Source organism: Heterocephalus glaber, unplaced genomic scaffold (genome assembly GCF_053883595.1).
Source record: "Heterocephalus glaber isolate CG9 unplaced genomic scaffold, H.glaber_assembly_v1.0 deba00000331, whole genome shotgun sequence".
NCBI lineage: Eukaryota > Metazoa > Chordata > Mammalia > Rodentia > Bathyergidae > Heterocephalus > Heterocephalus glaber.
The window spans coordinates 30,623,024-30,683,971 of NW_028258142.1; the positions used below are offsets into that span (position 1 = coordinate 30,623,024).

General features: G+C 39.8%; 1 protein-coding gene and 1 long non-coding RNA gene across 2 annotated transcripts; both read left to right on the forward strand.

The window, feature by feature from the left end:
• Positions 1 to 5,209: 5,209 nt before the first annotated feature.
• Mex3c (mex-3 RNA binding family member C) lies at positions 5,210 to 22,457 on the forward strand. The gene is made up of 2 exons (XM_087192576.1): positions 5,210 to 6,136; positions 20,042 to 22,457. The coding sequence occupies exons 1-2, from the start codon at positions 5,416 to 5,418 to the stop codon at positions 21,265 to 21,267; spliced, it is 1,947 nt and encodes a 648-aa protein (XP_087048702.1). The 5' UTR covers positions 5,210 to 5,415; the 3' UTR covers positions 21,268 to 22,457.
• Positions 22,458 to 23,882: 1,425 nt separating this feature from the next.
• On the forward strand, positions 23,883 to 42,593 carry LOC147830078 (uncharacterized). The gene is made up of 3 exons (XR_015443523.1): positions 23,883 to 38,622; positions 38,883 to 39,008; positions 39,196 to 42,593. It is a non-coding gene; the product is annotated as an uncharacterized LOC147830078 (long non-coding RNA).
• Positions 42,594 to 60,948: the final 18,355 nt, after the last annotated feature.

The window sequence follows — 60,948 nt, forward strand, 5'->3', positions numbered from 1 at the left end:
CTTCTACCTTAGGTGTGAAACTTTGCTGGAACAGCTCATAGAACTGAAGAAATTGCTTTTCTCACTATCACTAATTTATTATAAAGGACACAGAGGCATAGCCAGATTAAAAGGTACCTCTGCTAAGGTCCAGAAGGGTCTCATGCACAAGACTTTCTGACCTGATACAGTTGGGGTGTGCTACACTGTATTCCAACCCAGAAACTTTCTGAATCCCATAGTTTAGTACTCTGTGTGACTGTTTCTGGGAATCAAGCCCAGGGCCTTGTGCATTGTAGGCTAGTGCTCTCTCATGGACCTACATCCTCAGCCCATGTGGGCACTTTTTTTGGAGGTTCCATCATGTAGGCACAATCATTCCCCACAGGTTGGGGTGGATGGTTGGGGTGAGTGTTTCAAACTTCTAATCAAGGTTTGGTCTTTCTGGTAACCAGTCCCCATCCTGAAGCTACATAGAGGTCTTCCAATAGTCACATTATTAGAAAAGATTCTCCTGTCATGCATGAAATCTCAAGGGATTTAGGAGCATTATGTCAGGGATTAGAAGGGAAAGACAATATATAATGAAAGATGCTCCTTTCACCTCAATCACTCAGGAAATTATAAGAGTTTTAAGAACTCTGCCAGGAATCAGAGAAAAAAAAGAAATATCTTATTATGTCAGAATTGTAAAAATGTAGAAAGATAAGCTCAGTGTGGTGGTGCATGCCTGTAATCCCAGTGATTTGGGAGGCTGAGGCAGAAGAATTACAAGTTTGAGGCCAACTTGAATGCCTTAGCCAGATCCTGTCTGAAAATAAAATAAATCACTGGAGGATGTAGCTAGAGTGCTTGCCTAGCATGGGCAAGGTCCTGTGTTCACTTCCCAGTACTACCAAAAAAGAAAAGAATGATGAAATGATAGATTTGAGCATTGAGAAGTATGACTCACAGGACTTATTATTTACCTGGCTATGGGGATTAGAAGAGAAGTTCAGAATGTCTATCGGGCTTTTGGTCAAAAGAACTGAGTAGATAATATTGCTACCTAGTACTAAGTTAAAAAGCAAATTTCTGTTTGGGATGATAAACTTAAGTTGAGGTTGAATTTGACTTGCAAGTGAAGATATCCATGACAGTAGAATTTATGGGTCTAGAAATCAATGGAGAGATCAGAAATGGCAATATAGATTTGGGAACTGTCAATAGGAAACTTTGGAAAGGCGTAAGATTTTTTAGATGGAAAGTATGGAATAAGCAAAAAACAATTCTAAATAGATCTTTGGTGGATACTCAACTGTGAATGATAGGAACACACAGCCTACAAAGTAGTTGGAGGCACCATTATGGAAGTAGAAAAGAATGCAGAAGAACATGGTCTCAAGAAAGGCAAAGAAGGGAGTGCTCTCAGGAGAATCCAACAGTACCAAGTCCTATGTGGAAAGGATAAGCTTGACAAGGATGAAAGTGCTCACTGAACTGAGGAACTAGGTGAGAATAATTTTAGTGAAGGAGCAAAAACCATGGCTACATTGCAGTGTACAGCAAAGAAACACTGAGTGCAGATAGCTATTGGAAAAGCTGATTTCAGTAAAAAAAGAGAGCACAGTGACAAGAGGGGACATGGTATTAGGAGGAGTTTCTGTTAATATAAGAGAGATTTGTACATGTTTGAGTAACAATTTTGAGCATCTACTAAAGTGTAGAAGGCCTGGGGAATTCCAGATAGGGGACTCCATTCTTAGGCACTGAGGGAACATTTTAAACAGAATGTCCTCCTATGAGAAGGTTGGTCTTCCAGCTGGTACTGCTGATTTCAGGGGACTTCGTACCTAAAGAAACTTACCCTAGCTACATGCAATGGTACAGACCTATAACCCCAGGATTTGGAAGGCTGAGCCAGCAGGACTGGAAGTTCAAACCCAGCCTGCACAATTAAGCAAGATCCTGTCTCAAAATAAATTTAAAAGCATCTGGGAATGTAGCTCAATCTAAAGGCCCAGGGTCAATTCCTAGTGCAAAGACAAATAATAATAATTATAATAATAATAATATGAAGTGTGTATTTAGTTTGGGTTTCTAGGTGACAGTCTCAGCAGAACCTTTCATGTGTCATGGCAGTCTTTATGGCATCAATTCAAACTTGTTTTTCTACAAGGACAAACATTAAGCTTTTAGTATACAATTGTTCCACCCTTAATACTACAACTGGATAGATTCAAAAGGGCCTGATAATTGATAAAGGGTAGCCAATTCTATAGTTTCTAGGATCCTTAAAACAACTCTTTTGCCCCAATCTATCAAACTACACCATAAATAGAAGCAAAGGAATAAAAAAAAAATCCTATTTGGGTACAAAATTAATGTGTTATATGGCTGTGGGAGGGTGGAAAGGATGATGAATTTAAATGAAAGCACTCCAATTATATATTTATAGCAAAAGTAAAGCTCAAAGTTGCTTTTCAAGCAAGATTTAATACAATAAATTTAGACCCAAGTGGGAAGGTTGGTGAGCTTCAATATCTCTGACCTTGTTCATAAATCACAATATTGATCACATACAAATGAATGCATAAATGTATATATTTGTGTTTGGGAACAAGTGGAAGCTCATTTATTATGTGAAAATGAAATAGAAAGCAATTTTTATAATATCAATACCTAAATTAAACTATTTAGCATTTTTAAACAATCTTCGTTAAATGAATCTGATCTCTGTATAGTTATCTATATGAATCTACACCTTCCCCCCTCAATGGACTGTCACTTCTATAGCTGTTGCTTTGGGCCCCTGGGAAAAGAATTTAAGACTAAAGAGTCAGCATCAAATGACAACTTGTGGAAGAAGGGATGCCAAGAATTTCAGTTTTTAATTTTCTACATATTTCTTTCTAATGGCTAATAAGACCTAGGAGAGGCTACTGCATGTTGTATTTGACTTTCTCCCTTGATTAGTTTTAGAAATACTATCTTTCAATAATGATTATCCTTTAAACTGAACTATCAGACAGTAAGCATGTTTGTATGTTCTATTAGTAAATATCTAGTTAAATCATTCACCGGTACATTTAAAAAGATTCTGTTTATTAACACACAGTGAAGTACTGCTTTGGCGTATATTTCAAAAAGGGTGTACATGTAGTAAATCAGTGAAGATCATGCTTCTCTGAAAAGATTACACTTCACTGCTGGGTTAATAGTGAGACTTCTGTGTAAACTCAAAACCTAGAACAGTGTTCTCACACTGACCAAGCTTCAAAGCAAACTGTATGCCTTTTGAAAAACATGTCCAGGCTTCCCACTCCAGATGTATTAAACCCAAATATTCAGAGTGTGCCCTTCCCCAATCTGAATTTACTTACTCCCCAATCTGAATTTATTTTTAAGTTTCTCTCCAGAGCTTACCTACAGATAAATTGTTAGGAAAAGCAACACACAGGATTATATGAGGGCTAGGAAAACCTTGGAGTAACAGGAAAGATTATTGTTAGCTAAGGGCTTTTGAGTAGAGGTGTGGGTAAAGAAAGATTGTGTAAATGGCCTCATGGGCATAATACAGTATACAGAAATCCAAGTCATAGTTCAGCCTTGTCTTGTACCTCTTTGTAACATCTAGAAAAAAAAATTTAAAATAGGTGCTCAAAGTTGACTCATAAGAAAGTTTCACACAACAAGATAGAGTGAATAAATCTAATATAGAAAGGGCCTCAAGCTATAATTTAAAAATCAAGAGATCTGACAGCTGCTACTAGCTACCCTGTACTTGAAATGTGGCTAGAGTGCAGCAAACTGAATCAATCTAAGTGTAAAATACACTCTGGTTTCAAAGACTTTGTGTGAAAAAAAACCTGTAAAAATCATAATAATTTAATATCGCTTACAGGTTAGTATTTTGGATATATTTATGTGTGTGTGTGTGTACATAAACTATTTCTACTTTAAGGGGGTCCCCAAGAAACTTCATTACATTGTTGCCCGCCTGCTATCTCCCTAGCGCCTGGGTAGAGATGAAGACTAACCTGGAAAGACTATCTGGTACTATAGGGAGGGGTAGGGCAGCCTAAGATAGAGAAAAGTAATAAAATGTTTTTAACTCATTTAAAAATAATCGCTAGAGGGCCGGGGATTTAGCTCAGTGGTTCCGCAGCCTGCCTCCAAAGCACAAGAACCCAGGTTCGATCCCTGGCACCAAAAAAAAAAAAAAAAAAAAAAAAAAATCGCTAGAAAATATAGCCAGGTGTGAGCTCGCCCGGGGAATACTCTGGGAAGGCCGTCTGGGAGGAGGAAACACTGAATAAATTTCCCTTAAAAACCCCCGGAGAATCGAAGTTCGGTACTTCCACGCCCCTGATGTAACAGACCAGCCCCGCCAGGGAAGCTCAGCCAGCTGGGCGTGCGAGGGCCCAGCCCCAAAGGGGAGGAGCGTCCCCAGATAAGGGCACGGAACGCTCGGGAGCCACGCGGCTCCGGAAACCACCCCCGCGCGGGGATAGGCTGACACTCGCCGGCTCCTCCTTCCATGACTCTTTTTAGACCCTCTTTCCGAACGGGACTGTTTTTTCCTCAACCCGGGGAACAACGCCCCGCTGGGCCCGCGCCTGCGGCACCTTCCAAGACTGCTCGCACGGCACCGCCCCTGAAAGGCCCGACCCAGGTGGGCTAGAGACGTACGGGGCGGTGAAAGCGAAAAACCCAGGTGTGCACCTAGCGAAAACCCCGCTGGGCCCTCATATTTAGGCTCCCCTACGGCGCCTTCGTCCCCGCCTCCTTTTCTCCGCCCCCACGGCATACGTCACAAAGAGTGACGTGTAAAGCAAACAATCACAGTCCCGCTCCTCACTCGTGAGCCCCTAGGGAAGGGAAGGGCGGGTTGACGACGGAAGGAGCCGGCTTCGGGGACCAGCTCGTTCCGGTCACCCAATCAGAACGCTCTGGGGAGGGGTGGGGTGGGGCCCGTGAAGAGGGTGGGGGGTGGGGCTAGGGAAAGCTGGGAGAAGGCTACCGGAGGAGAGGGCGGCCTCCCGGAGATTAAAGGCAGCCAATCGGAGAGCGCTGACTGCCTTCGGAGAGCAGCGTGGGGCGTCGCCGCCGCCGCCGCGCGCGCCGGGGGCTGGTTAAGGCCATGAAACAAAAGAAACCCTGAGAGGGGAGCCGCTGCCACCTCCACCAGCCCGCCCCGCCGCCGTCCCCACCCACCCAACCACCTAGTCACCTACCTCTGCCTCCTTCCCCTGCCCCTCCACCCCGCCCTCTCCGCTCTCCGGCGGCCCTGGCGCTCCTCCGCGCGAGTCGCGGGCCCCGCCGCCTCCCCACAGCAAGGGTTTTTGCGCGCTGAGCGGGGCCCGGGGCCGGTCCGCCATGGGGCCCGCCGCCCGCCGCGCCTGACCCGGCCGCCGCCGCCGCCGCCGCCGCCGCCATTGACAGCGCGCCGCCGCGATGCCGAGCGGCAGCTCCGCGGGCCTGGCCCTGGCGGCGGCCCCGGCCCCGCCGCCCCCTCCGCCGCCGCCGCTGCCGCCGCCCTCGGGCGGCCCGGAGCTTGAGGGGGACGGGCTGCTGCTGAGGGAGCGCCTGGCCGCGCTGGGCCTCGACGACCCCAGCCCCACGGAGCCCGGTCCCCCGGCGCTCCGGACCGCGGCGGCGGCGACGGCGAAGCAGGGCCAGGCCCGGCGTGCGGCGGGGCTGTCCCCGGAGGAGCGGCCCGCAGCCCCCGAGGCGGCCGAACCGGAGCTGGAGGAGGACGACGAGGAGGGGGAGGATGCGGATCTGGACGGAGACCTGCTGGAGGAGGAGGAGCTGGAGGAGGCCGAGGAGGAGGACCGGCCGTCGCTGCTGCTGCTGTCGCCGCCCGCGGCCGCAGCCTCCCAGACCCAGCCGATCCCAGGCGGGCCTCTGGGGTCGGTGCTGCTGCCGGCCGCCGGCTTCGATGCCCGGGAGGCCGCGGCGGCGGCGGCGGCGGCGGGCGTGCTCTACGGCGGGGACGATGCCCAGGGCATGATGGCGGCGATGCTGTCCCACGCCTACGGCCCCGGCGGCGGGGCGGCAGCAGCAGCCCTGAACGGAGAGCAGGCGGCCCTGCTGCGGAGGAAGAGCGTCAACACCACCGAGTGTGTCCCGGTGCCCAGCTCCGAGCACGTCGCCGAGATTGTCGGCCGCCAGGGTGAGTGCGGGGAGCGGGCAGGTCCGCCGGGCACGGCCCTGGGCGTGGGTGGGAGGACGAGAAATGATCTTGAGGCACCTCGAGCGATCCCAGCAAGTCCCCCAAGGCCATCGAGAAGGGGTCTGGGAGGAGCCGAGGATGGACGAGGAGAGGGGATGAGTCACCTTGCGAAAGCCCACGCTGTTTTGCTCGTTCTGTGTGATAAAAAGTGTTAAGTTTCTTGGGCCACCCAGTCCGGCGGTGTTCACTTTACTTCGGCTGGATTCTTGCAACCCCAGCCTGGCGTGGCACCAGAAACCTCAGCGAGGTGGTAAAAGGTCGGGTCAGAGGAGTTGCGGTTTCGGTGTTGTGTACAGAAAGGGAGCCTGCAAGTTTGCGCGGCCGAGTGTCTTGTAAACGCTCTCGGCTTCCCGTGGAACAGCTTATTCGGATGAGAAATGGACAGAAATGGAGGGTTGTAGAAAGCACTTATTCGAGAGGGAAAGGGATGTTCAAACGTTGGTACTACCACCCCACTCTGCTATTCAGAAACTTAGCTTTTGAAGAGCAGCCTAACTAATTCTGTTATTGTGTTTCCCTCCGTGGATACTTTATTCTTCAAAGGCACGCTGGCTATCTTATCTCCTAGGACACTGTAGTGTGTACGATGAAGAAAAAATTGGACAGTAAGGGAAAGAACTTTATGTTTTTATTTAGTTTTCAGGAAATTCTCTTTTTCACTTGCCAGCACACGAGTGCTGCAGACAGACTCCTCCCACACTGTTCAGACAAAGGACCTATGTCTCAGATTCCAGGAGTGGATTTGTGAAGGTGGGGGAAGGAGATGCCCGGAGTACCTCTGTATCTTACATTTTTAGGGGAGGTTCTATCTTGTTTTTAATGTACCTCATTCCTTCTTCACAAAAAAGGGTAAGTAATACTCACTGCTGCTGTGTTCAATATGGTTTAGCCTGGTGGATACCTGGTTCTTTACTGTTAGGTTGAGAGTATTGTTGGGGTCAAATAAAGAGGGATAATGGCGCTGCTGCTAAATGATCTCATCTTTCCCAAGTGGTCTGAGGTACACATAAATAAGAGGCTTGTCAAAGTGGTGATTTCACATGTCAGAGGTGGCTTATTTCTTATCTCTAGGATTTTAATAAGAAAAAACCCAAGAAATCTAGATGGAGGCCATAACTTATTTCAAACTGCCTGCTTAATCAGTTTCACGTGTTTTATTTGGCTGTTTTATATGATATTTGGGATAATAATCCAGAGAGAACTTTTTCATCTACATAAGATAAAAATTACAACATTCCAATTTATAGATCTATAATGAGTGATCATTTGTTTAAGAACATTGACAGATTGTTATGTGTCAGACTTGTATTTTGCAAGGTACTGAGTTTATGATGATTTATTTCAGAATATACCATTGATTCAGAAAAACTTTGTCATTTTTTAGAAACCAGCAATCTGATAAATGGTAGAATGGCACTAAACTAATGTGAAATTGATGGTACTAACTTATAAGAAGTGACACACAGGAGAACATCAACCCTGGAGAGCCTTGGCAAGTGGGTAGGGGTTTAACAATGGAGGCTGAAACTGAAGAAAAGCAAGAACAGTGTGGAGCAAGGTGTGGAGGAATAACCTCTAGGTGTGATGGGCAAGTCACATTGAGTTTTGTTCATACTTAGGATCTAGTGATGAGAGTGGTGGAAAAGAGCTAGGAAGGCAGTTGTTGAGCCCAGAATACAAACCCTGAATGCCATACTAGGATGCCACTTCCTGGGCACAGACTGCTTCTTTGTGCTTATGGTGGCAGTCTAGGAATACCAAGGAAAAGAACATTTACGTGCTTAGTTTCACTACAGGACAAGGTAATATATTTTGTAGATTTAGTTTAATACAAACTTTGGTCCTTCATTATATCATTCTTATTAAAGCACTGTACAATGGTCCTTAATTGTATATACTCTACTATTATCTTGATACAAATCTAATAAACTGAATTCCAAGTTTTTATTCGTACCATTTATTGCATGGTAATAAATGAGAAAAAAATCTTAGTTTTCTTTTTAGGGGTGTGCTTATTGGTGAATCCGTTTATGTCTGAGAACATGGAGACAAATTGCTGACTATTCCTTTTGCACTTAATATTTTCCCAGAGTTGACAGTACTGTTAAAAGTATTTCATCTTCCTCTATCTTATCTTAAGAGCAGAATGTCTTGCCCTTTCCTTGTTTTGAACTGTTCAACTAGTGGATCATTGATTGACCCCTTTGCCACCTCCGCACCCTAGTAGCATGGTAATAAAACCTGTAAAGTATTTGTTCACTCCTGTGGGGAACTAAGTGACTTCTAATAATCACATACTTTTATAGTGCAATAATTTCTTCCGTGGGAGAATACCTGTCCTAAGTGAGTTAAACAGGGCAAATCATTTCGTTTTGTTATTTGCTTTGGAGGAGCTAAATTTTCATCCTTAAGAATTATCCATCCCTGCCATTTTATTCATTACCTGAAGTCATAATTTTCTGTTTGACATCTCTTAATTGGTTTTGGAAATAATTATGTCACAGATGGAGACATTTATGACTTCAGCTCTGAAGCAAGAATAAGACAAGTGGAATTCTGAGTCACATAGACTAGCAAGTAATGTAAATGGCCTCTGGTTCCAGTGTCTTTCAAAATAAACGAAACAAACAACCACTGCTAATGATGAAAGTTAATGTGTTTAACCTCATATTTTACTCACCAGTAGCCTATGATCTTTGAAAATGTTAAATTGGCCCCCTTTTTAAAGCCTTGCGTCTGTTGTGAAATGAACAATATTGTAAAAGTCAGGCACTAAAGAGGATTATTGATTAAAGAAGCTGTAGAATATAGACTCAAAAATAAATCTGACAGTGAATTTTAAGACCTAATTTTATAACTCAGAAACATCTGTTTTAATTGTAGTGCCCTGTGCAAGATATGAACAGTGGTTAACAGCTTTAGTTTGTCATAAGTTATGTTCCATTTTATGTAATCTTTGCTATCTGTAAGACTAAAATGTGAATTAAAGTGAACTCTTGACCCATTCTCAACATCACTATAATATTGAATGTTATGAATTCAGTTGTTTAGGGAGTTGCAACCCAGTTTTTTATTACTGTTTAAGATAAATGTACATCTTCAACTATTTTCATCAGTGACTTTAATTGATGGTGTGTGTTCTCTAATCTCATAGTCTAGAAAAGTCATCTGTAGCTTTTTAGAATTGTATACTGTCAAAAAATTTAGGGGCCGGGATTTAGCTCAGTGGTACTGCGCCTGCCTTGCAAGCACAAGGTCCTGAGTTCAATCCCTGGTACTGGAAAAAAAAAAAATTTAAACTGGTACTCCCAAAATCTGTATATTTATGTATGAATATGTATGCTAAAGTATTGTATATTTAAAAACACATAAAAGTTTTATAGAATGAGGTAAAAATGAAAATAAAAGTTTTGAGGTTTATTTCCCCCTGCACTCCAGTGGATTTTCTTATGGTTTACTTTGTCACTGAGTTAGACCATTTAGGAAATTTTTTCTTACTTATTGAGCTGTGTTGTCTGCCTTGATTTCCAGTAGCAGTGTGTATTATTCATTTTTAAAGTTAATACTTTACATTGTTTCAAGTTGCCTTCAGTGTATCCTTGTGGCAGTTTTTCTCAGTTGCTTAGAGTGAAACCATTCATCAGTCTTAAACACAACTGAAATAAAGCAAACATATGTCTGATCAGGAGGAAAAAATATGATGTGGGTGTACATAAATTTCTTATTTTAAAAGAAATGTACATTTCATGGAAAGAAACAGTTTTAGAATAATGCTAAAGCATGATTTTATTTATTTATTTATTTATTTATTTTCTTGGGAATAAGGGAGTTGGCCTTATTTTTGCCTAGTACTCTGGCTTTACCAGGGCCATTAACCCTGCTGGTCAGTTATAGCCATTTTGCAGATGTAGAAACTGAGGCCCTGGAAGATAACTTGGGAACTTAGATTTGGACCAATTCGTTTCAAATAAAAAACAAAATTCCCTTCCACATTGATGTCTCAGTATTCCATTTTGTTCTGGGAGGTTAATACTTTGGGTTAAGTTCTTCCCTAATCATCTGAGTTGGGATACTCTATTTGTAGTGTTGCATAATTTAGAATGTCACTATCCAAATTGGTTTACTTAATAGAATTTTGGTTTCTTTATTATGTAGAAGACACAGTTATTATAATTCCAATTTGTCCAAAAATTTACTGTCATTTATAAATCAGCAACTTAATTTGTTTGCATATATTAGCTTGAAAAAACATGACTTCCTAGGATTTAGATTTTTAAATTTAGTTTATAATAGTTTGTATTAGCTCTGGGACCATTGGGAAAGGTTCAATTACTATAATTGCTTTACAGATGGGTGGAGAATCTACTACTGCCTTTTTTTCCTGCCTATTCAGCTAATGAACCTGACTGACTAGGGAGGAAATGGGAAATAAAGTGGTAACTTAAGGATGTATTTTCTACCTCCTGGTTACCAACAACCTAAAAATGATCCAGGGAACCATATTATTCTTACTCTATTAGAAATTTGTACCCAGAAAAAATTTCCTAATGGTGTTTATAGGTGGTGGTTCTCCATCTTAAATTTTCAAGAAAACTAGCATTAATGCTAAGATGATACTAATTATTGATTTGGTTTTGTATATGTTTTATGTTTGTACAAATTGAACAATTTAAGCCCAGTGCATGGGAGGCTGAGGCAGGAGGATCACCACCAGTTTGAGTTCAACCTGGACTACATAGCAAGTTCAAGGCCAGCCTGCACTACATAGTGAGACCCTCTCTCAAAAAACAAAACCAAAAAAAAATTTTTTTATTAAAGATTTAATACTTTTGCCTTTAACTGAATCCAAAAAAAAAAAAGTTTTAGAATGCATGTTGTTTTGTTTTCTCCAGGGTTTGTTTTTGAGGCTTTGAAGTGGGATCTCACTTTGTTGCACAGTTCTGGGCTCCAGATGATTCTGCCACCTCAGACTCCCATCTTCCAGTGACTGGGACATATTGTAAACTATACCAAAGTGGCTGTAACAGTCTCTGTTCAGCTTTGATATACTGGAAAGAACTGGCAATCAGAAGTAGATATTAATGATTTCTGATTACTCTGTACCGGAGATTTACTTTGTGATCAAGTTACTTAAGCTCCCTAGGCTTCAGAGAGCTTGGTAGCTTCAGAGACTTCTGTTTGGCACATCTGAATAATCATATCTACAATACCCCTACAGACTTTGAATGATACACAAACTGGAAGTGATAAACATGTTACTTTTGTCAAAATAAATATGAAATTAATGTGGAGCCATTCTATTTAATACTGTTCACCCTTTTTTCAGCTTTCACAGATAGTTTCACATTTTATTCTTCAAATGTAGTAGAGCTAGAACCAATTGATAATTAGATGCCTAGCACTTTTGCTGTGGTAACAAAGAACCCCAGTGTCTCAGAGTTAAAACAACCAAGATTTATTTATTTCTTGTTCACAGGGCTCTGCTCATTTTAATCATTCGGCAGTACATACCAACAGAACAGCCACCATTTCAAGTATTACAGGTCTCTCTTTGAGCCTGGGGATGGGACTGTTGCATAGCACACAGTTAGTTGTCTTTAAATGTTAGACCCGGAAATAATACAGTACTTATCACATCTGGTCATATTACATTAATCAAAGTAAGTCATCTGGCCACACCTAACTTCAGATGGTCTAGAAAGCATTTTACAATCAAGTATCTAAAAGGAGAAAACCAGAATATTAGAAGACTTCCACGGTACAGTTTTATACCCTAGGCTAAGGTATTGTTACTAAATTTTAAGCAATGTAATTTCCACCATTTGAAGTTTGTAATTGAAACTAAAACATGGAAAGAAAATAATGTTCATAAGATAAGTAAATATATTTGCAGTTTGAAAAAAAACAAAACTTCCTTAGGAAGTTCCAAATATACCATGGTTAATCTACTTTTAAAACCCCATTGATTTGCAGGTAATTCTAAATGATTTTTTTTTAATTAAACTGCATCCTTAATGCTTCCCAGATAGCTATTATACTTAATTTCTGGACTTACCCTTAACTTTTCCCATGATACCATTAGTTACTATATAGAGACTTGCAAAGATTAAACCTGATATTTAACCCTTTAAAATTTTCTAATGTTAAATTACTAAGCCCAACTAAGCTAAATTGGAATACCGATCCTAGCACTGGGAGGCTGAGGCAGGAGCATTGAGAATTGCTGGAAGTTCAAGGCCAACCAGGTCTATAAACTGAGTTTAAGACCAGCCTGTACTACTACATCGTCAGACTCTTTATCTTAAAAAAATAAAATAAAATAAACCAGCTATGCTAAATTCAATATGCATAGCTTAATGATGTTTGAATACTTCAAAGCTTGAGTGTATGACTGATTGTGAGAATTTCAAGTTATGCTACATAAATACAAAACCTCCTTAATACCAATATTTGGGATTTAAGGACAATTCAAGTATATGTAGTTTGTTACCTTTGTTCAGTATGCAAGGACTAATTCATTGCATGTAGGGAAGCCTTATTGACCACAAGTTGTGTCACAGAAAAATAAGACTTACATAATGAAGAAAATAATAATGAAAATTAATTAAAACTGCAGATGCACATAAATATAATGAATTTGGTTGCAAGCATTGTACCCCCTCTCTGAACCACTAACGTATGAGTTTTGTTGCCTGTGACTTTGGACAAATCACTTACATATTCTAAGCCTGTTTCCTGTTGTGGAGTAAACCTGTTTCATTTTACTTATTCTTTCTGGTCACTCCCTTATCCCCCCCCACCCCCTTGTACCCTCCTCCTTCTTCCAACTTGTGAGGGTCAGGTTTGAGAAGATATCATTAGTATAAATTTATTGTAAAATTGAAAGTATAGAGATGACAAATTGCATATGAGGTAAGGTAGTGTGGGGGGCTGTTTTCTTTTGGGGGGCTGGTTGGTTGGTTGGATTTTGTTTTTGTTAGGTGACATCTCACTGTGTTGCATAGCTGGCCTTGAACTCCTGGGCTCAACATTCCTGCCTCAACTTCCCAAGCAGCTGGGTTTTATAGGCATGTGCTACTGGGATCAAGTTTAACCAATACATTTCTTTTGTATTCTAAACCAATTCTAATTAAAACACAAAATTGTCGTTTTTATTAAGTTTTTCCTGCAGTATAAACTAATTTAAATTTTTAAAAGTTTACACTGTGCCTTTTTTCTTTTGAACTTTGGAAATGTAATTTCTGACATACAGGTTCCACTATATGAAACCTATTATATAATAACCTAACAGGTCATTCTAGGATTTTTTCCTCCTGATGCTGGATATGAAACACTCAGCTTTACACATTGAATAGGCAAGCATTCTACCACTGAGCTATAGCCTCAGCCTGGTGATTCTGAGATTTCTATTAATATCCTCTAAAGAACCTGAACATAATTTTAGCTTCCTACTTAAGAAATTTTGTCTTTCCTTTCTAATTTACACCCTTTTCTGATTGGTTTTTTTGTTTTGTTTTGTTTTGGTACCGGAGTTGGAGGAAGGTGCTGGAACCACTAAGCTAAATCCCCGGTGCTGATTGTTTCAGTTTTAGTAAAAGGTCAAGTGTAAACTTTGAAAACTTTCATATTCAATATATTTGATCCTCTTGTCTGATATAATTAAGTGAAAAAGATTTAATATGTATTTTTAAAAATACTTTACATGCAAAGCCTTCTCCTCCACTCCTGGAAATCAACTAGGAAAATAATAGGTTGGGACAATGGTGATTTTTAAGGATAACCCTAACTTTGGGGAATTCTAAGCTTTGGTTTTCTTCATGTGTAAAATGAAATTGAACTGTATGGTCTCTCAAAGCTCTTATATTCTGAATTTTATCCAAAGGGAGTCCCAAAAATCATGTAGAAATAAACTAATTTCAAATTACCAGTTAGATTTATTTCACATCTGCCAGCTTTGCAGAGTTTATATTTTAACATGTTTTATAATTGTCTAGTTTTATCTTTAGGAGATAGGGTCTTTAAATATTTTAAACTTCTTATAGAAAATCAGACCACCTATCTTTTAAAAAATAACATTTAAGTGTGTTAAGACCTGTGCAGATTACATCCCTCATTTGATCTAGTCTTATTTCCATCATATACATTCAAGGCAACAAGTCTTTGGAAGTATAAACAGCTTGCCCAAGGTCTCAAACTATCTAGTGGGAGACTTCAGCACTTCTGTTCCAGTAAGTGGTAGAGCAAGGAAAACGAAAAATCAGCAAGAGAGTAAATGATTTAAACACCATCAACAACATAAGAGAAAATGACAGATCAGTATCTATACATAAACATGTACAAACACTAAATTCTTCAGAAATTGCTACAAAGCACTGAGGGCAGAACTAAATCTTAGTCATTTTTGCCTTCTTCATATCAGTTAAAGTACCTGAAATTAAGCAAATACTTGCTATTACTTAATTGAAATGAACTGAATGAGAAATTTTACCATTTGCATTCTATGCTATAGTAATGTCATCTTTCCTCTTGCCTTACTTAAGAAGTTGGTAAATGTTGGGAGCTTTTATCTGAAGGATAGTTAGATGCTGCTTAATTGAAGTCATTAAATGTCCCTATGAATACAGATAAAAAAACTAAAATCACATAATGAAGCTGTCTGAAATACAACCATAGTGATCTCTAAATTGAGATTAACAAAGAATTTTGACCTTAAAAAAAGCTACAGGACAATTGAACCCTAGAAAGTTATTACTATATTTGGTATTTAGGGATACAATGCAGTCTTAAATTATTTATTTAAAATATTGCATTAAATTGTGTGTAGGTACCTGGGAGTAAAGGATGATAAGTTCAAGCCCAGCCTGGACAACTTAATGACTTACCAAGATACTGTCTCAAAATAAATATACTTTAAAAGGGTCTGGGAATTTAGCTTAGTGCAGAAGCCTTGGGTTCAAAGCCTAGTACCACCTCCCCACCCCCAAAGTGTGTGCATCACATTCCTTCGTTGGCATTTAGCTAATATTTGTCAGATTATGAGGATAAAATAATGCTGAAATTGAGTTCTTGTAAAATAAAGCTTTTTGGATAGTCTCCCTTTCCAAGAGGGAAAACACCTTATTTCATATAAAATCATTAAGTAATATGACCTCCTTGTTAATTTTAATTTATCATAAAAATGAGAAATGATGTGCCTTTAGGGGAAAATAGTGCTTTTAGAGAAAAGAGTATAAAATGAAGACAACTTAGGTTTGAGATCTGCCTTAACAGCTGAGAGGTCTTAGGCAATTCAATTAAGCTCTTTTCCGCCCGTTATAATGCAATGTAGAGAGCGTTCTCCTATGCCAGTATTTCTACAGAATCAATTCTAAAAGTCAGATTATAGAGGTGCAAGGTAATTTTGATAGATGTTGGAAATTGCTGTCTCTGGGTAATGTTCAGACCAGCTGAGTATGAGAGCCCTTTTCCCCCACTCTCACCTAGAGTGTTACAAGGTTTTAAATATTTGACAGTCCTTTAGATGGAAATGATAGCTCAATTCCTGTGGAAATAAGAATTTCTATCTTCAGGGCCATTTGTATGCTATTCTGTTTTTTTGTTTGTTTGTTTGTTTTTGAGACAGGGTCTTTCTATGCAGTTCAGGCCAGTCTTGAACTCACTATGTAGCCCAAGCTGGCCTTGAACTTGCAGCAGTGCTCCTGCCTCAACCTCCCAAGTGCTGGGATTACAGACGTGTGCCATCACGCCTGGCTAGTATGCTTTCCTGAGTTTTTTTTAACTTATTTTTCTCTTGGATTTGTAGTGTTTTAATTTGTTGGGAAGGGACATAGGGATATGTGTGAAAGAGGAGAGAAAGAAATTAGCCATTTGTGAGATGAATTATAAATATTCTAATTTTTTAAACTATTTTTGAAGTAAATAATTTATCAATACTTTATGGCTTCTAAGTCATGTCACTCTGGGATTATAAATTCTTCCATTACTTTTAAAAAATCTTTGGCAGGGGATTTAGCTCATTGACGCCTTACCTGCCTTGCAAGCATAAGGTCCTGAGTTCGCTCCTCGGTACTGGGGAAAAAAATAAAATAAAAACATTTTAAAATAAATTTAAAAATCTGAATTTTCAAACAGGAGCACAATCTAAAATGATCCAATAAGCTATTTGCCTCTTCCACCCATAAAATTAAGTTTGTTACTCCTCCTCTAGTTTGTGTCGTCTTTTAAAAACTCTACTTCTTCGAGTAGTCCCCAACTTTAGAAAGTGTTTTTATTCTAGAAATTATGTTAGTTGTTTGGAACTCAGAATATATATGTCCTAAACAAATAGTGTCACAGTGGGGTTTTCTACAGTCCTAATATGATTTAAGGTACTGTGTTAAAACTGTTGTATACAATTTAGGGACAAAGAAGTACATTCCTCTATCTTATTAGAACAATGGTCTGAAAGGGGTTGTCTTTGCCATATTCACCGTCTTCCTCTTGCCTCTTTCTCTGATCTCCAAAACCTAAGGACATAGTCATTTGGGTAGTATTGGCCTTTCTCCCCTACCTCAGAAGTGATTCAAGCTCTTAACCTTTTGTATTCTCTATTTCCAGTTAGCCAAGTATCTGACCACAGGCAGATAGTGTTCTGTATACTTTAAAGCGTATGTTCTTAGTTAACAATATCTATGAAGTATTACACAAAAAATATTATATGGTACGACCAGATTTTATGTGTGTGTGGTACTGGGGCTTGAATCCAGGGCCTTTGCAGTGAGCTACATCTTCAGGCCATTATTTTTTATTTTTGAGACAAAGTCTTGCTAAATTGTCCAGGTTGGCCTCAAACTTCTATCCTCCTGCCTCAGCCTCCCTGAGAGCTAGGATTACAGGTATGTGCCACTACACCCAGCATATAACATACTGTATACCAAAAAGTTAACACCATCCATTTAATCTTTGTGCAGTTCATTGTAGATATAAACTTAGAGTAGCAATCTATAATAAACATTTTCGTTTTAATAATAACAGAAATTTGACTTGTAGAAATTTCTTGATAGACTCCAAACCACCCCCTCTTTGTATCCTTTGCCTCATTTAGTTCTTACATTGATTTTCTTGCAGTTTTGGTTTTGGCCTTTTTCCTGACTATAGTCTTCTCAAAAGAATATGGCCTTAAAGTTATATCTCTAACCTTACATTTCTTCTTTAACTGGTAGATCAGTCTTAAGTTCAAGTTTCCTTTTGCTTAAACTAGCTCTGTAGCCAGCAGTGAGATTTTTTTGAAAGTATAATAAAATGAAGGAAAAATGAGACACGTGGAGAAGCTCTGTGAGGAGAAGTGATACCATTTGATGTCAGAACACTGATAATATGCTACCTTGTTGGCAAGAAAAACAGTGTGCAGGTAAAACATTTAACATTTATTGTCTCAATCTGCATAATAACTTCTCTGTTTTCATGGTACTGTACCCTAGAATCCAGCAGTGAAAAGCAGCCATTTCTTTATAAATTCTAGTTTGTTAGAAGGAAGAACAGAATCTTCATTTGTGGTGTTGAGATCCAGGAGTTGAATAGTAGATTGAGTAAAGTTGTTTTGAATATGCTGTAATTGAAATTAGTGTAATCAACTGCCTTCAGTAAGATTGGATTAGTAGTATGGGACCAGAATTTGAACATTGTGAAAGCTAGTTGTCAAAAGAAAAAAAAATGATAAAAAAGAAAAGATTAGATCCAAAGCAGTGCACATCAGAAAGGCCCAGCATTCTTGCATAGAAAAACAGCCATCTTTCATTCAGCAATTGTTACCTGGCCAGCCTTTGATATATAAAGATATCTAACTGCCCCATGCTTTGGGAATGCAGAGGAAGAGCTTATCAAGTAGTCCTGGGGGAGAGGAAGCCTCATAGAGGATGAGGCATCTAAACCAAAACCTGAAGGATTACCAGGAGTTAAGCAGAGCTGGGAGTAAAGGAGCAAAGAAAAGAAGATACTAGTCATGGAAGCAAAGAAGCATGTGAGGTGTACTATATGGAGTTTAAGGAGTGAGGAAGGGGAAGAGCAGAGGGAGAGATGAAGCTAGTGAGAGGCAGTCAGGTACCAGCTACAGGGGCCTTAAGGTGCCATATTGTTTGGACTTTGCCTTTAGGGTGAAAGCCAATAAAGCACTTTTTGCAAAGAAGTAATCATGTGACCTCTGCTGTACCAAGCATCATCTCACTAAAGAGAATATAGAGAAGCGATTGGAATAAGACAAGACTGGAGGCAAGGAGACCTATTTGAGTTTATATGGAGGAAGGGACAATTAAAGGTATGCAGGCTAGAAATGTATACAGAATCTTAGTTTTTATATGTTATTAGTTGGTTGTGTCCCCAAAAAAGGAAGGGAAAGTTTAGGAAAAAGACCTACCCAAATTGTAGCTCCTGTCTTCAATAGCACTTAGCTTCTTTCTTTTGAACAACTAAGAAAAGTATGATGTATTCATGAGAAGAAATTTATTCCAGAAAGCTTCATGTTAAGAACTTTGAAAAATACAACCCCAGAGTTTTATGCCTTTGTTGTGTATTTGCCATTCTAAGTTATAGCTTGAAGCTATCTAATCTTACACAGTTGGTACTAGTAAACAGTGATTACTCAAAAATAAAAAATTCATTAAAGTTCAGAATTATGATAAGTTATGTATATGTATCTTTGATTTTTATCTTAACTTAGATATAGGGTCAATACCTTTTAATGTAATTTGGGTCTGCTGATCAGAGTAGTCCTTGAATAAAACCACATTCAGCCCCCATGTTCCATATAGTCTCTAGTATCTGTTTCTTTTGAATGGAGCAAGAACTTTACAGTGAGTGTAAAATCATTCTATATTGCTTTTTTTAATCCCAGGCGTTTATGGTCATCTCATCCATACATAATTCAACATCAGCTTTTTTTCTCCCTGAGGTACTCATTGTTATTAAAATTTTCAAAAACATTCAACTTAGTATTTATAGAAAATTTTTTATTCATATCTCCCTAGTTTATATAGTATACTAATATAGATGAGTTAGTTACCAACATGAGTATAGCTAGCATAAACAAGATGGAAATAAACACAACCGACTGTTGATTAGCCTAGAATTCAGTAGGTGGGAGAAGTGTGATGACCTTGAGCATCCAATTTGTCCTTGTTCTCAACTGAGTTTTATGAAGGAAAGAATAATGTTAAATTCAAATTGTAAGAGAATTAAGTGAAAGTCAGCTAAAAAATTTCTATCAGGTAGTTATGTGATAATTGAGCTATGTTTGAGCTAACAAAAGGACTATAAATTTTAAATTGGTTTAATTCTGGCTGTCCTTCTTGCTGTGTGAGTTTTGACAAGTTAAAGACAATTTTTTTCTAAGCTTCAGTTTCATTTTCTTAGTAGTAAAAGGAGTGTAATAACCCAGTTATTAGAGTTATTATGTAGATTAAAAAACAATAAATGTTAAATGTCTCACCTGCACATTGTTTTTCTTGTTAACAAGGTAGCATATTATTAGTGTTCTGAAAATCCAACCCAGTTATGGTGCAGTTTACCTCTATGTGCATCATGTTCAATAACTAATAAGGAAACAGTGAACCCAGTATCTGAGTTACACCTTCCCAGTAGGGGTAATCTCTTCCTAGCTGAAGACCACCAGACAAGTATATTGCTACATTTAGCACCATTAGTGGGATAAGGAAGGTTTTATCATTTAGTGATGTTTTATGGTAAATAAACTCTATTATTTAAAAGTGCTCATTAGCAAATACTTAGTTTGACAAGAGCTTTCTATGCTTTGTCTTGACAAGTACCTTTGAAGTAGATATTGATTCTTATACAATATTTTCCTTCTGACAGGTTGTAAAATTAAAGCACTGAGAGCCAAGACGAACACTTACATCAAGACACCTGTTCGTGGTGAAGAACCCATTTTTGTTGTCACTGGACGGAAAGAAGACGTTGCCATGGCCAAAAGAGAAATACTCTCCGCTGCTGAGCACTTCTCCATGATTCGTGCATCTCGAAACAAAAATGGCCCTGCCCTAGGAGGATTGTCATGTAGTCCTAATCTTCCTGGTCAAACCACCGTCCAAGTCAGGGTACCCTATCGTGTGGTAGGATTAGTGGTTGGACCCAAAGGAGCAACAATTAAAAGAATTCAACAGCAGACCCACACATACATAGTAACTCCAAGCAGAGATAAGGAGCCTGTTTTTGAAGTGACCGGAATGCCTGAGAATGTTGACCGAGCAAGGGAAGAAATAGAAATGCATATTGCCATGCGTACAGGAAACTACATAGAGCTCAATGAAGAGAATGATTTCCATTACAATGGTACTGATGTAAGCTTTGAAGGTGGCACTCTTGGCTCTGCGTGGCTCTCCTCTAATCCAATTCCTCCTAGCCGTGCAAGGATGATATCCAATTATCGAAATGATAGTTCCAGTTCTCTAGGAAGTGGCTCCACAGATTCTTACTTTGGAAGCAATAGGCTGGCTGACTTTAGTCCAACAAGCCCCTTTAGCACAGGAAACTTTTGGTTTGGAGATACCCTACCGTCTGTGGGCTCAGAAGATCTTGCAGTTGACTCTCCTGCCTTTGACTCTTTACCAACATCTGCTCAAACTATCTGGACTCCATTTGAACCAGTTAACCCACTCTCTGGCTTTGGGAGTGATCCTTCTGGTAACATGAAGACTCAGCGTAGAGGAAGTCAGCCATCTACTCCTCGTCTGTCTCCTACATTTCCTGAGAGCATAGAACACCCACTTGCTCGGAGGGTTAGGAGTGACCCACCTGGCACAGGCAACCATGTTGGCCTTCCAATATACATCCCTGCTTTTTCTAATGGTACCAATAGTTACTCCTCTTCCAACGGTGGTTCCACCTCTAGCTCACCTCCAGAATCAAGAAGAAAGCATGACTGTGTGATATGCTTTGAGAATGAAGTTATTGCTGCCCTAGTTCCATGTGGCCACAACCTCTTCTGCATGGAATGTGCCAACAAGATCTGTGAAAAGAGAACACCATCATGTCCAGTTTGCCAGACAGCTGTTACTCAGGCAATCCAAATTCACTCTTAACTATATATATATACGTAAATACTATATCTCTATATGGACTCATAAAGGCATGGGTATAATGGTACCCCCAGTAAACTTCCTAATGAATTCTTATGACTGTTATCAGGCTTTCTTGGGATTAGGCTAAAGTTGTCAGTAAACTTATAAAAGGCTGCTATGGTAACACTAAACCTAAGTGGTCTCTTGTCTGTTAGTTTGGTTTGAATTATTAATACTATCCTGTAGACCCAGAGACATAGCTCGTGTAAGAATTGCTAAAGCTGAAGTTCAGCTTGGCTGAGTGAAGATCATAGGTTGTAGGACCTATGAGGAAAATGTATATGTTTGAGATTCCAGACAGTGGGTCCCAAAGCCTAACCACATTAAGAGTTTATGGAGGGTACTTGGCATTACAGATGACTCAGACACTTCCAGTGCTGCCTTCTTTACACTGCCAGTTTTGACAAAACAGGTTTTTTTGTTTTTTTATTTTACAACAACTTATGCCTAATTCTGCAGGATCGCAAGTAACTTTTTAATGCATTGTGAATACTTACTGGTAATAATAGGGCTGATGGCAGTTTACTAGATCACTGGTTATAATTTGGGACAAAAACTGCTACATTGACCTTCATCTCGCCCAATGTGTTCAAGGCTGGTATGATCAGAGGATCAGGAATGCAATTGTCTCAATTGTGAATTCTTACCCATTGCCTCCCTTCATGAATGTGGAAATGGCCACCTGGGTTTTCCCATTTCAGGAAGGGCTTTGGGATGGACCTTTATTGGCTGATAATTGAAGATGCGAACATTCCATTCATTAGTCTGATCAAGCTATTAATTAATTTTTAGACTATAGAACAAAATGTGAAACATTTTATGTTCAATCCATATTTGTCTTGCACATTATAAATATATTTTTATTTTTTAGTTATGTAGGGGAGGGGAGGGAGATAATAATGCCCTTGGCATAGTTCATGAAAGCAGCTGTGACCTCCAATCAGTTTACTTCATTTCAAAACTGTTTCCAATCACAAGGAAAGATTTCTTTAAAATATACTTGTACATTTCACCTGTGGATGTCTATAACTTCATCCTCAGTATGTTCCCAAATTTGTGCTGGCATTGAAAGTACAAAACATTATACTGGTGGGTTTTTCTACTAATTATTTTTTGAAGCATTATTTTCCCAACACAAAAGAGCTTTTTTTCTCAGTATAATGAAAATTGAAATCCTATGTGTATTCAATAGTAAATAGACAAATTTTATTTTTTATTTCCACTTGAAGAGTTACATTTCGTATAAAAGTTTACAAATAATGGTTTTTATTTTGATTTTTTTCAGTATAAAAAAGTTGCCTTGATGGCATATTATGATGTAATGCTAATTGCTTGTAGGATAGTTAAATGTCAGTATTGAAACCTAATCTCTAGCTGCCGTATTGTAGATATGAACGAATGTTCACCAAGCATGTATTTTGTATTTTGTTGCATTGTACACTGCAACTAATAAGCCAAGGAATCGACATATATTAGGTGCGTGTACTGTTTCTAAAAACCACAAACTAAGAATGATAAATTATCAATATAGTTTAGTATTTGCTAATTTTACTACACTCTTTTGTTATGTATATGTAGGGAAGTCATAGGGATTATAAATTCAATTTGAGTAAAGTTTAAAACCATATATTTTATGATAAAGGGCCTTTAACTTAAGATGGCCAAAGCACTGATATTATATATTTGCTGTAAAGAGAATTATAAGAGTTTTATTTTTCTGATATTAAAAGTTACTTAATAAAGACTTGTTTCCATTAACTTGAATATATTCTCCTTGGTGTTTTTCATATGGTCATTAGTAGTGTATCTTAAACGAAGAGAGCTACTTAAAATTAAGCTTCCTATTGCCAACTTTTCCCACTCCTCAGTTTATGCCCTTTCTTGTGTGACTTTTTAGCATGCTCTTGGTGTTGAATGTGTCACTTACGTTCCAGTCCAAATTTTGTTTTGTCTTTAAATGAGTGTTACAGAAAGTTGGAGGTGGAGCTGGTTATAGATTTGATTGCATGTTTGTGCAGTTAACCACAAATAATCACTACTGATCTGGTTGTAATAAAGTAGTAGATGACTATTTTATACAGTTAATTGAATCCTGAATTTCATTTAGATTCCACTTATTTTATAGCCTTGTTTATGGGATTTTTGCCGCCTTAACCACCAAATCTATAAAACTAATTCTTTTCTAATGTGAAAGTACAAATTTTAAACTTTCAGGGGCCAGGGATTTAACTCAGTGGTGCTGCTGCCTGCCTGCAAGAGAAAGGTCCTGAGTTCGATCTCCGGTACCCCCTCCAAAAAAAGAAACCCAACAAATTTTAAACTTTCATTTGAAACTGCCTTCAGAAAGGTTTTGTGGTTAACAAAATATTACTCTATTTATGAAATTGATTGGAGTAAATTGTTGTCCTTCAGTCAAAAGGAATAAAGACATTTCTAAAATCATTTTAAAGAAATTAAATTTATTCATTCTTAATTCTTAGAAGTATCTCACAGCCAGAGTAAGTCTTTCTGTTGTAGTTTATAGACAATCTCAGGCTGTGCTAAAAGACTGGAGTGTATGGATTTAGTGATGGGCAAGATCATTGCCCTAGAATTATATGTAAGAATTACTTTTAAGATTTTAAGATTTGCTTCTAGAAGTATGAAAGTTAAATTATTTGAATATGTTACCATGTATAATTCCAGTTTAGATTGGATGACCCATAAAATGAACTTCTTAACTTAATACAAGGTCAGAATCTTCCAGGGCACCTTGAAAATAATGTTTTAAAGGCTTTCCTTGACACTGTTATCCAGAACTTTGTCTGGAACCAGCGTTAGCAAAACTGATAAGAATTTACCCTGGTTCTTAGTTTGTACCCGCTTTTCCTTGATTCCACATGAGTTGTCTTGCTTATAAAGCACTGAAGAAGAGAGCCTTCCAGAATTCTGGACCTGTATTACAAGGAATAGCTGCAGGTTGGATAAACTGCAGCATGGATAATTAGGAATTCAGTATACTTGCTGGGGAGGGTTTTATTTTGTTTTCAGGGACGTTCGATGCTCACCTGAAAATGTTTGGTTCACCTAACAGTTTAATTATTATAAAATTATGTAGCAGTTTCTATAAAGAATTTTATCAGAAGAATCCCCATGCAAAGTAAGCTTTTAGGAAGAGTAAAGAAGGCAAAAATAATTGGATTCAGAAAATAGATACAGAATAAATAAAATAAATGTGTTATTACAGGTTAAATTATTGTGTTCAATGGGTCAGTCAGACACTGGTTTTCTCTGCCACACTTCCTCTTTCTTAAATTTCTTTTTTTTTTTTCTTTTGGTACCGGGGATCGAACTCGGATCCTTGCGCCTGCGCAACAGGCGACAAAACCACTGAGCTAAATCCCCGGCCCTCTTAAATTTCTACTTTCATCCTAAAACTTTATAAATACTAGGAGTTAAAGATGTTTATAATATACTGTGAACATCTTTTTCATGTCAGTATACAAAACCTTGGTTTGTGAGAATTTGTTCATAATCCAAAGCACTTGTGTATCAAAGCAGAGAGAGCGAGAGAGAAAACCAGTTTTTATCCTGTGACATTTGGCATGACGAACCATTTGTATTGCAAGACATCGCTTGTTTATCAAGTTAAAATTTCTTAGAAATATTTGCTTGTCTTCCAGAACACTCATGGACCAAGTTACTCGCAATTCAAGGTTTGTACTTCAATGTGATGATTTTGCTAGTATTCTTTTGTGGCTATTCCATAACTCAGCCATTTACTATTAGTGATTAAGTAAATTTGGGCAGTGGAGCACTGACAAAATATAGGAAGGGACATTTAGAAGTCTGATGAGATTTTATTTAACAGACCTTAGGAATAGCTGTTCTCTTTAAGTGGCATAGCTCCACACTTCTTATCCCATAGTAATTATTCTTACTAAGTTTCTTCAGCTGACCAGGTGGAATCAGTAATTGCAAGAGTGTGTCCTACCACTCAGATATGTATTTCTACTGCCTCCATATTCTTTTATTTTTCTGTTTTCATTTTAAAGTACATCATTTGCACAGTGCAAGTTTAATAGGAAGAATTAAGTGGTCATATATTTAAAGTATTAGAATTCATTACTCAGAGATGAGTCTGGGAGGCAAAAGAGGAAAACAGCTAGAGAAACCACATAATTTTAAGCCCTTGGGTTTTTTAGACCCTCATTCATAAGTCTCATGATAAATGAGGATATTTGTAACCAAATTGAGTCAGGAACACTTTCCTGCTGCCTTTGAATATGTTTAAAATTATATATCTTTGAACTTTGTAATGACGTACATAAATAACTTTTTAAAATATGGAAGGTGTAAGAAGGAACATAGCTAAATTCACAACAAACTGAAAACTGGCTAAGTAACAAAAAACTTGTTAAAGCAATAAATGAGGGTCAAGATTAAATCTCAGTGCCTACTGGCAATATTTCAGTGTGTATTCAAGGCTTCTAGCAGTGTTACATAGTTTACTGCATATATTATTATTGAACATCAGAAAGGTTCATTTCCTCAACCTCTTAAGTCACACTGTCGTAAAGTCTGCACAAGACATCAAAATATAAGATGACCTTAGCCTTAAAGACAGAGGAAGTTTCTGCTGAATTAGAACATTCTTGGATAAGTTAAAAATAGCCTGTCTTCAAAACAAAAATTTGAGTTTTTTGTGAAAAGCTATGAATGTAATTACTTTAAATTGGAAGTTAAATTGTAGGTATTCCCCTATGTTAAGCACCAAGGCTCATATTTGTTTTGTGACTTTCCTCAATATCAAAATCAGTGAAACTTTGATCCAGTCTGTTCCTGCAATTTCAGGGGGATTACCACAGCATTGCAATGAGACACAAAAGAAGTAGTGATTTTAAGTCAACTTGAGTCAGATGTGAAGTACTGAATGAGCTATAGAAACTACTAGGCATTGTAGATAACTAATTTTAAAGACAAACTAGTGAGCTAACATTTTTTAAATAATTGAAGGAACTTCTGGATTTAATACTGCACATTTGTAAATTACATGGAAAGTCAGATTTATTAGATAATCATTAAGAAAATATGATAATAGAGTTAATAAATGGCCATACCTATTAAAATGTTCTTAATAATTTCTTATACCGTAAAATTTTCTGAAAAACCATTTAAAGCCACAAAAAATTGGGGAAATACGCTAATTCATTTCCATGTTTGTGGAGACTGCAAAAACTTGCGTAGGTGTCTGAAAGCGTGTCTTACCAGATACTTGCTTAAAATACCCTGTACTGCCTTGATTAAAGACTTCTATATATCCAGGTTACTGATAAAAACTAGACTAGACTGTAAATGGGTTCTTAGTTGTGTTTGGATTAAATAGCAACTTTCCTACTCTATATGTTACTGAATTGAAACTTGGCACATTTGTTGTCATCCAGTGGTGTTGCTTCTTAATTCAGGAAGCTCCAGTTAACCTAGAGGCAAGGAAGATCTTCCTAGGTTTATATCTTTTTGGTGAATGGAAGATGATTTTCCAGATTCATACCTTGAGCTGCTCTCTTATTTGAACTTAAGAAAGTAGACTCCAAAAATGTGCTTTTCCTTTCCTGATTTGCATGTAAACCAGTAAGAAGAGATCAGAGTCATATTTTTTCTTCCCAGCAGGCAGTTTTCACTTCTTTTTTTTTTGGTACTGGGGATCGAACTCGGGTCCTTGAGCTTGGAATTTTCAGTTCTTTTTGTAAAATACATCCTCTTGTCAAAGATTGTATTTGTGATCAAAGATTGCAGCAATGGTCTCTTTTTTACTTTTCTAGTAACTAGGAACAGAGTCTTTTTATTGATAATTTCCCAACATCTTTAAATATTGGGCACAAAAATCATTAAACTGTTTTCCAAGTGGCTTGGGTTACTTGGCAAGTAGGACCTTTGAGAGAGCCTTTCTGTTCTTTGATATTTATATCTCATTTCCTCACCTTTTAAGTAACCTCCCTTGAAGCTTGCTCTTCATGTATTCTTTTCTGAAGATTTGGTCTTTTTTAATCTTCCCCAGGAGTAGCATTCTGCTATCCCTTCCACCACCAACAACATTTGAACATGCTCAGATTTAACCTGTTCCCAGGCAAAAGATGAAATCATTTGAATCCCATGTCTCTTTCTCACTGAGGTCATAAACTCCAAGTAGATCATTGAAAGGAATTATGTCACCTTTTGGAGTGCATCTGATTTTTCAGTCATTTCCCATGCTTTCCCAGATTTGGTAATTTAGCCTAGGATACTGGTCCTGGACTGGTCTACACATCTTGCAAGTCACATCAGTTGTGTAGAATTTCATTACTGTTAAGCTTCAGACTTGCATTGCAATTCAAATTCCCTCCTTTTCTGCCTTCATTTAGAGGATATCTGATTCCATATTTGACAGATTTTATACTTGAATCTCATTTTCTTTATTCATGAAATGGAAATAATTACCTCTGAGGACTGTATGAAACTCAAGAAGCTAAGGCCTAGAGATGTTGTGAAGTAACTAATTTGCTCTCCTAGATAGCATCCTTGTTCTGGTTCTTTTACAAACCCAGCATGACCCTGAAAAATATTGTTGGAAGTGCTCCTGAAGAACAGTGTAAAGTAAGAGTAAAAGGCCTTCAGATTTTGGAACACTTTAGTTGTGTGACCCAATTAGTACAAAGTAAATACAGGTGCATAATTTATTTAATATTTATCCAAGCCCTAGGATGCAGGGACTATTATCTATTTTGTAGAGAATAAAGCTGAAGCTTAAAGACTTTACTTGGCTTAAGGTAAAAAAAAATTCTAAGTCTTAAATGCATTTTCAGAAGATTCCATAGAAAATGTCTCATTTGTTGCTTACAACAACTATAAGCATTTTTCCTTGAATTCATTGGTTCTCTTGAATCATGGGCATACCAATCAAAAGATCTCAGTAGCTCTTTTTAATATTATAGGGTTAATTTGTATTCTCAGACTTCCATGACCACAAAAGGCTTGGGCTAAGTTAAGGGACCAATTCTTGTTTCAGAACTGATTGTGGCCTCATCAAGCATTAAAGTGTTCTGCCAGGCAAATGAAATTGTCACAATTGGCCAAAACTACAGTAGAATCAGAATTTTTATTTAGTTTGTTAATCTTGGAGGCCATAGAATGAGTAAGCAGTGGACTAGGCAGATAACTTTGACTTTCTGAGGAGTTGGCCCTTTTCCAGAATCATGCAGACTCCCATTAACTTAGTGTTTATTGCCTGTTGGTGTATAATTCGCCTTATCCTAGAAGAAAATCAACAATGAATGATGAACAAATATACGTTTACTACTATCTGATTCCCTACTTTTATTTTCCTAGACAACATTTCAATCACTAGCTACTTTTCCATTCTAATAAATTTCTGTTGTGTTTTCACATTTTACCAAAAAGATACTTAAATTGATCCACTGATTTATGAGCCTTAATTCTTTTTTTTTTTTTTTTTTTGGTACCAGGGATTGAACTTGGGACCTCGTGCTTGCCGAGGCAGATGGTGGCCCCACTGCGCTAAATCCCCAGCCCTATGAGCCTTTATTCTGAATCTAGTATATGTAACTGTTCCAAGAGTTACAGCTGCTAAAAGTATTCTGAGAAGAGGGTTTCTGTTTTGCAAAGGTTGCATTTGTTTTCAGATGCTGGTAATCTTTGCTTCCCCTCTTGTCTGAGTCAACGAAGCCCAGCTTCTCCCTTTATGTCCAGGGTTCTCAGCTTCAACACTGCTAATATTTGGGGCTGGATAATTTGTTGAGGCATAGGGTGAGCAGAGACTATTCTGAACATTGTATAATGTTTGCCAATATCTTTGGCATCTACTCAGTAGATACCAGTAATACACAAAAAACCAGTTGTGGCAATCAAAAATGCCTTCTGACATTGCCAGTTACACTTGGGGACTGGGAGGTAAAATTACCCTGGAAAAGAACCATCACTTCATTTAAATGGGAAATCAAGCCCTCTCTTAGCCAGTTGCCTTAAGCAAGTCCCCGATATTACAGGCAAGTGACAGGAAAACTATTTAATTTGCAGTACTGGGGATTGAACTGGGAGAACATCGAGCTAGGTACCCAGCTCCTTTTTTTGAGACAGTATTAGTTTTTCCAATGATGGGACTAAATACCTGACATCCACTTAAAGGAGAAAATGGCTTATTTGGCTTCTGGCTTCAGAACTTCCAGTCTGAAATTGGCTGTTCACAAAGCAAGAACATCAAAGCAGAAGCACATGGCAGAGCAAAGCAGCTCAACTCAGTTCATGGTAGTCAGGAAGCATAGCAGGAAAACAGTACCAGAGAAAAGGGGATCAGAGATCAGATATAGTACCTAAGGTCACCCCTCTATGACCTTCCCAAACACTCAGAAGTGTCCTTTGTTAATGCCCTCAGTGGCTGCCAAGCCAATCAAGTCGACAACTGTCACATCCCACCTTTTGTCAAAACATCTTAAAACCAAGTTAACACATATCTAACATACAGCCGTCTTGCGTACAACTGAAAACAGTAATCACTTCCCTGAAGTCTGAACAGTTCCAGCACTGCTCAAAAGTACATGTCCAAAGTCTCTGGGACTTGAGGCAAACTCATAGCTGTGAATCTCTACAACAACCAAAACCAACATTATCCCAGGATATAATGGCACAGTGTAAGTATTCCCATTCCAAAAGAGAAGGAAGAGGGATAGAATCAGCCTAAAGCAAGGCTGAAACCTAGCAGGGCAAACATTAAGCCCTGTATGTAGCTCCATGTCCAGCATCTGGGGCACAAGGTAAGATAAGATCTCCAATCGCTTGGGGAGCCCCTCCCCTCTGGCCTTACTGATTACAGCCCATATGGCACCTCTCTTCAGCTGGCTACACTCACTACCTGCAGTTTCACTTGGCAGACATTCCACATTCTTGGCATCTCCAGTTTCCTGGGGTCTCCACAGCACCTTTAGCTTCACTGTCACAGCTTCATGCGTAGCCTTCTCATTGGCTCCCTGCCTGACTTTCCAGGCCTTACTCTTGAATCGGTGAAAGCCTCCATGGCTATTGGGTTCTGCATCCCTGTAAAACCATAACTAGTGGATGATGCCAAGGTCTGCCGCCTGGTCAAGCAATAACCAGGCTTCCTTGGACCAAGGTTGCTCTAGCCTCTTGAGTGCCTAGATGACTGAATTCAGAGACTCACCTTCCTATGTGGACCAGAGACAGCAGGGCACTCTGGGAATCCCTTTTCAAAACAAAGCCTTTCAAAGGAGTTTAGCCTTTTTCACCCTTGAGCCTGTGATGAGTAGGGTCTTGATGAAAACTGGGGTGTTCTCAAGGCATCCTTTTTCTTGCCCCCATTCAAGTATCTGGTTTCTTTTTAATAACCCTAAACTCTTTAACAACCACACTTCCTTTGATGCTAACTTGATGTGGTCCTTTTGGGGCCAAAATTTCAAGTTTTTCAAATACTTCTACTCTTTTTGTTCCCTATCAATCTGGCTAAAAGCAAACAGTAGTACCTATGTTAGAGCCTGAATGTTGAGTAGCTTTGAAATTTCCTCCGCCACATAAGTGAGTTCACTACTCTTAACCACTTACCAGTCCAATTATTTAAATACAAGATGACCAAGATTTGCATTTTTGTTAATTTTTATAAGATAATAAAGATAAAAATGACAATTTTATCAAATTTGTTCAATAATTTTTCTGTGTATAGTATATTTTAAAACATTCATTACCCAATGCAACATTACAATGTGGACAGTAGTATCTAGTCTCTTTCTGAGTTCTTTTTGTATTATTATTTTTCTTTGCACAACACACTTTACACTGTCATGTTGGCCTTTCCTTTTTTCCTGTGAGTAGTATAATTTTAATAAAATGTCTACCCACTAAACGTTAATGGTGAAGACGTCGATGATGGACATCCTGGTTAGCATATTGCTTTCCCGTATTCTTCAGTTATTCGGCCTATTAGACCTAAATTGTAAATGACTTTTTGAACATCCTTGTTTTGAATAAATAACAAATCAAGTTTCATGTTGTTTGGTCCAGAAGGTGCATAAATATTTTATAATAATATTTTTCCCTCACTTTTTGATTATAGGATAGCTTGTTAGATATTGGTCAACTCTGTCAACACCACCCATAGAATTATTATAATCATTGACTACTATTGGAAATTTTTTAGTTTTGTTCCTTCTTTCAACTTCTCTCATTCATGTCATATAGTTGACAATAGGGAAACCTCTTTTTTGTATTTCCATTTCATAACACAGACTTTTCTTCTCTGATATGCTAACTTCTCCTTTATTCAGTTTTTTCTTTTGCAGATCTTTTGCCACTTCCTTCTGATTCACTCTCAGTGTTCCAAACATGTCTATTTTGTATTGTAAAAGAATATCACTGAGTTCTGGAGAAGTATAAAAATTATATCTAATGTACTTATAATAAGAGTTTTTATAGATTGTAGCACAAAATTATAGGATTTTACAAATAAACATGAGTTAGTAAAAGAAAATAACCAGAAATCATTGGATTTCACTAGAAACAAACATTGAAGGCAAACACAATGTTCTAAATAAAAAAGTATACTAAAAATATTTGATATAAAACAGACATATGAGTGTATCTCAAGCAAACAATCGACTGGTTGAAATGACACCTGCCCAAGTGACACTCAGGAGAGTCAGCACATAAACAAATGCACTGCCTGTGTGGCACTTGGGGAAAACTATTAAATGATTAAACATTCAATCTCCAACAAAGACTTAGGACATAGACAAAATGTAGACAAATATTTTGCCAGAGTGTAACATGCATGGCCTCTAGTCTACTTCCCAGTAGAGTCCTCATTCCCAGCTGAAACCTTATGAGCCTAGCCTTTACTGTCTGATTCTTCTCAGCAGTCTGGGAATCACCCATCAGACTGTTTTACAGCATTCAGGAACAGTCACCACAACAATCTCATTTCTCTGGTACCAGTTTTCTGTATTAGCTTTCCTACTGCTGGGACACAATACCTGATACCCACAACTTAAAGGAGCAAATGGTTTCTTTGATTCGTAGTTTTAGACCTGCCAGTGCTTGATTGGCAGGTTCCAAGGCAAGAGCATCTTGGTGGAGGGAATGGCAGAGTAAAGCTGCTCAATTCATGGTGACCAGAAATGGAGCAGGGGATCACTGCCAGAGAAAAAGGGACCAGAGACCAGACATAGCATCCAAGGTTACCCCTCCATGACCCAGACACACTCAGAAGTATGCTTTACTAATCCCCAAACCAGTCAAGTTGCCAACTAAGTTTAACCTTCACAGATACAGTCACTAAGTTACCCAAGTTGATCTGGAACTTGCCATCCTCCTGCCTCAGCCTCCCAAATAGCTAGGATTACAGGAATGCATCATCACACACAGCCAGAAAAATATTTTTAATCAGCTAAAATAACCACCATTTTGAGTACTTGAGTTAAGACCATCTCAGAGATGAATGGACCTGCCCAGTGTCACGGTAAGGGACAGAGCTGCTATTCAGTCCAGGTGGGTGGGATTCTGATACACATGGTTTTTTCCGGGGCTCTATCCTATTTCCTGCCCTTGAACAGTTTACATTCGCATTGAGATGCTTGAGCCTGAGACTCTACGGAGTTGTCTCTTGCGGTTTCCAGGTATTCCGGGCCTTTCTGCTGCAGGTTGCTGGGTCATGGTATCCTGAGAACATGCCTTATAGTTACGACGTCCTCCACCTGCTGTGCTCCCTACCTGACAGAAACTCCATTCCTGGCAGCCCCATCAAGATGCCCCCAAAATCTGATGAAAGATGTTGCTTATGTAACAATGACAAATAAGCTCCCCAAGAATCCATTTTCTTAGGTCCCAAATAAGATTTTATCTGAAATTTTTTTTTTTAAATTTAGGACATCTGTACCTTTCTAGGAAGTCTTATTTTTCTCTGGCTTTCCCAAAGAATTTCAGAAACATTGCCTCCAGACCCTAGAAAAGGCTGGGGAATTCTGTATCAGGAGGTTTTGAGAAATTCCTCTAGGCTAAGTCCTAAGGGTTTAGAGTGATAATCTTTAGTTTACTCCCCAGTCAAACAAGGGGAAAAGATACCTAAGTATGAGTTCATGATCCTCTGCCAGACTGTATCAGTCTCTCAGGGTACACTGGGGACAGCACCAAAACCATGTGGAGCTAACTCGTGGACCTCTTGGGCTTTCATATTAGCACTGGTTTGATCCAGCAAAGCTGTCAGTTGAATTTGTCACTAAGTAACTCAAATCTTGAAGAAATCACTTTATTTCATCTACAACGAGACCAGAACCAGGATCGGAGTGTGCTCCAGATTTAACTACCTCCCACCTGAGTTTCAGAGCAAACACACCCTTAGGTGCTGCCTAATCCCTTTGAACCTTGGAGTCACCTCAGAGCCCTTTTCTGGTACTAGATGGAGCCATCCACAGAGGTCCTTACTCAGTCTTGGGCCCTGGCAGGGCTGTGTGGGAGTAGAAGATGTTCAACTCTCCGAACCAGTTATGGGTGACTGCTTTAAGCTGCAACCCTGAAATGAAGGCTGTGTTTAATCAGTGAACAGTTGGCATTTTTTGAACAACATCCATTTTTTATATTAAACTGCCTTAAGTTACTTAATACCTCATACACCCTTTCAAAAGTAAACCAGTGCTCAGGAAGATGTTTATCACCTACTTCCTGTGTTGCGCCTTAGTTGGAGGCAGATGAGGGCCTAGAGGCTGTGTCACGGGTTGCTTTGGACTTCTGGCTGTCACAGTCTGTTTGAACCCATGTGTGATATGGTGTCAGATCCTTGGGGGCTTTGAGGGTGTGGTGAGAGTTGCTTCTAGACTTGAGTAAAAGAAAAACAAAAAGCTCTGTGGTCAAATACTCTGTTTTGGCCAGGAAAGATGGCACAAATGGAGGAAAACCTTGCCATTGGTCAGCAGAGCACCCTAAGGTCTAAGCCAGGAGGGCACCTTCTCTCTGTAGTTCTCATGACTGAGGAGTCTTAGTGCTCACACTTAAATGTCTCACTGTCCTTTCATTCCTGAAAGATTTCCATACAGTATTACATTTGACTTTTCTGCCAATCCCATGAGGCAGGACAGTTACCCCATTTTATGAGAAGATAAGAGGGGAGACAGGTGGCTCAGCGGTTGTCAGAACTGGAGTCTCAGAGGCTGTGGTACCAGAACAATGAAGGGGGAAGCTAACCCCACACATGCCCACTTGGTTTGGGACAGCACCCCCAGTGCCAACATGGAATCTTGGGTGCTGCCAATGTGGAACCTGTCTTTTCTCAGAACCTTTTCAGCATTTAAAGCGCTCTGATTTCACAACTTGTATCAACTATGGTGAAATGAACTCAACTGGGTGTGAAATATTTCATTCATAAAAACTCTGTCTGTTCTAAGTTGTTCATAGTAAACTATCTTGTACCTCGTGTTTATCATTCCCCATCACTGAGCCCCCTGTATACATATGTATTGTATTAGGTCTTAATACAAAACCTCCTTATGGAGGATGGAGCACCCTGGCCCCTTTAGCAGACACAAAACGGCATGGGGCTTTTATTAGGGTAGAATTGATCCCATACCAATGCCTCTAAGAGGCACTCTGTGCTTGGACAACTTGAATGCCTTACGGGGCACTTGGGCCACTATACTATCCCAGGGGCCCATAGATGACCTCCCTTTTGACTAATTGGCATGGCACTACTCTGAAGTGGGAGGCAGGCTAGCTATGTGATCACCTAAACAACCCAAGAAGTGTAGCCAGTGGGAGGTGTCAACATGCAGGGCATCCAGCCCAGCCCAGCCCAGGCTTGGGTGAGTTTAGAGGGCTCTGCATGCCATTTCAGAAAAAAAGCAGGGGCCTGGCAAAGGAAAATTATATTAATTTTGAGTCTGACCAAGGAGACAACATAGAAAAAAGGTGATCTTCAGCCCAGCAATTGAGATTCTTGCAAGGAAGGTCCAATAATAAGAGTCATTTGACCTGGTATGGTTTATGGTCAGGGATAGGGGTTATGGTGGGGATAGGGTGATGATTGGTCTCACCTGTAGCCTTTTCTGTCAGGGCCAGCAGGACCTGCCCAAGCTGGAAGGCAGGGTTCTGGGGGTGGCAGCTGAAAACTCTAGCCCCTGATAGATCCTCAGGAAGTACTTCCACCCACTCTGCATCCCCAGGCCTCTACCCAGACCTCTCCTTGTATCTACCCACCCTCCCCTGTTAATCCCTCCTACTGACATTTGTCAGCTGTATCCAGTTTTCGCCTTGGGGAAACAGACACATAAAAAGAACTGTGTCCTCAGCTAGCTGCGTCCTCCTCACCCACTCATATCTCCCCTGGAGCTTAGGAAATAGGACTTCAATGCATTCTTCTGATGCTGATTGAATTCCTCCTTTCTGGGCAGCTTCATGTGCCATTGGCACAAATTGGGGAAAGGAGCAGAAAAGGTTTTAAATAGCACACAAATGGCCAATTTGCACTGCTGACATTGGCTGGTTATTATAAACAAAAAATCCAGGTGATGCAATTTGTTGCAACTGTCTTTGGCATGGGATTGGATGTGGGTTTACATTTTTTGAGAGCACACATGCTCCATTAGTGGAATGGAAATAAACCTACCTACCAAGTGCCAACTCTGTTTTTGTTACATGCTTTGGGACCATTGCAGGGTGTGGTTGCAATTCAAACTGCAATTTGCTTTAGTGTCCAAATAAAATGTAGTTGTCATCCATTCCTGGCCTAGGCAGGTGACTTGTGGGCACTGGGTGCTGTTGAAATCAGCAATTTCTAGGAACTGGAAGCTGAGACTGCCATAAAAGGAAGCCACTTCCGAGGGCTATATTTAGACATGTTAGTTTCTAGAAATGGCCACTACAGGCCACAGTCCTGGATTGCAAATAAATACTTTAAACTCATGTCACTCATAGATAGTCTCTTCTGAGACTTTTGAGAGGGTTAACATCATGAAACCACAGCTTTTATTTACAAACATTATTAGGTCCTGGGTCTCTTATACCCAGGAGAGAATAGCTAACTGACCTGGACCCTGGCCACCCACTAGCTTCACTACTAGTAGATGAAGAACTTGGATCTGTGCCTTGGTCAGATAACAAGTATGCAGATCAGGGACCTTCTCGGTGGCTTAGGAATGAATGAAGTGTCACTTTGCACAAATACCAAGGGTCTACAATACTTTGTCAAACCAAGTACTTTGAGGAGAGCAGGGTTTATTTCATCCACAGACACTTGAAATAGACCTTAACAGAATGCTCTAGAATTGGCGAATTTTTGTGTTTGAGTGACCCTTTAGGCATTAGCATTTCATAGCTATTGTCTTCCTTTTTAAGGCCAGGAAGACAGATCTTGGATGGATGAGGAAAATAACAGCACATGAAAGGACTTTTTGTCCAAAACCACAGTATTAGTTGAATCTGAAATTAGAGGCCAGGATTGCTATTGCCTAGCTCCAGGGTTCTTTACATCTTGCTGCCTCTCTGTTACTTGTTTCTAATTTTTCTCATCCTCTCCCCTGGAGAAGTCAGCCAGAGGAAACCACCTGTCATAGACATGTACCTGAAATTCCACCATTAGAACTTGATGCTCGAATGTGAATTAAGAGTGCAGGTGCTTCTGAAAGGAGGGTATCTCTAACTCAGGGATTTTCTACCAAGTGCCAAATAAGAAGTATTTTAGGTTTTGCATGCCATACAGTCTCTGTGGCAACTACCCATTTAATTCTGCTTTTCAGTACAAAAGCAGCCATATGCTACATAATAAATAAATCATTTCTGGAGACCATACTTTAATTTCTTATAATTTCACATGTCACAAAACTTGATTTTTTTGAACTTTTATAAATGAGAAAACTATTCTTACTTCTTAGGCCATACACAAACAGGCTTGGGCCACATTTGGCTAACAGCTGTGGCTTATTGACTCTTGCTTTAAGGTGTCCTCTGTCGGTGCTTTGTGAATAAAGTTCTGATGAAAGAAATGGATGGGGAAATTGAGCATGCAGGAAACCGCTGGTCACCCCAGACAAGTCTCCTGAGGCCTTCCATAAGGGGGCAGCTCTCTCCTGGGCTGTCTGTGCAGCCACTGCATTTGGGGCACACCATGATAGCCCTTCAGGCCACATAAGTGCTGGCAACTGCTGGCCAGCTGAGAGTGAACCAGATGTTGCCTCACCCTGCATCACACCTGTACCAGTATTCATCTCTCTTTTCCTCCCCACACATCTCTTTCTGAGGATTTCCACCTTATCACAAAGGGGCTACAAGGTCAAATTGTTCTAAGTTGCTCTTAACATTTGCGGGATTTGAGCCATACCCTCAAAAAAGTTTTGGATTTTGGAGCATTTTTTATTTCATATATTCAGATTAGGGACATTCAACCAATAAATTTTATGCAAATATTTCAAAATCCAAAAACCTTGGAAATCTGAAACACTTCTGGTTCATTTCAAAGAGACACTCAACCTGTATCTCATTTAGTTTTCCTGGGCAGAACGTATAGCAAGGTGCAATTATCACTATTTTACAGATGGGAAAAACTAAGGCTCAGAGCACAGAGGGACTTACTCAGGGCACGGCAGGGGACCAGGGTTATGTTCTAGGTCTGATTCCAAAGCCTGCATGCAGTTGGCTTAATGGGAGGGATTTGTAGAGAAAGCTCCCACAGGCACCAGCATCATTTCATCCTCCAAAAAAAGGAGACTGACCACCCCTCTGGCCTCAGTTTACCCTTTGTCTCACCCCAGCTAAGCTTAGGCCTGACAGCCTCTCTGTGGTCCTTCTGCCACTTTGCCTGGGTAAAAAAGAGCTTCCAACTACTGGCAGTAGCCACCACCTACTCCACCCTCACCTATGGAAGAGCACAGTCTCCAGAGAGACCTGTCAGAACCAAAGGCCCTTTTGCATGCATAGACCTGAGAGAGATTTTGTATTTATTTATGATGTTTTTGTATACATATTTATTAGCTTGTCTGACAAGCAGACAGTACTCAGTATATAATTGTTGAAGGAATGAGTGAATGAGCTAATACCCCTGGAATTCCTGGATAGGATTCCCTGAGTTTAATGTCAGTAGAGTAATCTACAGGGGTTTTCTGCCATATAGATTGGATCACCATGTAATAAGGATCCAGAGGAGCGTCCCATGGACTCAGCTCTTTGCACACATTCATTGCATCCTCCTGGGTATCTTCAGTCAGCACCCTCATTACTCCATTTTACAGAACAAAGGACTGAGTTCAGTGACATCAAGGAACTTTGCTCATGCTCACCAAGCTGGTCAGTTGTGGGGTAAGTTTGGACCCTCCACCGCCTGTTTTCTCCACACACTAAACCATGCCAATAAAGAAAGCTCCAGAACTAACCCTAAGGATAAAATCTGGGCCTCAAGTGAAGCTGTGCTGAGAAAGGAGGGAGCCCAGAAGCCCCCTGCTTCCCTGCTGAAGCACCAGGCACAGCTACACTGGGACTAGGCCGGAACCACTTGTGGTTGTCCTCACTCCCTGCTGGCTGCATGCAAGGGCTGCAATTCTAATATTTTTCATTGGCAGGCACTGCAGACAGATACACAACTGACGTCACTGGCGACTTTCTCTCAGAAGGGCATGGCCTGGATGTACCTACTTCTCACTGACTGTCCTGGGCTGGAAGTCCTGCCACAGAGGCCAGATCCCATGGTATGTTACTGCATCTGGCTTTCAAGAGTCCCCTATAAAAAGGCATACATGAAAAGGGCAATTGAGGTCAGATATGTGAGAAGGAGCTGCAGGGCAGAGGGAAATGGGGAAGGTCCTTTTACTTTCCTGGCAACTCTACCCTGTGGCCAGGTGACCCCTGTGTCTGCCCTTTGCTTGTGCACATCAGATTGCTGGGCCCAGCGTCATGGATACGCCCTTGGAGGAGAAGATGGTTTATGGGCCCAATGAGCAGTGTGGAGGCAGCTCTGGCCTACAGCAGCCTCCTCATAGGTCTCCAGTGAGGACTAGCCACCGCTTCCCTCAGCTCGCCTAGCAGTTCCAGCTCCTGCTCCCAGCTCCTTAAACATGTACCGCCCTCGATGAGCCTTCAGCTGCCATGACCTCCTTCTTAGAAAGCAGCAAGAGAATTAAAAACAATAAGGCTTTTTTTCTGATGTACATACTTTATCTTTTGTGGGAGTTAGGGGTCATGGAGATTGACCCCAGGGCCACACACATGCTAAACAAGAGCTCTACAACTGAGTTACAGCCCTTTTTATTGTTTCATTTTTTGTTTTGAGATAAGGTCTCACTAAATTGCCCAAGCAGGCCTCAAACTTGCAATCCTCCTGCATGAGCTTCCTGAGTAGCTAGGATTACAGGCATATACACCTCATAATACTCATCTTAAGGTTTGAGGTCACAAACTAGTGAGGGGCTGCACAGGGAGACCTACTGAGCTCTCCCCAGCATCAGAGCCTGCAGGGTCCTAACCCTTTCCCTTGGCCATGAGACTAGCAGGTGGACTCTGCTTCCCCACCCTCACCCAGCCCTGCATAGCCCCTGGACACACTGTTTCCAGCTCCACTGTTTCCAGCTCCACTGTTTCCAGTGCACAAGGCTCAGGAGTGCAACTACAAGGGTGAACCTCAGGCAGTGCAGTACACTACAGGGGAGAGAACCTTGTCTTCATATGCGAGGAAGGCTGACCCTGGCAGCAGTGGGCCTTGTTCAGCTTGCTTCCATTTGAGCTGTGGTGGTTTCCATAAACCACAGGTCCCGGGGCCAGCAGCATTGGCATTGCCCATGAGCTTGTTAGAAATGCATATCTGCTCCTCATCCTAGACCCAGTGAATCTGACTCTGTGAGTGGGCTGGGTAACTGACGGCCAGGAGGTTTAACAGACCTTTTAGTGACCTGCCACCCCTAATGTCAGAGACCCACCGATTTTTATTCCCCACCATTCTGAGGGACACAAAGTTGTTCATGCACCCAAAAGTTCTTTTCTTTTATTTTATACAATATATTACATCTATGTACTATTATTTTAAAACATCTAGAAAAAAAGTTACAAGGATAAGACCAAGATGAAATGAATAATATTTTTCAATGTCTTGTTACTCTCTGATAACACAGAATGCACTTTAGGCAACATTAGACATGAGTGATTATGGGTGTGTCAACCTAAAAAACAAAACAGATTCTCCAAAGAATACTGAAATTTATTTGGTCATAGCACAACAATACAATGGGAATACACATGCCATTGTAAATGGGAGGCATAGTTAAAGAGGTTGAGGCAAGGGGAAGCTTTTAAAGCAAATGTGAGGAAAAGTACATCAGACACCTTGAGACAATAATCCTTGGCCACAATGATCAATAGTGAGAGTGGCATTATTAATGAGAATGGCAAGATTGCACAATCCTGGACAGTTGCTGGGCACATGTCTTTGTGGAAGTGGTTTTTGTATAAGGTTGTGGTGGTCATTATATAAGCATATGATTCTGGAAGAGATTTTTGTGATAGTTAATATCAAGCAATCATGTGTTAAGACTTCCTTCATGACCTTCTAGCTTTATTTATTGTTAGGCTTGACACAAGTGACTCCATTTTGACTCTAACAACTCACATTTCTTTCAAAAGTGTAAAGCCATATTTCATTAGTCTTTTGGCTAATTCCCATTTTGGCAAACTCTGCCAGAACTAATCAAAATGCTGATATTTTTACTGTGTGATGTGGCTGAGGGTGAGCTCACACTGGGAGTGGAAGGAGGACAAGGCTGCCATTTGGGGGCTGCTTACTGTGATTTCCTTATTAGTGTTATCTTCAGTCAGAGATCTCTTCAGCATTGGTTTAAAGTTGCTTGTCCTTTTTTACAAGAGTAAGTTTACTTAAAAGTAGATAACAGAATGTCTAAATCCTCTTCATGGGTACATGTAAGCTGCAATTTGCTGACTCCCTCCACCCCACCTACACACACAGAATGCCCTCCACCTGCATGGCAGTCTAGGGCTCCAGAGTCCATCTGCATGAATGGCACTGCAGAGCTTTCTTTCTCCACCTCTTCTAGAAGTGAAATATTGGGCTAAATGGATGAACTTTTATATCCTTTCCTTGGCCCCATGGCCCATCTTATACTCCCTCTGGGATGCATGTCCCCCACTTTGGGGACCCCTTCTCCCAACTAAATGCAGTACTCCTCTGCTTTCTCTAAAGGCCTTATAGAAGCTCTTAATGATATCTTAAATCAAGAGGATCTGCTCATAGCTGTAAAGTCCATATAAGAAAGGTTCAATCCAGGGGGTCGGGAGACCACATGTTTCCCTCTCCTCTGTGACTAGCTCTTCACCTGAGAGGTTCAAACCCAAGAGTGTAGAGTGTTGCCTGAGGGCAGCATGGCAGACACAGGTACTGGGCAGCTCAAAGCAGGCCACACTAGGCCCTGACCCTGCACCCCACCCACCAGCCTGACCCACTGTGGGCACACTCCTTCAGAACAAAAGCAGGGGAAGTAGGAGGGAGGGGCCACTGCTTCACCAGCTTCTGTGGCATTTCTGAAATCTCATTTCCTCTCATAACTCTGAAGCAGGTGCATCTGTTTTTAAGTATATCTTCACTTGCTATTCTGATTGTGTGAGTTGCAAGGTTTTTTCCAAGGACTGACCTCCTATTTTTTCCTCTGGTGGAGGCACTGAGAGCAGCCAGTCCTTCAGCCAGAATCAGCTGGGTAGCAGGAGCACCCCCTCATCCAGCCCTTGGCAAACATGTGGGGACACTCCACAGACCCGAGCTGGTTAAGCCCCAGTGGAGCAGGGAGTAGTCCCTAGAGAGGTTACCCAGTGCTTTGTGTTTTGGCTCCAATCCTGCAATGAAGTGTGTGCCTGGCCCCACCCAGGAGAAGCAAAAACAAAAACAGGCCAGCCCACACACCTTCTTGGGGAACCTCAGCTCCTCAGGGAATTGGGAGTGGCTGGTAACAAACCCAAAGGAAGCAAATAGCTTCTCAAATAAAAAACTAGAACTCAAATCCAGGCATCTGCATCTATAGGCACCCCAAGAGAACCAACAGATACAATTAGGAGGCCCAATGCCTGTGTGAGAATTTCAATTTTCATTTGAATGGAAATCTTTAAAATTAATGTAAACATATTCCACATCATAGAATGATCATCTCACAACTGTTTCTAGAGATTTCAGAATCAAATAGTACTGATTTAAAAAAACTGAATAGAGCTGGGTATGGTGGTTCATGCCTGTAGAACCAGCTACTCAGGAGGGCTATAGTAAGACCCCTTTTCTTGAAAGAAACAAAAGGAGGAAGGGAGGGAAGGGGGGAAGGGGGGAAGGAAGGAAGGAAGGAAGGAAGGAAGGAAGGAAGGAGAAGGCCTTGAGGGAGGGAGGGTGGGAGGAAAGAAGGCAAGCATTTCATTCATAAATGCCATGCTGGTGTTCTGTCCAAGTGAAATGTGTCGGTGCCTCCAATATAGGAACCCATGGAGAAAACATATCATCCTGCCTCACCCTGGGGAGGCGCCACTGAGCACAATCTTCTTAGCATTTGAGGTCAGAAAACACTGGTCACATTAAAGGAAGTGTGCTAACTTGCATTTGGGGTTGGGATTATAGAAACTTTTGCTATTTCATTTGTACATTGATTTTGATTTTACAAATAACTTCCTTTCATTTTTTTTGTTTTGTTTTTTGTTTGGGATTTTTGAAGGGTTTGGTTTGTTTTAGGGAAGGAGAGAGTTACAGTGCTAGGGATTGAGCCATGTCCTTTGTATTGAGCTACATTCCCAGTGCCCACCTCTTTTTTTTTTTTTTTTACTTTATTTTGAGACAAGGTCTAACTGGCTGGCCTCAAACTTGTGATCCTTCTCCCTCAGCTTGCCACAGTGCTGGGACAAAAAGCAAGTGTCACCATACAGGGCTGATTTTGATTTTCAAGTTATACAAGAACTATTGAAGTATACAGAGTTTAAATAATTTTATGTTAATTTATGTATATGTTAAATATTGTTTATGTTTAAGAAATATGATAAGCAAAATAATGTAAATCAGTCTTCAAGGATCATAAGACTCTTGATTTTTTTATTAAAAGAGGTTTGTACATGACTTAGATTTAAATATCACTACTCTCACCTTTGAATCAGGTAGCCAGCACTGTCAACAGCAAAGGTGAATGCTAAAAGAATTTAGAGAAGTCTTTTAAGGCTGAGGTCTAGCAGAGAGAGGGACGCCAGGGAGGTATTTCATCACATGGCTATTTACCAGGAGTGGCGACTAAGCTGACATGGAAGAGGAGGAAAAGGACAAAGGCCATAGCTGGGGAAGAAACAGCGAGCCTGCTTGCCCAGGCTACAGGAGGGGCTACTTACTATTGTACCAGCGTCATCATTTGCACCTGAAATTTTGGTTTCTGGCACTTTGTGGGCAATAAATACAAAGTGAATGTCATACGTGCTGTTGACTAACGAACAAGCTAAAATATGATTTGATTGCGCGCGCGCGCACACACACACACACACACACACAGGTTTTCCCAGGGAGCAACTGCAGATGCCTCAGAGACACAACAGGCAGGTGAGCTCATCACCCCTGGGAGGGAGGAAGTGGCTCCCTATCTGGATTTTACCTGTTCCATGGCCTTGGCTAAGGTGGTTGTGAAGTTCCTCACTCCTTGGTCTCCCTTGACAGTGGACTAGAGGATTACAGGGGTTAGATCTGGCCAGGAAGCCAAAGGTCACAGCTTTGTCTGGGTCAGTCCTCACTCTTCCCAGGAACCACAGTGTCTGCAGGAGCAGAACAAGAAATGCAGCAGTGCAAGAGGTTTAGAGTCAGAAATGGTAAAGTGTGTGCAAGTCAGCGAGCAAGCTCATAACACAGCAAGGACCGCAGGGACCTGACAGAGAAGCAAGACCAGTCAACAGCTGCATGGCACCTCCACCATTGAGCGAGGATGTCAGCTGCCTGGTCCCTTTAGACAGAAACCTCAGAGATCTGGGCTCCCTGCCTTCTGAGACAGGAACCTGCTAGAATCTCATGTGGAAGGGTATGGTTAGCGAGAGAAAACAAAATAAGAGACAGATCAAGACACACTTAGAAATAAACAGAAAAAATGAAGCACTGGGGAGTCACTTCCCAAAGCCTCAGCTTCCTGCCAACTCTGAGAGTATTTGACCCCACCCCAAGTGTACACACGTGCTCAGGCAGCCATAACAATGGTACGACATAATAAAGTACCACAGTTCTTGAAGCTGGAAGTCCCACTCAAAGTGTTAGCCATTTTGGTTTCTCCTGAGGCCTCTCCTTGGCCTGCAAATGACCACCTTCTCACTATGTCTTCACTTGGCCTTTTCTCTGTGCACAAGCATCCTTGGTGTCTCATCCTCTTCTTATAGACGTATGGGTCCAGGAGGATTAGGGCCAAATCTTTATGAACTCATTTAACCTTAATTATATCTTCAAAGGCCTTATGTCCAAATACAGTCACATTCTGAGGTGTTGGGGATTAGGACTTCAATATATGAATTTGGAGGAGGCACAGTTTAGTCCATAACAGCAATCAAGTGGCACCAAGTAAGGTTAGGGAGGTCAGGCTGCAGCCCTACCTGCAATAGCAGCTTCACACACATTTATAAGAAGACCATGCAGTAGCCTCAGAAATGGCCAAACCTCTCTCCTTTCCTCAGCCCCTGGTAGAGATGGATGAATTTGACCTTTGACCTAGGGTCCTGTCTACAGGCTATTGAACCAGCACCAAAAAGTCACCATATCCATCTTGGTGAAGGTGGAACAAAGAACTATTTCTCATTGACTCACAGGATCTAGGTGAGCCTCAGTGGCCCCATTGACCACTGATCCAAAATCTGCTCAGCATGGCGTAGGCCACCTCTGGTGCCCTTCTGGGGTATGATTACTCAGACAGCAAAGGAGTATGTGCAGCTCCTAGACCTGGCTAAAAACACACCTGATCCCTGGTGCAACATCACAAGCTGGGTCCATGAGTCGCTTACCCCAGACACTACATACACCAAAGAGCTGTGGGATTCAGACTGTGCTAGCACAGCAGTCCAGGCCTGCTCCCAGCATCTTCACCAATGGAGCATAGTTAGGAGTACTGATTTTCACTGCCATTAATGACAGAACAATTGTTCCACCAAGGACAACCAGGAGCTCTAAACAAAATACAACAGTTATTGAAGGTTTCAGAGAGCTAACATGAGAGTGAAAACTTACTGGGCCAAGGTTTCCAGAGAGCAAATGGTGCCCAGGAGGACTTGCTGATCACACAGAGAGCAGACGAGAGACTAAGTTCAGCTGCCAAAAGCTTCATAAGCTGCTGGGCAGGGCCTCATTACAATAGTGTATTAATCAGTAGAATAAATGGAATTGACTTTTTCTGAGGCACTCATATTGTCTGAGAAGAAATAAAAGTATTCATTTCCTCTAGGATTTGATTGCTCAAATATTTTGTGATATATCTAAGTAAGTTTGAGTTCTAAAAATTATATTTCTAAATAATAAAAATAATAACTAACAAGTTAAGAGAGGAGAAAATTAAATAATTTAAAAGGTATTGTCCCAGGGATGGTGACACATGCATATAATCCCAGCTACTTGGGAGGCTGAGGAAGGAGGATTGCAAGTTCAAGGCCCTTGTAGGCAACACAGTGAGACATTGTTTCTTTAAAAAGTAAAACAAGTTGGGGATTGTGATACCCCCCACCATGTCTCTGTTGCCTAGAATTGCTTTTGCTATTCTGGGTCTCTTCTTGTTCCAAATCAATTTTGGGGTTGTTTTCTCAAGGTCTGTGAAGTATGCTGCTGGGATTTCAATTGGGATTGCACTGAATCTATATAGCAGTTTTGGAAGTATGGCCATTTTCACTATGTTGATCCTTCCTATCCAGGAGCAAAGGATGTCTTTCCATTTACTGATATTGTCTTCAATCTCTCTTTTCAGAGTGCTACAGTTTTCAGAGAAGAGGTCTTTGATTTCTTTTGTTAGGTTGATTCCTAGGTATTTCAGTTTTTGGGATGCTATTGTGAAAGGAATCATTTGCCCTATTTCTCTCTCAGTGAGTCTGTTGTTCGTGTAGAGGAAAACTATTGGTTTTTGTGTGTTGACCTTGTATCCAGCTACTTTACTGAATTTGGTTATTAAGTCTAGAAGACTTTTGGTGGAGTTCTTGGGGTTTTCTGTATAGAGTATCCTGTCATTTGCACAGCAAGAGAAACCACCAACAGTGTGAAGAGGCAACCCACAATGTGGAAAAAAAATTTTACCTGCTGTTCCTCAGACAAAGGTCTACTATCTAGAATCTATAAAGAACTTAAAAAAAAATCAGACCCCCCAAATTTAAAGGCCAATTCCAAAAATGGGCATCTGAAATGAAAAGACATTTCTCAAAGTAGAAATGGCAAATAAATACATGAAAAAATGTTCACCATCACTGGTCATTCAAGAGATGCAAATGAAAACAACGCTGAGATTCTGCTTCACTCCAGAAAGAATGGCTGCTATCATGAAATCAACAAATGCTGATGGGGCTGTGGGGAAAGAGGAACCCTGCTCCACTGCTGGTGGGAGTGTAGACTGGTGCAACCACTGTGGAAATCAGTATGGAGATACCTCAAAGAACTAGGACTGGAAGTCCCATTTGACCTAGCCATTCCCCTGCTGAGTATCTTTCCCAAAGAATTAAAAGAATCATACCACGGTGATGTATGTGCACCCATGTTCATAGCAGCACAATTGGTAATAGCTAAAACTTGGAAGCAGCCCAGTTGCCTATCAACTGGAGACTGGATAAAGAAAATGTGGTTTGTTTGTTTTTTTATAAAATGGAATAGTACTCAGCCATAAAAAATGAGAAATCAGAGACATTTATAGCTAAATGGATGCACATTGAGCCAATACTCTTAAGTGAAATAAATAGGACATGCATGTGTAAATACCAAATAGTTTCTCTAGTGTGAGAAACTGAAAGTGTAAATAAGGACTAAAAGGTATAATAGATAATGTGAAATAGGAAGAAAAGGGGCAAAGGGGAAGGGGAAGTAGGAGGGGTAGGGGAAAGGAAAGAAGGGAATGAAATTAATATGAGAAAATGAAAAAAGAGAAACAAAGTCTTTGCAAATAGGGAGGGATGGAGGGGTTGAAGGGAGGACAGGGAAATGGGGAAAAAATAAGAACCAAGAGAGATAATGTAAAGGTGAAAATTTCTAATGATGAATGTCATTATATTGTATATCTACAATGTACCAATAAAATTAATTTTAAAAAAACTAAAACAAAACTAAGTAAGGAAAGAAAAAATAAAAGGGAACATAGATTACTTGGAACAAAGAGAAAGCAAATAATATTTAAATTTAAGTTTATCAATTATTACATTAGATTTAAGTGGACAAAACACTCCAATTAAAATAGAAAGATTGACTTGATTAAAACACCACATCTAACTATAAGCTGCTTACAAAACATACATTTTTAACAATTCAGACTGGTAAAAGTTAAAATATGAGAAAGATATAACAATCAAAACCCTAAAGGAAGCAAAGTGGACTTAACAGCAAGAAGCATTACTACAGGTAAACAGGTATTTTATAATAAAAAAGGTTTTATTCACCAAGGTTTTATTCACCTGAAAGAGCTAGCAAATCTAAATTTGTATATACATAATAACATAGCTTCAAAATAAAGACAATAAAAATTGACAACTAAAATAAAAAATAGGTAAATCCATGGCAGTGAAGACATAGTTCCACATTTTTCCCAGGAATCTTGGAAAAGACAAACAAAAAACTGGAAGAAATTAAAATGGTATATGGTTTAACTGAAGAAACTAACCCAGATAATTAATACTAAGACAAATTTTACTAAAATGTTGGACTTAAAAACAAAAGGAGAAAAATCCTTTGAATATCCAGTCCCTTCCAAAAAAAAAAAAAAAAAAAAGTAACTTGGAGGGGAAAACAATTTTGAATGCCAAAAAACCATTTTAAAACAGCAATGTTTTATGTCAGAAGAAAACAAGTAAAATATTTCAGTACTGAAGGAGAGAAAAATGAAAGCCAAGAATTTTTTTTAGTAGCCAAACTGGCTTTTAAATATAAACAATGCAGAAATACTGGGTCTAAAACATAAGAAAATTCAGGGAATATTAATTCCATACCCCTTTCCTAGTAAACTACTAGAGTATGAAGTTTTGACAGTTGTGGAGGCAGAGGATGTATATGTAAGACAAAGGCTGCCTGAAGGATATAAAAGATATGGTATAATATGTCATAATTTTTTGTTCCATAAAAGAGGAAAAGCAAGACAAGGAGGCAGTAGAATAGGGTAAGGACACACACACACAAAAAAATCTGCTTAGCTGTTTTCAGTAACCAAAATTGGGCATTAGTGTGTCATTTTCCACTAAGAGAAATCAGTGCTTCAGGGAGAGATGTCTAGGATAAGAATTCTACAGGATGAGCCTAGACTATCTTGTTATACCAGATAGAAAAAAAAGCTATCAAAGACCCAGGAGCTACTTGCAGTGCACCTACCCAGATATGGGACAATTTGAAAACCAAGGAGCATTACTGCAATGGATGAAACATATCAAATATGTTTAAATCCATTTCCTTATTATGACACAAAAAATAAAATGCTAATTGGTCATCCTTGAAGACTGCTAAAACAACAACTTTTATTTTGATAAACAGTAGGAAGGAGAAATAAAATTAAGTATTTATCCCGATTTTTCTATTGAAGCAGTAGTAGTTCCATTTCTAAGTAGTAGGGTTGGGAGTGTTACTCAGTAGTAGAGTTCATCCCTAGGATGTTCTGGATTTATTTGAAGAAAAAAAAAGTACTTAAAGTGAAATTTCTTTCTAGAAGTATTCCAACAAATGTAAAGAAGGAATAGTAGAGTCGTAATATCACTGTTTTGCAACCCTGAATGAATCAATGAACCTAGACATGGAACACCAATATCTTCCAAGTCTCATAAAGAGAAAATCCAACAACTATTTATGATGCAACCATTTATGAAGAGCAATGCCAAAAAACCCCAACAAAACCAACCTTATTCCAATTAAACCTCTAGATCCAATTAATAATTTATAGGAAATACAAATGTAATCAGCAAAACCTAGAATGTAAGAAACTGTACAGGACCTGCTTTTTAAAAAACAAATAGGAAAAGAAAGAGAGAGATTGGACAAATTATCAAAAGAATTAATCAAAAAAGAGTCAAGAGTTTAGGTATTTATACTTGGATGAAGAAATTATAAAATAAAAATGTAATTACCATAAAAGTCAACATTTCATTATCAGATTCTATTTGGGTGGGATGGTGGTAGCTACAAAGATGTTCACCTTATAAAAATTAATTAGGCTGTATATTGTTTAATGTGATTTTTTGAAGGTTGTTATATTTAAAAATAAAGTATTTCTCTTCAGTACCAAGGACTGAACCCAAGACTTCACACATGTCAAGCAAGAGCTCTACCACCATACCATATCCCAGCCCCTTATAGTCTTTCATTCTAAGACCAAGTCTTGCTGAGTTATCCAATCTGGGCTCAAACTCATGGTCCTTTGCCTCAGCCTCCTGAGTAGCTAGAATTATAGGCAAATGTCCCCACACCCACCTAAAATTTTTTTAAAGCTTTTTAAAGATCAAAATTTTAAATATTATTGATTTTTTTTTTTTTTTTTGGTACCAGGGATCGAACTCGGGTTCTTGCGCTTGCGCAGCAGGCGGTGAAACCACTGAGCTAAGTTCCCAGCCCCAAATATTACTGAATTTGACCTAATCTTTACATATAAAACACTAAACCCAATCACTACAGAATACACATTTGTTTTAAGGGCACATAAACCATTTACAAAAATTTACTATATTTGGGGTCATAGAGTAAGTTGCAACATATTTCAAAAAATTAAATCAGAATGTATTCTCTGGCCACAGAGAAAATAAGATTTTAATCAATAATAAAAGATAACTATAAATCTCTGTATGTTTGGAAATTCATAAAGTTCCAATAACACTCAGATCAAAGATAATATCACAAGAACTTAAGAAATATTTTGAACCAAAAATATAATATGATAAATCTCTAAACTTATATTATGTATTAAAAACTATGCCTAGAGAGATATGTATACTTTTCATTGCATAACAGAAAATAAGGAAGTTAATCTAAGCATCTTCTCAAAAAAGAATATATTTTTAAGAAAGCAAGTTAACCCCCCCAAAAAAGTAAAAAGAAAGAAATACATAATTATAAGAACTAAACTCATAAAATAGAAAGCAAACATAAGAGAGAAGATCAATAATACCAAAAATTGGTTCTTTACTCAAAATATTAAATTAATAATCTGCTAGAAAGCCTAATTAAGAAAGTGTGAAATCCAAACAACCAAAGTTAGGAATGAAAAAGAAACCATCAATATAGATTCCAAGCATATTCAAAAGATTAAGAAAGGAGTGTTATAAACTATGGGCATTAACATTGGAAAATCCTAACAAAAGATGGTTCAAGACCTCTATGCATTAAAAAAAACTATAAAGTATTATTTTAAAAACAGAAAAATTTAAAAACAAAGCAAGACCCTATGTCAGAAAAAAACAAAACAAAACAAAACATCTACAGGCCTGCAAAAAAGCAAAAATGCCCTATAATAACATTTCGACCCTGTATTAACCAGTATCAATGACTTGGCATTCATTACTCCAGATTTTGTTCTCTGCGCATGAGATGTGATCAAAATATATGGTGAATCTTTAAATTTGTTTTTTAAATGTATTACAATAAAAGACACATTGCCATTAATCCCCTCAGAATTCTACCCCTTCACTTCAAACACACTTATCCCATCATTCTTGCCATTTTCTGAAGCACTTCTGGAATATTCATGTCTTTAAAAGGTATGATAAAAAAGTATGATGAGCATTGCCAAGTGTCATCAACAGAAAGACAGGCTTGAATAGATAATGTGAAATAGGGAAAAGGTCTGAAGGGGAGGAGGAAGTGGGAGGAGTAGGGGAAAGGAAAAATATGAGAAAAGGAAAAAATGGAAACAAAGTCTATGTAAATAGGGAAGGATGGAAGGGTTGAAGGGAGGGCAGGGGAATGGGGAAAAAATAAGAACCAAGATGTATCACGTAAAGGTACAAATTCCCAGTGATGAATGTCATAATATCATACACCTAAAATGTACCAATAAACTTAATGAAGAAAAAAAAGTATCGTAGTAACAGAAAAAAACAAGCAACCAATATGATGTGATCATCTACTTTAATCACCAGATCTAGCACCATGTGACTTCTAGCTCTTCCTCAAAGTCAAAATGACCACAAAAGGTAAATTTTATTTTGAATTGATTCAGAACATCAAGGCATCCATACGTTGTCTATAGTGCAACTAACAACATTCACAAAAGAGGACTTCCAGAATGCTTCAGAAAGTAGAAAGATCAATGGGATAAAGTGTGTTCAAAGCAAGCAGAAGTACTGTATTGTGAGACAGATTAATGGCAATGTCTTACTATAATAAATTTTTAAAATTTTAAACACCATAGTTTTTTATCATACCTCATAATTATTTTTAGTTTAAAATATGCATTTTTCACACAAGCAAACTAATAAATGTTCTCTAGATCTGGGAGCTAATGCTGAACAAATCCAAATCCCATATTAGAAACGTGTGAAAAAATTTTGGAAACCAAAACCCCATCCCAGAGTCCAGAGCCCCTGCTGGCTGTGCAGGAGTAAGATGCCCATTGAGTGGTCAGGAGATTTAAGGATTAGGTCTCACTCAGGAATGAGATGCACTTTTGGGCTTTTCTCTTTTTCTTGACCTGCTTGTGACATTTTTGTTGTTTGTTTTATCATAGATTGAGTTGATTAAAAGGTCTTTCAGGGCCGGGGATTTAGCTCAGTGGTGCCACTGCCTGCCTCGCAAGAGCAAGGTCCTGAGTTCGATCCCTGGTACAAAAAAAAAAAAAAGGTCTTTCAGTCCAGGTGGAGAGATGGGTATTTGTGAACAGACATCTAAGAATTTCTGGCAATGGTATTCTCTAATCAATGAATCTTAACTACTTCCTGGGCCTCAGGTGTGAAGGAGGGAGGGCCTCCGTGTCTCTGGGCTGGAAAGACTTGGGGGTCATAACAGCAGCTAGCTTCACCCCTTGGCTCTGTGTGAACCTGGAGAAGTTGGTTCCACCTTTCTATGCCCTCATGTCCTCTTAGGCTAAGTGATCTGATAGTTTTCCTCACCCTTCATATCTCAGGCTGAGGATGAGGCTGAAGCTCTATCACCCTGAACCCTGTAGACCCCTCAGTTACAACGGCCAAGTCAGTGCCGGCTTTTTCCTGAAGGCTCGAGGTGGGAAGAGGACAGAGGCCTAGGCAACCTAATAAGGAAGTAGAAAGGAGCAGAGTGAACCACAGAAAAACTCTAAAAATGAACAGGAGCAGGTGGGATTTCCTGCTTCTCAGAAGGGGGCTTTTAATCACCATGGGCTCCTGTTGGCCACGGGATGCCAAGATGATCCTGTGGCCTTTACATATGGAGGCTGCTATGAATTTTATGTCTCTGTGACGGATCTAAGCCCTCCAATGACCACCCAGCCTGTCCACCCTGGCAGTAAATTCTCATGTATTAAAATTGAAACTGGCAGCCTGCTCATCCAGACCTCTGCTCGCCCAGACTGATGTGTCCAGCTGTAATGTCTTCGTGTCCATGGTGAGTGACCATCCTTAGAGGAGGGAAGTACCAAAGAATTGGGTTTTGAGAGAAATCTATTCAAGACAGCCCCTCACATCCTTAGGACACACAGGCTGCTATTTTTCCCCTTTCTATTTGTCCTAACTGGGAAATCCAACTTAGAATGTGTAGTTTAAGTCCCATCTGAGCCACTAAGCAAAAACTCAACCCTCCATGGCCTTCTACCTTCCAGTCTCTACCATGGGTCTGAAGTACCCCCTGCTAAGTTATGGAAAGAGACAGACAGGCAAAGTCAGGTATGGAAAGCACCTTGTAAATTCAGCCCTGTTGGGCCTTTTTTTTTTTCCCATTAACTTTATTGGTACATTTTCGGTATAAAATACAGTTATATTCATCATTGGGATCTTGTACCTTTACATGAGTATCTTCATTCTTATTTTTTTCCCCTTCCTTTGCCCTCCCTTCCCTATTTGCAAAGACCTTGTTTCCACTTTTTTTCCTCTTCTCATATTTTTTCCTTTCCCTTTTTTCCCTTCCCCTACCCCTCACAATTCCCCTGCTCTTTTAGACCTTTTCTTCCTGTTACACAATATCAGTTATACATTTTTTAAATTACAATATTAAGATCTAGGAGACATTACCACAGATTTTACAGAATTTAAAAGGATATAGAAAGCATACTACAAAAATCTTTTTTGAAATAAATTTGACAACTTCTAAGAAGTAACTTGGAAGGCAAATTAATGAAACTAACTCTGGAGGAAATATAAAATTTCAATAGCACCTATTAAAGAAAGTATATTCCTAGCTTGAAAACCTACCTATATGACAACAGCAGGCTCATAAACATTTTAACTGATCAATTATATCAAACAATTAAAGCAGAAAAAAGAACCAACACTTCTCCCCTCATTTTAGGAACTCAACATTGTGCTAATCCTAAAACTGAATAAGATAATAGAAGAAAAAAGTATGAACATAGATAGAAATTTGTTTAACAAAACAAACTATTGGAAGTCAGATCTGGCAGGATGTAGAAAGTGGTTTTGTTATAGGGATGGCAGTGTTGGTTCAGCATTGGAAGATCCACCCCCAAAAGTCATCATTTAAACAGAGGAAAGGAAAAAACCATATGATCCTGTCACTGGTTGGAGAAAAAGTATTGGACTAAATTCTACAGCTGTTCATGGTAAAAGCTATCAGGAGACTAGAAGTAGAACAGAACCTTCTCAACAGATTAAAGACATGTACTCCATACTTGCAGCAAGAATGCCTTATATAAATGGAGAAGATACAATGCTTTCTCCTTAAGGTGGGGAACAAGGGCAGATATGCTTACTCTTTATCTGTCCATGAAACTTTGAAACCTAGTCCCCAACAAAATAGTCTGGCAATAAAATGACACAATTAGGATAGGATTGCCACAGCAGAAGCAAAATCTTTATATGTAGATGAAATGATCATCTACAGAGAAAATACTAAGAAATCTCTAGGAGCCCCTAGAACTTGTACTGGAATTTAGCAGGATTAGAAAACACAAGGTATATATAAAAATTCAGGTCTGTGTATACTTGCTGTAAATGAAGAATTGGATATTGAAATTTAAAAGTTATGTAGGAGTACAAAGGACCTAGAAAAGTTAAAAACAAAAACAAAAGCAAAAACAGTGTTGGAAGATGTTTAGTACCTAATTTTAAGACTTCTTCTAAAGCTACAGTAATCAAGGCAGTGTTGGCATAAGGAAAGACATATAGACCATTTGAATACAACAGAGAATCTAGAAATAGAACCACACATATATGGTCCACTGAGTTTTGAAAGATTATTTAACATTAGCATTTTATAGAATATAAACTCAATTCAAGAGCCGAGGAAGAGACAGTGTTTGCAGCACATGGCACTAGAACACCTGGTATCCATATATAAAAAATTAACCTCAACCCTTTTTTTCCATACATGAAAATACCTTGAAGGGATCTATGAACCTAAATAAGAAAGCCTAAAAGTATAAAACTTTAAGAAGAAATTATAAGGGAAAATATTTATGAATTCAGGGTAGACAAGAACTACCTAGGATACAAAAAACATGATGTGTAAACAAAAAAAATTGATAAATGAGATTCCATCAAAATTTAGAACTTTAAATGACATCATTAAAATGAAAAGTAGTCCTTAAACAGGCCATATTTACAATGCATATAACCTATGACCAGAATATATAAAGAATTCTTAGAGCTCATTAATAGACAACCCAATTAAAATGTAGACGTAAGAAGATAAATAGCCAGTATAGCACAAGGAATGGTGTGCAACTCCAGAATCAGAAAAATACTAATCAGTACAATAATAAGATTGAATTATATACTCATTAGGGAGATGAAGTTAAAAATTTTAAAAGCCTTGTCATGACTTTTTCTTTTTGTTGGATTCTCCCCCTTTGCATTTAATTTGTCACGCCCAGTGGATTCATTCTGCTGGATTTCCTGGGGTTGTGATCCTCATTGTCTTTTCCTAGAGTATTGTCTAAAATTTTTTGGAGTGCCGGTTTGGTATTCATGAAGTTCCTGAGGTGCTCTTTGTCATGAAAGTATCTTATTTCTCCAACCATTTTGAAAGATAGTTTTGCAGGGTACATCAATCTGGGTTGGAGGCTGTTTTTCTTTAGGGCTTGAAATACATCACTCCAAGCTCTTCTTGCCTTGAGGGTTTGCATTGAGAAGTCTGCTGTGATTCTGATGGGCTTTCCTTTCTATGTGATTTGTTTCTTTTCTCTCACTGCTTGTAGAATTTTGTTCTTCTGTTGGATTTCTGGAATCCTAACTATTATATGCCTATGTGCAGATTCTTTTTGATTAAGGCTAGCTGGAGTCCTATATGCCTCACTTATCTGTATGTCAAGTTCTTTTCCCCTCCTTTGGAAGTTTTCTGCCATCACTTCTGTGAAGAGTTTTTTTTATGTCATCTGTACTCTCTCCTCTTTCTTCATTGACTCCAATCAGTCTTACGTTATTCTTCTTTGCATCGTCTAGCAGCTGCTGGATTGATTTCTCGTATTCCCTTACAATTTTAAAGCAATTTTTCTTTTCCTCCTCACTAATTGCAATCTTATCTTCTATAGGTGAAATTCTATCCTCACATTGGTTCATTCTGCTGCGCAGACTTTCAATGGAGTTTTTAATCTCTTGGAAATCAGTTTGTATCTGTTTTATGGATTCCATTTGTTTCCTATGTTGGGATTCCATCATGTTCCTCAGATCCTCTATATTTTTATCTGTGTCCTCTCTAGATTTATTAGTCCTGTCTTGAACCATGAGCAAAATCTTTGCTGTTATCTGAGTAATTATTTCTGATTTCATTTTTCCCAGATCCTCTTTTGTTGCCAGTTCAGAGAGTCCAGGTGGTTGAGTATCAGATTGTTTCATCTCGTTTCCCTTTGGGGTTGCTGTAGGTGATCCAGAAGTCTGTTTTTGAGACTTGTTTACGTGTCTTCTCATTTCCACGGGAGGGGGTGCTTCTGGCACCCACGTGGCTCACCTTCTCTGCCCTAGGAGCTTGGGATGGCAGTGGGAGCTTCCTTCTGTGTTCTGGGACCAGCTCAGCTTCTCTGCCCTAGGAGCTTGGGATGGTGGTGGGGGAGCTTCCTTCTGGGTGCTGGGACTGGCTCAGCTTCTCTGCCCTAGGAGCCGTGCGGCTGGACAAGTGCTCTGGTGGTGCCAGTGCTCAGGAATCTTCATAAAGCATTAGCTATTACACTCAGGGAACAAAAAGGACAAAGCATAAAAAATCAAACTTTCCTCAGGGAGGCAGAGAACCCCATGGAGGTCTCCTTGTGAGCTTTGCTGCCAGAAATGGGCTCCACATGAATAATGGCTCTCCTTGACTGGGAAAGGAAGTTAGCGGGCCTTTGGCCTAGGCCTCAGGCTCAGAAGACTCTGACTTCAGCTAACACACAGTGGTGAGTCACACAGAAGAGCCAGCAGGTCTTGTCCCAAAGGTCAGTAGTAACTGAAATCACTCACCCACACAGCTCCAGCTGCAGTGCCTGTGGTTCCAGCACAGGGACCTCAGCTTGACCAGGCAGATTCCTGTTCACACATTGAGATGTTATTCCAAACCTCCCACAGCACTTCATGAAGTGTGGGGGCCTCAACCACAGCCACCTGCCCTAGGCATGATTCCATGATCCAGCTTATTTATGAGAGACCAGGAGTTCATTTCAAAATGTCCAGCGATTCTCAGTGACTAATGGCCCCTACATTGCTCAGTATCTTCACAGACATTGTCCTTCTGTGCCTTGGAGGCACTGCACTCCAGGAACATCCATCATGGTGTCTGGGGTGAGGAGCTACTGTGTCATTAAGTCACCCAGAAAAGCTGAGGAGAAACTGATCTACCTGGGCCCTGCTGGGGTGAGTGCTGGGGAGTCTTAGCCAGAAGCTATGTCGGTGGAATGGGAACACAGAAATTCAACCACCCAGAAACAATAAACAGTACATTGGACAAGTGAATCTCATGGAGTGTGCTCAGAAAACACCTGGACTGGTTTATGATTTCCCCCGTCATTTGCCTGTTGAAACCACCTCTACAGAGCTGACTCTGATCCCAGCCATGGGTGAATCTCTGGCAGCTTTTATGCCTCTCTTATTCGCGCCCAATTTTAAAAATTCCTCTAGTCCAGTGATGTCAAACCTTTCAATGATAACAAACAGCTGGCTGTGGCACATGTGCCATAGGTTCGCCACTATGGCTCTAGTCATTTTATAAGCATTTATTATGGAAAATTCCACACATGACCAAAAAAAAAGACAATGGTATAATAAATTTCCATGTAACCAATCACAATCATGTTTGTTTTATTAATACCCACCTCCCCTCAACACACACTCTGTTTTTGGTGGAATATTTTAAAGCAAATTCTCTGATTATTTTCAGAAACAAAATGGCCTTAAGCTCAGTAATGAGTAAGTCAAGCCCAGTAAAAACTTCTGTGGCTCAAGCTTACTCTCCCACCCAGGAATGCTGTGGCTGTGGCCTGCCTTTCAAAAGGGGCCCTGGAGGGCGGGGGATTTAGCTCAGTAGCACCGGGCCTGCCTCCCAAGGGCAAGGTCCTAAGTTCGATCCCGAGTACCAAATAAAAGGGGGGGGGGTCCTGGTGGGTGACTTCTCTGTTCCTTTCCCCAAGTTTCTTCTCCTCCCCCTCACAGCTGCCTTTGACTCCTTCAGGTCTGACTGGGAGAACAGCAGAGGCTGGGCAGATCTCCTGCCACTTTCTCAGGCTGCAGGCAAGATCGGCTGAAAGTCCCCAAGTGGCTTTTTGTCTCTTCTCTGTAGGTTTTGCCTGTCCTCTCGCTGACAGACAATGGTGGAGATAGGTACTGTCTGATGCCCTGGGCTGAACAGCAGCACAATGCATGCTGGATAAATGAAGATGGCGTGGCCTCTTTCCCCATGAAGAAATGTTTTCAGTGGAAAGAAATTCAGAGAATGGGGAAAGTAAGGAGACTATGCACTGCTTTCACTCACTGGGGAAAATGCAAAATTCCCTTTTCTGCTTGGGTCACACTTGAGAATGTAGTGATTGTTGTCACTTCTTGCCTTGGACTGCCCTGTCCAGTATGGTAACCACTAGCCACACATGGCTAATGAGCACTTGGCATGTGCTGTAGAACACACAATGGATTTCCAAACCTTGGCATGAAAAAATAATGCAAAATATTTTGTTAATATTTTCATGCTGATTTCACACTGAACTGAAAATATGTTTATATATTATATTATATAAAATGTATTATTAAAATCTATTTAACTTGTTTTTAAAATTTTTTAATGTGAACTATTTGAAAATTTAAAATTATACCTGGGGCTCTTTCAGTGTGACCCTGAAGACTCAGGTAAAACTATGGAGTGAAATTATTACATTTTAATATGTTATAAAAATCCCTTGCAACTCCCCCACCCCGCAAAGGCCCTAGAGCCAATGAAGATTAGATTTGAATAAATGTCTAGTTGGACCTGTTCCTATCTATATTACACATTATGAAACTGAGGCCCAGAGAGAAGTGATCACCTGGTTTGCAGGCACCTCTGTGTTGCTACAGAGACTTAAAAATGTATTTCAAGCTGTCCTGGAGAAACACTGGGAAAGATTGGTGCCACTCCTCAAGAAAATCCCTCATATGTCTATGCCTCAGAATGGAATGTCTCGGCAACCCTTAGCTGCACAACAGCTGGGAAGCAGCAAGGTGAGTGTGCAGTCATTTTCCCACTGCCAGCAGAAAGGGCTGGTTGTGAGCCAGCAGACAGCACATGGCCCTGCAGAGGTCTGGGTCTGGGGTCAATCAACTGGCAGCCAGAGGCCTTCATCTGGCCTTCAGACCTGTTTGGATTGGCCTGCCGTGCTGGACAGTTTCTGGAGTCATATGCCAACATTTAAACATTGGGAAACATCACTAAAAATACGAGTTTCCAGCTTCCCTAATAATATTAGGTCTGGTGGCATGAGGCTTGTTTTCCTGCCTGGCAGTGGACCACTGGACTCAGCTGCTGCCTGCTGGATGAGGCACCACCCCCATTCTGCACATCCCAACCCTCAGACAGTCCCATGTGGGGCAATGGACAGCTGTGACCAATTTGGTCTCTAGTTTTTCTTACAGTGGAGGTGAGAAGGAAAGTGAAGTATTTTTCATACATATTTGCACAGTATGGTAAAAAATTAAGGTGTGTGGAGAAAGATATTGGGAAAATAATATTCACAATAGCGTCAAGAAAAATTACTTAGAACTTAACATAACGAAGGGAGTGAAAGACCTCTATAATGAGAACAACAGTACTCTGAAAAAGGTCAAAGAGGACATCATAAAATGGAAAGATATCCCATTGCTGGATAGGCAGAACCAATACTATCAAAATAACCATATTACAAAAACTGGTAAATAGATTGAATGCAGTTCCAATCAAAATGCCAACAGATTCCTCACAGAACCATGGAACCTGAAGAGACCCAGAATAGCAAAAGCAATCTTGAGCAACAAAAACAAAGCAGGAGACATCACAATCCTGAACTTCAAGTTATATTACAAAGCTACAGTGATAAAAACAGCATCATACTGGCACAAGAATAGACTTATTGATCAATGGAACAAAACAGAGGCAGCAGAAACAAACTTAGGCATATTAAGTCAGCTGATCTTTGACAAAAGGCAAAAACACATCCCAGAGGAAAGACAGCCTCTTAAGCAAATAGTACTGAAAAAAACTGGCTATACATATGCAGAAGTTTGCATCTAGACCCATATCTATTGCTATGCACCAAAATAAAATCAAAATGGATAAAAGACCTAGATATTAAAACAAGCACTTAATCTGCTGGATGATAAAATAGGTAAAACTCTTGAAGACACAGGTAAGGACTTTCTGACTGGAACCCAAATTACAAAAGAAATAACATCAAGAATCAACAAATGGAATTGTATATGATTAAAAAGCTTCTGTACAGGGCCAGGGATTTAGCTCAGTGGTTCCGGTGCCTGCCTCACAAGTGCAAAGTCCCAAGTTCCATCCCCAGTACCAAAAAAACCAAAACCAAAAAAAAAAAAGCTTCTGTACAGTAAAGGAAACAACCAACAAAAGAAAGAGACAACCTACAGAATGGGAAATAATTTGGCCAGCTACTCCTCTGACACAGTACTGATACCTAGAATATATAAAGAACTAAAAAAGAAAAAAAAATAAGGCCCCTCCACCAAAATAAAAAACCTAATCAAAAAATGAGTAACTGAAATGAATACGACACTTTCCAGAAGTAGAAATACAAATGGCCAATGTACACATGAAAAAATGTTTAGTGCCATCTCTAGCCATTAGAGAAATGTAAATTTAAAAACACTGAGATTCTACCTTATTTCAAAAAGAATGGCCATCAAGAAATAAAACAG

What these genes read in the sequence shown, in the direction of transcription:
- Mex3c (XM_087192576.1), top strand. Translation starts at nt 5,416, where the DNA reads ATGCCGAGCGGCAGCTCCGCGGGCCTGGCCCTGGCGGCGGCCCCGGCC. An exon ending in CGAGATTGTCGGCCGCCAGG is followed by an intron (nt 6,137 to 20,041) that starts GTGAGTGCGGGG and finishes TCCTTCTGACAG; the next exon opens with GTTGTAAAATTAAAGCACTG.